Source organism: Hippopotamus amphibius, chromosome X, assembly GCF_030028045.1.
Source record: "Hippopotamus amphibius kiboko isolate mHipAmp2 chromosome X, mHipAmp2.hap2, whole genome shotgun sequence".
NCBI classification, from domain to species: Eukaryota; Metazoa; Chordata; class Mammalia; order Artiodactyla; family Hippopotamidae; genus Hippopotamus; species Hippopotamus amphibius.
Genome location: NC_080203.1, coordinates 60,990,344 through 61,062,432, shown reverse-complemented (window position 1 = coordinate 61,062,432; position 72,089 = coordinate 60,990,344). Strand labels below are relative to the sequence as shown.

The window sequence follows — 72,089 nt, the reverse complement described above, 5'->3', positions numbered from 1 at the left end:
AACGTTTTGTATACACATCTTTTTTTTTTTTTTTTTTTTTTTTTTTTTTTTTTTTTTTTTTTTGCTTCAACTGCTCCCTGTGAGAATATGCATCCTTGGATTCAGGACTAAGATTGTTATCCAGTAGAAGAAGTTGGAGTTTTTCTTTTCATTAGCAAAACAATATTTCATTAAAAAATATTGTTTCTCATGTCTATGCTATTTCACCTATTTTTAAGGTCAAATAAAGTAATGGCATATTTTAGCTGCAAAAGATTACCATATGAAAACATACATTTATAACAAGTAAAATTTGCATTATTAGGGAATAGGATTGCCCCTGAACATGATATATTAGAATGTATTTCATATATCCTGTCATCAGCTTATAAGGACAATTAGAAAGTTACCATTGATGTAAACTTGAATTTTAAATTACATTGAGACAGAGGCAGAGTCAAGATGGCAGAGTAAGAGAACAAGGAGTTCATGTCTCCTTAAAACTAGATCGCCTACTGGGTACTGGTGGGGGACCTCAGACACCTAAGGGGATGGGAGGAATCACCACATGATCAGGCAGGATGTATGGGAAGGGAAGAAAGGGGGGAAAAGTGGAGGTAGGATGGGACCTGTTCCCTTGAGGGGTGGCTATGGGAGGAGAGGGGTTCCCATGCTCAAAGGGGCACACTCATGGTGAAAGAATCAGCGAGGATGGGGAGAGACTTTTGGGGTATCAAGGAATTGGAGGGGAAAATGGCAAGTGTCTCCCCTGCTCATTTGGGATCTGGCAAGTCTGCTCCGGGCCTGGTCCCAAACCTCTGCCCAAAAGAGCACCTGCTAGCCAAGTGGGTCCTGAGCCTAAGCCCCCTCTTCCCCCAACAAGACCTCTTCTGGCCACAAGGGTCCCAGACCTGAACCCCACATGCCACACCCCCCTCCAGCCACCAAGGCCTTTTCTGGACTTTTTTTCTTTTTTTGGCTGTTGTGGTTCTGTTTTGCTTTGTTGTTGTTGTTTTAGTTTTATTTTTTCTAACATTTTTTATTTTTCTAATTTTACTTTTTATTATTTGTTATTGTTCTGCTCCTTTTTGTTTGTTGCCTTTTTTCCCATGCTGTATGGCATGTGGGGTCTTGGTTTCCAGGCTGAAGGTCAGTCCTGAGCTCCTGTGGTGGGAGCACCAAGTCCAAACAAATGGAATAACAGAGAACCTTAGACCCCAGGGACTATTAATTGGTGTGAGCTCTCCTGGAGGTCCTCATCTCTTCACCAAGACCTGGCTCCATCCAACTGCCTGCAAACTCCAGTGCCAGATGCCTTGGGACAAACAACCAGCAAGACAAGAACACAGCCCCACTCATAAAAAATGAGATGATAAAAAATATGTTACATAGAGAAGAGCAAGGTAAAAACCTACAATATCAAATAAATGTAAAGGAAATAGGCAATCTACCTGAAAAAATTCAGGGTACTGAGAGTAAAGATGATCCAAAGTCTCAGAAATAGAATAGAGGTAGAGATCCAGTAGATACAAGAAACATTTAACAAGACCTAGAAGAACTAAAGAACAAGCAAACAGTAATTAACAACACAATAACTGAAATGAAAAATACACTAGAAGGAATCAATAGCAGAATAACTGAAGCAGAAGAACGAATAAGTGATTTGAAAGATAGAACATTGGAAATGACTGCCAACGAGTAGAATAAAGAAAAAAGAATGAAAAGAAATGAAGACAGTCTCAAAGACTTCTGGGACAACATTAAAGGCACCAACATTTGAATTATAGGGGTCCCAGAAGAAGAAGAGAAAGAAAAAGGGTCTGAGAAAATATTTGAAGAGATTATAATAAAAAGCTTCTCTAACATGGGAAAGGAAACTGTCACCCAAGTCCAGGAAGTGCAGAGTCCTGTGCAGGATAACCCAAGGAGAAACGCTGAGACACATAACAATCGAGCTAACAAAAATTAAATTCAAAGAACAAATATTATAAGCAGCAAGGGAAAAGCAAAAAATACCATTCAAGGGAACCCCTATAAGGTTATCAGCTGATTTTTCAGCAGAAACTCTGCAAGCCAGAAGGGAATGGCAAGATATATGTAAAGTGATGAAAGGGAAAAACCTACAACTTATGTTACTATACCCAGCAAGGATATCATTCAGATTTGATGGAGAAATCCAAAGCTTTACAGACAAGTGAAAGCTAAGAGAATTTACAACCACCAAACCGACATTGTAACAAATGCTAAAGGAAATTCTCTAGATGGGAATCACAAGAGAAGACAAAGATCCACAAATAGCAAATCCAAAATGATTAAGAAAATGATAATAGAAACATACATATCAATAATTTCCTCCAATGTAAATAGATTAACTGCTCCAACCAAAAGACACAGACTGGCTGAATGGATACAAAAGCAAGAGCCATATACATGCTGTCTACAAGAGATCCACTTCAGACCTAGAGACACATCCAGACTGAAAATGAAGGGATAGAAAAAGATATTCCATGCAAATGGAAATCAAAAGAAAGCTGGAGTAATAATTCTCATATCAGATAAAATAGAGTTCAAAAATAAACACTCTTACAAGAGACAAGGAAGGACATTGCATAATGATCAAGGGATCAATCCAAGAAGATATAGCAATTGTAAATATACATGTACCCAACATAGGAACACCTCAACATATAAGGCAAATGCTAACAGCCATAAAATAGGAAATCAACAGGACCACACTAATAGTAGGGAATTTTAATATGCCACTTACACCAATGGACAGATTATCCAGACAGAAAATAAATAAGAAAACACAAGATTTAAATGACACAATAGACCAGATAGACTTAATTGATATTAAAAGACATTCCACCCTAAAGCATCAGAATACACTTTTTCTCAAGTGAACATGGAACATTCTCCAGGATAGATCACATCTTGGGTCACAAACCAAGCCTTGATAAATTTAAGAAAATTGAAACTGTATCAAACATCTTTTCAAACCACAAATACTATGAGATTAGAAATCAATTAAAGGAAAAAAATTGTAAAAACCACAAACACATGGAGGCTGCAAAATTTGCTACTGAATAATGAAGAGATTACTGAAGAAATGAAAGAGGAAAGCAAAAAAAAACAAAAAACAAAAAACCTAAAAGCAAATGACAGTGAAAACACAACAACCTAAAACCTATGGGATACAGCAAAAGCTGTTCTAAGAGGGAAGTTTAAAACAATCCAATCTCACCTCAAGAAACCAGAAAAATCTCAAACAAATGGTCCAACCTTACACTTAAAGCAACTAGAGTAAGAAGAAGAACAACAACAACAGAAACAACAAAAACAACAACAACAACAAAACAAAGTTAGCACAAGGAAATAAATCATAAAGATCAGAGCAGAAGTAAGTGAAATCGAGACAAAGAAAACAATAGCAAAGACCAATACAACTAAAAGCTGATTCTTTGAGAAAATAAACAACATTGATAAAACTTTAGCCAGACGTATCAAGAAAAAAAGGGAGAGGATTCAAATCAATAAAATTAGAAATAAAAAAGGAGAAATTACAACAGACACTGCAGAAATACAAAGGATCATAAGAGACTACTACAAGCAACTATATGCCAATAAAATTGGCAACCTAGAAGAAATGGACAAATTCTTAGAAAGGTACAAACTTCCAAGACTGAATCAGAAAGACATAGAATACATAAAAAGACAAATTACAAGTAATGAAATTGAAACTGTAATTAAATATCTTTCAACAAATAAAAGTCCAGGAGGAGATGGCTTCACATGTGAATTCTATCAAACATTTACAGAAAAGCTAACACCTGTCTTTCCCAAACTTTTCCAAAAAATTTGCAGAGGAAGGGACACTCCCAAACTCATTCTATGAGGCCACAATCACCCTGATAGCAAAACCAGACAAAGATATCACAAAAAAAAGAAAATTAGAGAACAATATCACTGGTGAACATAGATGTGAAATTCCTCAACAAAATAATAGCAAACTGAATCCAACAACACATTAAAAGGATCATGCACCATGATCAAGGGGGATTTATCCCAGGAATGTAAAGTTTTTCAATATATGCAAATCAATCAATGTGATACACCATGTGAACAAATTAAAGAATAAAAACCATATGATCATCTCAATAGATGCAAAAAAAAAAGAAAGCCTTTGACAAAATTCAACACCAGTTTATCATAAAAACTCTCAAGAAAGTGGGCATAGAAGGAAACTACCTCAATATCTTAAAAGCCATATACAGCAAACCCACAGAAAACATCATTCTCAATGCTGAAAAACAGAAAGCATTTCCCATAAGTTCAGAAATAACACAAGGATGTCCAGTCTTGCCACTGTTATTCAACACAATTTTTGAAGTCCTAGCCATGGCAATCAGAGAAGAAAAAGAAATAAAATTAATCCAAATTGGAAAAGAAGAGGTAAATCTGTTACTGTTTCCAGATGGCATGATACTGTACACAGAAAATCCTAAAGATGCCACCAGAAAAATACTAGAACTAATCAATGAATTTGGTAAAGTTACAAGAGACAAAATTAATGCACAGAAATCTCTTGTATTCCTATACACTAACAACAAAATTTCAGAAACAGAAATTAAGGAAACACTCCCACTTACCACAGCAAAAATAATAATAATAATAATAATAATAATAAAATACCTAGGAATAAACCTACCTAAGGAAGCAAACACCCTGTACTCAGAAAAGTATAAAACACTGATTAAAGAAATCAAAGATGACACAAACAGGTGGAGAGAGATACCATATCTTGGATTGGAAGAATTGATATTGTGAAAATGACTATAATACCCAAAGTAATCTACAGATTAAATGCAATCCCTATCAAGTTACCAATGGATTTTTCACAGGATTAGAACAAAATTTTTACAATTTGTATGAACACAAAAAAGATCCAAATACACAAAGCAATCTTGAAGGGGAGAAAAAAACAAAAACAAATAATGGAACTGAAGGAATCAAACTCCCAGACTTCAGACTGTACTACAAAGCTACAGTAATCAAGACAGTATGGTATTGGCACAAAAACAGAAATATAGTCAATGGAACAGGATAGAAATCCCACAGATAAACCCATGCACCTATGGTCAACTAATCTATGATGAAGGAGGCAAGGATATAGAGTGAAAAAAGATTATCTCTTCCATAACTGGTACTGGGAATACTGGACAGCTACATATAAAAGAATGAAATTAGAATATTCCCTAACACCATACACAAAAATAAGCTCAAAATGCATTAAAGACCTAAATGTAAGATGGGGTCCTATAAAACTCTTAGAGGAAAACATAGGAAAAACTCTCTTTTACATAAATCATAGCAAGGTCTTTTTTGACCCTCTTTCTAGAATAATGAAAATAAAAACAAAAATAAAGAAATAGGACCTAATTAAATTTAAAAGCTTTTGCACAGCAAAGGAAGCCATAAACAAGACATAAAGACAACCCTCAGAATGGGGGAAAATATTTTCAAATGAAGCAACTGACAGAGGATTAATCTCCAAAACATACAAACAGCTCACGAAGCTCAATATCAAAGAAACAAACAAGCCAATCAAAAAATGGGTGGAAGACCTAAATAAACATTTCTCCAAAGAAGACATACAGATGGCTAACAAATACGTGAAGAGATGGTCAACATCCCTAATTATTAGAGAAATGCAAGTCAAAACCACCATGAGGTATCAGCTCACACTGGTCAGAATGGCCATCATCAAAACATCTAGAAACAATAAATGCTAAGGGTGTGGAGAAAAGTCAACCCTCTTCCACTGTTGGTGGGATTATAAATTGATACATCCACTATGGAGAACAATATGGAAGTTCCTTAAAAAGCTGAAAATAGGACTACCATATGACGTACCAATCCCATTACTGGACATATATCCTGAGAAAACCATAGTTCCAAAAGACACATGTAGTCCAATGTTCATTTCAGCACTATTTACAATAGCCAGGGCACTGAAGCAATGTAAATGTACATTGACAGAGGAATGGATAAACAAGATGTGGTGTGTATATAAATATATATACACGCACACAATGAAATGTTAGTCATAAAAAGGAATGAAATTAGGTCATTTGTAGAGATGTGGATGGACCTTGAGTATGTCATGTAGAGTGAAATAAGTGAGAAAGAAAAAAACAAATATGTATGTTAACACTTATATATGGAATCTAGAAAAATGGTACAGATGAACCTATTTGCCAGGCAGGAATAAAGAAGCAGACATTGCGCACAAATGTGTGGACTCGGGGGTGGGGAAGGGGAGGTTGAGATGAATTGGGAGATTAAGATTGACATATATGCAGAACCATGTGTAAAATAGGTAGCTAGTGGGAACCTGCTGTAGCACAGGGAGCTCAGTGCGTTGCTCTGTGATGACCTAGATGCTTGGGATGAGGGGGGGTGGGTGAGTGGGAGGTTAAAGAAGGAGGTGATTATATATATATATATATATATACATACACACATATATATATACATACAGCTGATTCACTTCGTTGTACAGCAGAAACCAACACAGAAATTGTCAAGCAATTACTCCAATAAAAATTATATTGAGACTATAAAGATTAAACAAAAATCAATATTATTATATCTTTATTGATTTATTTTTATTACCAGAATATTCTGACATAACCACACAAGTCTGTTTTCCTATGCAGATCACAATCTAGGGTCGAGTACTTTAGATTGAGAAAAGATCTTGGTAATATATGTAATTCAACTATTTCATTCTATAACTGAGAAATCTGAGATCTATTTCATTATGTCACAAATTATCAAGATGCATTTGTTATTACATCAGAGACAATTTCTCTTTAACTTTGGTATAACTTCCTAGTACAAAAAAAGAGGCTCTGATGGATAACAACTTTAAAAAATTGTATTAAAATGAAATTCACATAACATAAACATCACCATTTTAACAATTTAAACATGTTCAATTTAGTGATTTTTATTAACTTACTAGTTGTACAACCGTTCACCCTATATAATTCCAGAATATTTCCACGACCCAGAAAGAAATCCTGTAACTCCCAATTACCTCCCTGTTCACCCCCTGGAAAATGATCTACATTCTGTCTCTGTGGATATACTTATTCTGGACATTTCATATAAAGGTACTCATACAACATGTGGTCTTTTTCATTTGGCTTCTTTCACTTCACATGACATGTTGTAGTATATATCAGTACTTCATTCCTTTCATAGCTAAATGTGATGGTTAATTTCATGTATCAACTTGACTTGCTTTTGGGTGACCAAAGTAAACATTTGTGAATGTGTCTGTGAAGGTGTTTCAAGAAGAGATTAGCATTTTAATCAGTGGACTCAATAAAGTTGATTCTCCTTTCCAATGTGGATTGGCAGCACACAATGCATGGAAGGTCTAAAAAAAACCAAAAGGTGGAGGTAAGAGGAATTCATCTCCCTTTTCCTGCTTCATTCCTTGAACTGGGACACCTCATCTCATCTTCTCCAGCCCTCAGACTTGGATTTACAACATTAGCTCTCGTGGTTCTCCGACCTTCCAACTCAGGCTGAATTATACCATGGCTTACCGGGGTCTCCAGCTTACAGATGACAGATCATGGGCCTTCTCAGTCTCCCTATTATACATATATATATATATGTTCTGTTTCTCTAGAGAATCCCAACATTTTTTAAAGTATCCCATTGTATGAATTTACCACATTTTGTTTGTCTATTCATCAATTGATAGACATTTGGATGTGGATTAGGGTTGATTTCACTTTTGGGCTGTTATGACTAGTGTTGCTATGAACATTCAAGTGCAAGTTTTTAAGTGAACATAAATGTTTGTTTATTTCAGGTACACATTTAGGAGTGGAAATGCTGGGTCACATGGTAAATCTGTCTAAGTTTTTGAAGAACTGACAAAATTTTCTGTAGTAGATACATAATTTATGATTCCATCAGCAATGTGTGAAAGTTCCAATTTCTCCACATCATTTCCAACACTTATTTTCCGTTTTTTGCAATTGGCCATCCTATTGTGTGTGAAATGGTATCTCATTTTGGTTTTGATTCACATTTCACAAATTACTAATGATGTTGATCATCTTTTCATATGTCATTTGCATGTCTCCTTTGTTGGCTATTTGTGTGTCTCCTTTGAGAAATGTATGTTCAAATTCTTTGTGCATTTTTAAAATTGATTTATTTGCTTTTATTTTGTTGTGCTGAGTTCTTTGTATATGGTGGATACTAAACTTATATAAGGTATATTATATAAAATTATTTTTACTTTCTGTGGGTTATCTGTTCACTTTCTTAACAGTGCTCTTTTTTTCATTTTAAAGCACTTTATTGGAATATAATTGCTTTACATTGTTGTGCCACTTTTGCTGTACAACAAAGTGAATCATTTGTATTTATATATATATCCCCATATCCCCTCCTTCCCACAACTCCCTGCCACCCTCCCAATCACAGCCCTCTAAGTCATCACCCATCATCGAGCTGATCTCCCTGTCTTATGCAGCAGCTTGCCACAAGGTATCTATTTTATATTTGGTAGTGTATATATGTCAATAATATTCTCTCACTTCATCCCAGCTTCCCCTTCACCCCCCACCCCATGCCCTCAAGTCCGTTCTCTACAACTGTATCTTTATTATTGCCCTGTCACTGGGTTCATCAGTACCATTTTTTTAGATTCCAAATATATGATTTAGCATATGGTATTTTTTTCTCTTTCTGGATTACTTCACTCTGTATTGACAGACTGTAGGTCCATCCACCTCACTACATATAACTCAATTCCATTCCTTTTTATGCCTGAGTAATATTCCATAGTATATATGTGCCACATCTTCTTTATTTATTCATCTGTTGATGGGCATTTAGGTTGCTTCCATGTCCTGGCTATTGAAAATTGTGCTGCAATGAATGTTGTGGCACATGTTTTATTTTTTTGGATAATGACATTCTCAGAGACTATGCCCAGTAGTGGGATTTCTGGGTCAAATTGTAGTTCCATTTTTAGTTTTCTAAGGAACCTCCGTACTGTTTTCCACAGTGGCTATACCAATTTGAATTCTCAACAAAAGTTCAGGAGGGTTCCCTTTTCTTCACACCCATTCTAGCATTTATTGTTTCTAGATTTTTTGATGATGGCCATTCTGACCAGTGGGAGGTGATACCTCATTGTGGCTTTGACTTGAATTTCTCTAATGATTAGTGATATTGAGCATCTTTACATATGTTTTTTTTAGCCATCTGTATGTCTTCTTTGGAGAAATGTCTATTTAGGTCTTCTGCCCATTTGTGGATTGGGTTATTTGCTTTTTTGGTATTAAGCTGCATGAGCTGCTTGCATATTTTGGAGATTAATCCTTTGTCCGTTGCTTCACTGGCAAGTATTTTCTTCCATTCTGAGGGCTGTTTTCTTGTCTTGTTTGTGGTTTCTTTTGCTAAGCAAAAGCTTTTAAGTTTCATTAGGTCCCATTTGTTTTTTGTTTATTTTATTTCCATTATGCTAGGAGGTTGGTAAAAAAGATCTTGCTTTGATGTTTTTCAGAGTGTTCTGCCTATGTTTTTCTATAAGAATTTCATAGTTTCTGGTCTTAGATTTAGGTCTTTAAACCATTTGGAGTTTACTTTTGTGTATGGTGTTAGGAACTGTTCTGATTTCACTCTTTTACATGTAGCCGTCCAATTTTCACAGCACCACTTATTGAAGAGGCTGTCTTCTTTCTATTGTATATTATTGCCTCCTTTGTCAAAGATGAGGTGCCCATATGTGTGTGAGTTTATCTCTGGGCTCTTTATTCTGTTCCATTGATCTATATTCTGTTTTTGTGCCAAAACCATACTGTCTTGATCACTGTAGCCTTGTAGTATAGTTTGAAGTCAGGGATCCTGATTCTTCCAGCTCTGTCTTTCCTTCTCAAGATTGCTTTGGCTATTTGGGGTCTTTTGCATTTCCATACGAAGCATAAGATTTCTTGTTCTAGTTCTGTGAAAAATGCCATAGGTAATTTGATTGGGATTGCATTGAATCTGTAAATTGCTGTGGGTGTTATAATCATTTTTGCAACATTGAGTCCTCCAATCTAAGAACATGCTATGTCCCTCCATCTGTTTGTATCATCTTTGATTTCTTTCATCAGTGTCTTATACTTTTCTGCATACAGGTCTTTTGCCTCATTAGGCAAGTTTATTGCTAGGAATTTGATTATTTTTATTACAATGGTAAATGGGAGTGTTTCCTTAAATTCTCTTTCTGCTCTTTTGTTGTTAGTGTATATGAATGCAAGATATTTCTGTGCATTAATTTTGTATCCTGCTACTTTACTAAATTCATTGATTAGTACTATCAGTTTTCTGGAAGTTTCTTTAGGTTTTTCTGTATATAATATCATGTCAACTGCAAAGAGTGACAATTTTACTTCTTTTCCAATTTGGATTCCTTTTATTTCATTTTCTTCTCTGATTGCTATTGCTAACACTTCTAAATCTATGTTGAATAATAGTGGTGAGAGTGGGAACCCTTGTCTTCTTTCTGTTCTTAGAGGGAATGTTTCCAGTTTTTCACCATTTAGAATGATGTTGGCTGTTGATTTGTCATGTATGACTTTTTTTATGTTGAGGTGACTTCCTTCTATGCCCACCCTTTAAATTACAAATAGATGTTGAATTTTGTCAAAAGCTTTTTCTGCATCTGTTGAGATGATCATATGGTTTTTACCCTTCAATTTGTTAATATGATGTATCACATTGATTGATTTGCATATATTGAAGAATCCTTGCATTCCAGGGATAAACCCCACTTGATCATCATGTATGTTCTTTTTAATGTGCTGCTGGATTCTGTTAGCTAGTATATTCTTGAGGATTTTCACATCTATGCTCATCAGTGATATTGGCCTATAATTTTTTTTTTTTAATGGCATCTTTGTCTAGTTTTGGTATCAGAGTGATGCTGGCCTCATAGAATGAATTTGGGAGTGTCCCTCTTTCTGCTTTATTTTGGAAGAGTTTGACAAGGATTGGTGTTAGCTCTTCTCTAAATGTTTGATAGAATTTGCCTGTGAATCCATCTGGCCCTGGGCTTTTGTTTGTTGGAAGATTTTTAGTCACAGTCTCAATTTCAGTGCTTGTGATTGGAAAGTTCATATTTTCTATTTCTTCCTGGTTCAGTCTTGGAAGATTGTACTTTTCTAAAAAATTATCCATCTTTTCCAGGTTATACAATTTAATGGCATATAGTTGCTTATACTAATCTCTCATGATCTTTTTATTGCTGTGCTGTCAATAGTCACTTCTCCTTTTTCATTTCTAATTCTGTTGATTTGCATCTTCTCCCTCTTTTTCCTGATGAGTCTGGCTAATGGTTCATCAATTTCATTCATCTTCCCAAGAACCAGCTTTCAGTTTTATTGATCTTCACTGTTGTGGCCTTCATTTCTTTTTCATTTATTCCTGATCTGATCTTTATGATTTATTTCCTTCTGTTCACCTTGCAGTTTTTTTTTTTTTCTTCTTTCTCTAATTGTTTTAGGTTTAAGTTTAGGTTGTTTATTCAAAATTTTTCTTGTTTATTGAGGTAAAATTTTATTGCTATAAACTTCCTTCTCATAAGTGCTTTTGCTGCATTCCATAGGTTTGGGTGTTCATGTTTTGATTGTCATTTGTTTCTAGATATTTTTTTGATTTTCTCTTTGATTTCTGCAGTGATGTCTTGGTTGTTTGATAGCATATTGTTTAGCCACCATGTGTTGTTATTTTCTACAGTTTTTTTTTCCTGTAATTGATATCTAATCTCAAGGTGTTGTGGTCAGAGAAGATGCTTGATATGATTTCAATTTTCTTGAACTAACTGCTGCTTGATTTATGTCCCAAAATGTGATCTCTCCTGGAGAATGTTCCATGTGCACTTGAGAAGAAAATGTATCCTGTAGTTTTTGGATGGAATGTCCTATAAATATCAATTAAGTCAAGATAGTCTAATGTGTCATTTAAAGCTTGTGTGTCCTTATTTACTTTCTGTTTGGATGATCTGTCCATTGACATAAGTGGGGTGTTAAAATTTCCTACTATTATTGTGTTATTGTCAATTTCCCCTTTTATGGCTGTTAGCATTTGTCTTATGCATTGAGGTGCTCCTATGTTGGGTGCATAGATATTTACAATTGTTACATCCTTTTGGATTGATCCATTAATCATTATGTAGTGTCCTTTCTTGTCTCTTGTAATAGTCTTTACTTTAAGGTCTAATTTATTTTATATGAGTGTTGCTACGCCAGCTTTCTTTTGATTTCCATTTGCATGGAGTATCTTTTTCCATCCCCTTACTTTCAGTCTGTACGTGTCCCTAGGTCTGAAGTGGGTCTCTTGTAGACAGCATATATAATGGTCTTGTTTTTGTATCTGTTCAGCAAGTCTGCATCTTTTGGTTGGAGCATTTAATCCATTTACATTTAAGGTAATTATTGACATGTGTGTTCCTATTACCATTTTCTTAATTGTTTGGCTGCATTTTTGTAGGTCTTTCCCTTCTCTTGTGTTTCCTGCCTAGAAAAATTTCTTTAGCAATTGTTATAAGGCTGGTTTGGTGGTACTGAATTCTCTTCACTTTTGTTTGTCTATAAAGTTATTGATTTCTCTGTCAAATCTGTATGCAATTCTTGCTGGGTAGAGTATTATTGGCTGTAGGTTTTCCTCTTTCAAGACTTTAAATATATCTTGCCACTCCCTTCTGGCCTGCAGAGTTTCTGCAGAGAGATCAGCTGTTATCCTTATGGGTTTTCCCTTATATGTTATTTGTTGCTTTTCTCTTGCTGCTTTTAATATTTTTTTCTTTGCATTTACTTTTCGTTAGTTTGATTAATGTGTGCCTCTGTGTGTTTCTCCTTGGGTTTATTCTGTATGGCACTCTCTGCACCTCTTGAACTTGGTTTATTATCTCCTTCCCCATGTGGGGAAAGTTTTACACCATAATCTCCTCAAATATTTTCTCAGGTCCTTTCTTTTTTTCTTCTTCTTCTGGGATGCCTATGATTTGAATGTTGGTACACTTAGTGTTATCCCCAAGGTCTTGAGACTGTCTTCCATCATTTTTATTCTTTTTTCTTTTTTCTGCTCTTTGGCAGTTATTTCCACCATTTTATCTTCCAACTCACTTACTCATTCTTATGCCTTAGTTATTGTGCTTTTTTACCATATAGAGTATTTTTAATTTCATTTATTGTGTTCTTCCTTACTGTTTGCTCATTAGTTCTTCCAAGTCCCTATTAAATGTTTCTTGTATTTTCTATATTTTGTTTTCAAGTTTATGGATCATCTTTACCATCATTGCTCTGAATTCTTTTTCAGGCAATTTGCCAATTTTCTCTTCATTTATTTTTCTGGTGGGTTTTTATCTTGCTCATCTTCCTGCAAGGTGTTTCTTTGTTTTCTCATTTTGCCTAATTTATTGTATTTGCTGTCTCCTTTCCCTATGCTGCCTAATAGTAATTCCTCTTATCTCTGTTCTGTTTGGCTTGAGGTATCAAACACTGGAGATTTCTGGCCTTTGGTTGGATTTGGAGGTTGGTGTTGAGAATGGGAACTCCTGGGGAGCACTTACTGATTAGTACTCCATGGTGTCAGGAGTTCTCTGGTAGTCGAACTTCCTGGAGTCTGCTCTGGTGTCTCAGAAGTCCCAGTTTGACCCCCAGCTGGGGCACCAAGCCCCTTTTAGCTGTACATCACAGAGAAAAAAAGGAGGTATAAAGAGAGCAAAGAAAAAAAAATGAAGAAAAATGGGAAGAAGGTGAAAGGACAGACAGATTCCCAAGACTGTTGCTAAAAGAAACTCTAATCAGTCAAAATCACACAAGGAGATGTGCACACTTGCACTTGCAAAAAAAAAAAAAAAAAAAAAAAAAAAAAAAAAAAAAAGAAGAGGAAAAGAAACCAAAGAGAAGAGAGAAAGATAGAGCAAAGAAAATATGAAGGGAGTATTCACACCAATTACAACCAAATCCACATACAAATATATACAGTAAAGATGAAACTAACAAATACCTAAGACCAGAAACAAGACAAACATACCAAGAAGTCCTCCAGTACTTTTAGGTAGGGCTCTGCACCTGCTGTGGAGTGGACTGTGGAGAACTCAGATTGTGATCTGGTATTAGTCCTGTGTGTATTTGTCCCCACAGTCCCCAGTTGCCCCCTATGTCTACAGTCTGTATTGTAGAAACACTTATCTATTCAGGTGATCCACATATGCAGGGTCTATCCACCCTATTGTGGGTATTAAATCTGCTCCTCCTGTGGCTGTTTCCCTTTCTCTTCTTTTGTCCTGCAGTCCTCGGGAATCAGTTTTGGTTTTGGCCCTTTCTTTCTGTGTGGGTTGCTCTCAGGAGTCAGTTCCCTGGCCAAGCAAGAGGGGGTGAAAGCAGGTGATTGGGGCTCACTTGCAAATTCAGGTCTGGGGGAGGGAGGGATATGGCAGTCTAATTGAAATCTGTAGGGGTGCTTGTAGCCTCAGAGATCAGGGTGAGTCTGAGGTGTGCCATGCATTCTCCCAGGGAAGTTGGATCTGAACACAGGACCCTTGGTTTTGGTGGGCTTCACCTGCTGCTGGGAGGGTGTGGCCAATGACTTGCCTTACACACAGATCCCTTGGCAGCAGCTGGTGGGCAGGTGACAGGGACTGGTGATACATAGTGGGGCATGGAAATGGAGCAGCAGGCAGGTGGGCAGACAGGGTCCGGTGGCGTGCAGCAGGGTGGGGGCACAGGGCAGCAGACAGGCTTTTCAATCCCACAGCCTTGGGTCACACAGCTTTGCAGCCTGTGAGTTTGCGGAGAGAGAAATTCCTCCCAAGCACTCTGAAACAAAAGTTCCCTGCCTCTCCATCTGGCCCAGGATTTTCCCCAAACTCCCTTCTAGCTTGCTGGCACATCTGGCCCCCAGGTTGTTCTCATGCAGCCAGCCTCAGCTCTCCCTGGTGTCTTTTCTCTGAAGCCAAAGCCTAGGCGCCAAGCCCCCACCACTGCTTCAGGTGAGCAGATTAGATTCTCTGTCTGAGGAGTGCTGCCTGAATCCTCCATGCAGAGATTTCTCCACTCTGCCCTCCACACACCTGCTGTTACTCTCTCTTCTGAGGGCTCCAAGGCTCCCCCGTCCGTCCCCCACCAGTGAGGGGGTTCCCCAGTGTGTGGGAGACTCCCCCCCCCCACAGCTCCCTCCCACAGGGGCCAGTCTCCTCAGGATTTCTTTGTCTCTGTTTTTCCCTTCTTTCCTTTGTGCTACCCAATTATGTGGAAATTCTCCTGCCTTTTTGGAGGTCTGAGGTCTCCTGCCAGCATTCGGAAGGTGTTCTGCAGGAGCCACTCCACAAGTAGATGTATTTTTGATGTATTTGTGGGGAGGAAGGTGATCTCCATGTCTTACTCCTCTGCCATCTTTTTCGAGGTCTACAGTGTTCTTAAATGCACAAAAGTTTTTTTTTTAATTTTGATGAAGTTCTTTTTTAGTTTTTTTTCTTTCTTATGCTTTTGATAGCATATTTAAGAAATTGTGCCTAACCCAAGATAATGAAGATTTGTGCCTATGTTTCCTTCCAAGAGTTTTATAAATTTAGATCTTACATTTAGGTCTTTGATCCATTTGAGTTAATTTTTATATATGTTGTGAGGTTGTGGTCCATAGCTCTTTTTTGTATGCGAGTAACCAGTTGTCCTAGGACCGTTTGTTGAAAACACTTTTCTTTTCCCATTGAATGGTTTCGGAATCCTGTTGAAAATAAATTGACCATAGAGGTGTGTGTTTATTCTAGACTCTCAATTCTATTTCACTGAATATATCTATATCTCAACCTATATCTCCTTATGCCATTTCCACACTATTTTGATTATTCTTTGTGGTAATTTTTGAAATGAGGAAGTGTAAGTCCTTCAAACTTGCTTTTCTTTTTCATGACTTTTTTCACTCTTTTTGGGGTCCATTTCCATAGGAATTTTAGGATCGGCTCATCCATTTCTGGAAAACAATAAAAAAGGCTGTTGACATTTTGATAAGGATGGAATTATCTTTATCAATATAAGGAGTATTAACATCTTAATAATATTAAATCTTCTAATCTATGAACATGGGATGTCTTTTCTTTTATTTCAATCTTCTTTAATTTCTTTCAACAGTTTTGTAGTTTTCAATGTATGTTTTGCATTTCCTTGACTATGTTTTTCCTAAGTATTTTATATTTTTGATGTTATTGAAAATGTAAATGTTTTTGTTAATTTTATTGTCAGATTGTTGATTGTTGGTACATAGAATACAATTGATTTTTTATAGTGATATTGTATCTTGCAACTTTGATGAACTCATTCTTTAGTTTGGGTAGTTTTTTAGTGGATTCCTTAGAATTTTCTCTGTATAGGATATCATCTACAAATAGAGTTAGTTTTACTTCTTTCTTTTGACTCTGGATACCTCATACTTTTTAATCCAATTACCCTGCGTAGAGCCTACAATACAATATTGAATGAAAATGGAGTGTGGACATACATGTCTTGTTATTGATCTGGGTAGGATAGCATTCAATCTTTATCTCTAAGCTATTTGGTAAGTCTGTTGTTTGCCACAACTATTATTCATTGTCTCAGGCTGCAAAGATTAAACTATTTTCCTGTAAAGGCTTTTGGCAAACACTCCCTAGCTAGCAGCTTTAGGGGTTGTTAAGTTCTGAGTCAGTGAGATGGAACAGTTAGAGCAGACCTTCTAGGAAACCACTAGACATTATAATCAATGATAAATCTTGGTAAACATAGTTCTTTCTGCTCCCTGCAGGTAATGGCACCAGAGAAGTTGGCTGTTAAATTTAGGGCAACCACTGAGATGGGGAACAGGGGCATGGGGCTAACACAAGTTAAAAAAAAAAAAAAAACAGAAAGCTAGGTGTTTTTACTGAGATGCAGCCATTTTTTTTTTTTTTTTGGAATATAATTGCTTTACACTCTTGTACCAGTTTTTGAGGTACACCAAGGTCAATCAACTGTATTTATACACATATCCCCATATCCCCTCCCTCCCTCGACTTCCCCCCCACCGTCCCCATCCCAGACCTCCAAGGCATCATCCATCATCGAGCTGAACTCCCTTTGTTACACAGCAAATTCCCACTGGCTATCTATTTTACAGTTGGTAGTATATATATGTCCATGCTACTCTCTCACTTCCTCCCAGCTTCCCCTTCACCCCTGCCCCCCCAAAACCTCAAGATCTCCAGTCCATTCTCTGCATCTGCGTCCTTGTTCTTGTCTTGTCACTGAGTTCATCAGTACCATTTTTAGATTCCGTATATATGAGTTAGCATACAATATTTGTCTTTCTCTTTCTGACTTACTTCACTCTGGATGACAGACTCTAGGTCTATCCACCTCATGACATATAGCTCCATCTCATCCCTTTTTATAGCTGAGTAATAGTCCATTGCATATATATGCCACATCTTCTTTATCCATTCATTTGTTGATGGGCATTTAGGTTGCTTCCATGTCCTGGCTATTGTAAATAGTGCTGCAATAAACATTATGGTGCATGTTTCATTTGGGATTATGGTTTTCTCTGGGTATATGCCCAGTAGTGGGATTACTGGGTCATAAGGTACTTCTACTTTTAGTTTTTTAAGGAACCTCCAAATTGTTTTCCATAGTGGCTGTACCAACTTACATTTCCACCAACAGTGCAGGAGAGTTCCCTTTTCTCTACACCCTCTCCAACATTTGTTGTTTCCAGATTTTGTGATGATGGCCATTCTGATTGGTGTGAGGTGATACCTCATTGTGGCTTTGACTTGCATTTCTCTGATAATTAGTGATAGACCTAAATAGACATTTCTCCAAAGAAGATATACAGATGGCCAACAAACACATGAAAAGATGTTCAGCCATTTATTCTTTCTTTTTTTCAAACTGAAATGCTTTTATTAGGATATTATTAATTGCAGATTTAAAAAAAACTACACATATGGAAAAAGGAAAACACACAGAAATGCTATTACAGATTAGGCAAATTAGTAGGAGGAAAAAGATTTCTTCAGTGTATGCAAAATGTAAACATTTGCCCTGGGATTTCCCACAGATGACACAGTCCACAAGGACTTATTTGGAATAAAAATATGTCTATTGGCTCTCTAGTATAGCCTCTACACTGCAGACTTGCTACACAAGTTAAAGTTACTAGTACACCCCGCATTTTCTATGCAAAAAACTAAGTGGTCCCAATCAAGGCAACTTGAACATCAACTGCTACATGTGAAAGCAGAGGCACGAGAGCAAATCAATCTTCCAAGCGTCCACTCACTATGCTAATTGTATTTACATTTACCTTGAGAGAGATTACAAAAATATGCACAGTATATAAAACTCCTACTTGAGTCTGTGGTGGAAAGTGAAATATTCCTTTATCAGACGCTCCAAAGCACGTTAAATCAGTCACTTGAACTTAGGGAGAGAAGACTAAGAAGAGGCCCTCTTCTGTTCAGAAAACAGGGACCCATAAACATCCATGGGTGGGCAGGTACAAACCAGGTGCTGGTCTCCATAGATGTCATCAATCCAGGCGATGGTTGGCCAGAATTTGTTCTCCGGTTTCACGAAGGGGAGTGGGAATGCTGCCACCTGTCTGGAATATGGCCGATCCCAGTGGGAGGATGTGACGCAGGTCAAGGAGTGTGGAGACATCTTCAGTGGGTTGACCCTGGGGTCGATGCAGCCCTCTTCTATGTCGGCAATTTCCTGCCGAATGCTGATCATGGCATCGCAGAATCTGTCCAGCTCTGCCTTGTCTTCCGACTCCGTGGGCTCAATCATGAGAGTGCCTGCCACTGGCCAGGACATGGTAGGGGCATGGAATCCATAATCCTGAAGCCTCTTGGCCACATCCACAGCCTCAATATTTGCAGACTTTTTGAAGGGTCTTGTATCCAAAATAAATTCATGAGCCACATAACCTCTTGCACCCCGGAAAAGGACTCTGTAGTATTTTTCTAATCGCTTGGCCATGTAGTTGGCATTTAATATAGCAATTTCTGTGGCCTGTTTAAGGCCCTTGCCTCCCATCATCTTAATATATGCCCATGAAATGGGCAAGATGGAACTAGAGCCCCATGGGGCTGCGCTGACAGTACCCAAAGGCTGGGCATCTTCGCTTGGCTTTACGGAAATGATGGGATGATTAGGTAGAAAAGGGACAAGATGCTTCTTCACTCCGATGAGCCCCATGCCAGGGCCACCTCCTCTGTGGGGAATGCAGAAGGTCTTGTGAAGATTTAGGTGTGAGACATCAGACCCAATGTCTCCAGGACGACAGATTCCCACCTGAGCATTCATATTGGCCCCGGCCAGGTAGACCTGTCCTCCGTGTTGTTGGATCAGGTCACATACATCTCCAATGTTCTCTTCAAACACTCCATTGGTGGATGAATACGTAATCATGATTGTTGCCAGGTTCTCCTTGTGTTTATTCACCATAGCCTTGAGGTGAGCTGCATCGATATTCCCATATTTGTCCACCTCTACAGGCTGAATCTTCAAACCTGCCACATGGGCACTTGCAAGATTGGTCCCATGTGCAGATTTTGGAATGAGGCAAACCATTCTGTGTGTCTCTCCTTTCCCATCTAAGTAGGCTCGGATAGTGGCCAGCCCAGCGTACTCCCCCTGGGCTCCACTGTTAGGCTGGAAAGAGATTCAGTCATAGCCTGTGAGTTCACATAAATCCTTCTCAAGTTCTCAGAAAATCTGCTGGTATCCTTGAGCTTGGTCCAGAGGCACGAAGGGGTGGATGTTTGCAAATTCTTTCCATGTGATAGGCACAAGTTCAGATGAACTGTTGAGCTTCATGGTGCAGGACCCCAGCGGAATCATGCTATGAATAAGGGAAATGTCTTTGTTTTCCAATCTCTTCATATATCAGACAATATTTGTTTCTGAGTGATAGCTGTTGAACACTTGATGTGTGAGGAATGGGCTAGTTCTCTTGAAGGTGGTCCCTAGAATACCTCTCTGCTCCTCACCCATGCTTTCAGCAACCAGCTCTGCAGATGACTCACAGCCAAATATCCATAACAAGTCTTCCAGATCTTTTTCAATGACTGTTTCATCAAGAGAAATACCAAGTATGTGATCCTCAAACAGCCGAATATTTATTTGCCGCTGAGTAGCCCTGCCCAAGACCTCCGTCACTGAGCAGCCACACTGAATCTTCAAAGTGTCAAAGGACACGGCGTGCTGGAGTTGATGCCCTGCTCTCTTGAGACCTTCAGACAAAATCAAAGTGGCGTTATGTACCCTCCTAGCAATATGTTCCAGCCCGTGGGACCCATGGTAGATTGCAAACATTGCAGCCATATTCACCAAGAGAGCCTGAGCTGTACAGATGTTGCTGGTAGCCTTGTCTTTCCAGATGTGTTGCTCCCTGGTTTGAAGAGCAAGACAACACACTTCTTTTCCACTGGCATCTCTTGTTACCCCCATCATCTTTCCAGGCATCATCCTCACCAAGCTTTCTCTGACAGCAAAAAAGGCTGCATGTGGTCCGCCATAGCCCAGAGACACCCCAAATCTTTGTGAGCTGCCCAGGGCAATGTCTACCCCAAATTCTCCAAGAGGCCTCAGGATACACAGAGCTAAAAGGTCAGCAGCACAGCAGGCTAAGCTCCCAGCCTGATGGGCTCTCTCCACGAGCTCCGTGAAGTCTTCCACCTTCCCCTCAGTGTCTGGGTACTGGAACAGCACTCCACTGACATCTTTTCCACTGAAGTCCATTTCATGGGGTAACTTCAGTTCAATGAGGACTCCAGCAAACTTGGCTCAAGTCTGGATGACAGCTATTGTCTGTGGGTGGCAACGAGGATCAACAAAAATCTTCCTCCTTTTGTTGTGTCTGTGGCACAGCTGCATTGCCTCCACAGCTGCAGTGGCCTCATCCAGCAGGGATGCATTAGCCATATCCATGCCTGTGATGTCACACACCATGGTCTGATAGTTGAGTAAACTCTCCAGTCTCCCTGAGACACCTCTGGCTGGTATGGAGTATACTGGGTGATCCGCAGCTCAGCATTCCCAGACTGAGATGTCGATTCACAGCTGAACAGAGGGTCCGGGAGCAGGAGCATGGGAACCTGATTGCTGGCTCAGGGTGAGAAAAATTGTTGCCAGTAAGGTGACGGACCGAGAGGACAGGAGGGAAGAGGGCCGCAGCAAGGAGTGCCTCCAGCCATTTATTCTTGAATGAATGCTCCCTAACTTGCTACAAGCTTTTGATTAGTTTCCAGAGTTCTGATGGTTTTGGTAGTTTTTTACTTCTTTTTATGGAGGGTCAGACTTCATGAGTTTCTTACTTCATTTTCACTGATGTTTCAGACAGCAGCTCTAAATTATCGAAAACCTAGAAGAGTAATTTAGATATGCAAAAGTAAACATCAAGATTTTATAAATCAAAAAGCTATCCTCTTTAAAAACATATCTGAAAACTAAGCCTTGAGAAATAAAGTGTCTTGCTTTGCAACATATAGCTAGCTAATAAAAGAACGTGGACTAGAACATTACTCTTAGTAAAGGCACTAATTGTACACAGGCAGACACACACACACACACTCACTCACTCACACACACAATTTGTTTTCATCTACACAAAGCCAGGCAGTGTATAGGGATGCAAAATTAACAGGATCATCTTTGACTGAAGGATCTCATATTATATTTAAGGAAATTAAGTGAGTCACATTGAAGAGAATGCCATATGAATTTCAGGACTCTATGATATATACTTCCATAGAGGTGGAAATAATGGGATGTAGAAGCATAAAAGACAAATTTAAATGTGGAAAAAATAAATCAACCAGGTTATGTGTACTGCTACATAGGGAAATCTGATGCTTGGGATTAGATTTGTGAACTACTACCATGGAAAACTAAATAACTAACATTTAATTCTTAAAATAACTCTTTGAGATTAGTATAGTTATCCTTAATTTTAAACACACTCATATAAAGTGTTGGTTTGAGTAACACTTCTGTTTATTTCACAAAATTTGATACTGAGTACATGTGTTATTGGTTAATTCTAAGTATTTTTCAATTTCCATTATTATTTTCCTCTTTAATCTATTAGTTATTTTGGTTTCCATTTTTTTGGCTGCCAATGTATTATTTATTGTAGTGCAATTGCAGTGTAGGTATTTGGTTTTATTTATCCTACTCAAAATTCCAGACCTGAGAATCCATCTGAGAACCCATATCTTTTATTCTCATCTTAGAGTCAAATCTTTCTTCAACTGTGGAAAATTCTCATAGAGTATCTCTTCAAATGTTTGTCTTTTTTGATCCCTGACATTTACCAGTGCTTAAAACAGAAACTGGCACATAATTGATGTCCAATAAATATTTATAGAATTGACAAATTAGCTCATTCTCATTGGTCTTCCTCTAATGAGCAAGGTTCAGTACAGGTTCAGACAATTTATCTTTAATCTTCTTCCTTTTTGGAATATTTTCCCCCCACATCTTCTTATAGAAGATTTCTGGCTCCTTCACATCACCCAATACTTAGCTCAAATACTGCCTTTGCAGAGAAGCCTTGGCTGATCTTTCAGTGTAAAGTAGGTCACTTTTCTTCAAACTCTTTCTATTCCTTTATCCTATTTTAATTTTATCAAGCTCTTTGTATGTTTACCTTTCCCCCTCTAGTAGACTGGAAGTAACCCCACAAAGCAGAGACGCAGAGATAACATTTGTCTTTGTCTCCATCCTATTATCAATGCCTAGCACACTGCTTGGCACAAAGTGACTGCTCAATAAGTTTTGAATGACTGAAACTCCCATCTCCCATGATTATGTAAGTTTGTAAAACATTGTATTAGGCTTTTTAAGAGACTTTTAAAAAGATCTTCAAAAGCCTTTAATAGGTTCCATACATTGTGAACTTTCAAAAAAGGGCTACAGTATGTAACGCTTAAACACATGTTCTTAGGAGTGGACAAACGTGTTTAAGTCTTGTCTCCATCATTCACCAGGAGAATAATCTTGGATAAGATGTTTAATGTTTCTTCTGTAGACTGCATGTTTATGTTCTCTTAAAATTTATATGTTGATGCAATATGACTGTATTTGGAGATGGGGCCTTTAAGTAAGTAACTAGGGTTAAATAAAATGATCCAGAAGAGCTTTGATCCCATAGAATTAGTGTTCTTATAAGAAGAGACATCGGAGATGTTGCTTGCTCCTACTTTCTCCATGGGCACGTGCCAAGAGAGTCCAAGTGAGGACATAGTGAGAAGGTGGACTTCTGCAAGCCAGGAAGAGAGCTCTCACCAGAAACCAAATTTATCAGCACCTTGATCTTGGACTTCCCAGCATTCAGAAGCATTGTTTAGGCCATCCCATCTATAGTAGTCTGTTATAGCAGCTCAAGCAGACAAATACAGGTTTTGTTCCTTAAACATACATCATTATAAATGGGGATAATAAAAGTGTATTCCACATGAGGTTGTTTGGTAGAACAGTTGAGTTGATATATATAAAGCTCCTAGAAGAATGTCTGTCTCCTAATGAGTGCTAAGAAATGTTAGTTTTTGCTATTATCAATATCATCTTCATTCAAGGCCCAGTGTTTTTGTACAGTACACTTTAGCAAGTGCTATACATCATGCTGCCTTAGGTTCAGATGAAGAAAGACTCAATAGTGAGTACATCACTTAAAAATTGCATTTGGCTACAAGTAACAGATACAATAAAAATAGAGACTTAAGGAATTAGAGGCTTTATGTCTGCCATGTAATGAGAATAGTAGCTAATAGTTATTAAGCATTTCATACATGCCAGATACTACTGTAGTGCTTTACATTAAATAACTTGGCCAATTTTCAATAATGCTGAGTTAGGTGTACTTTTTCTTTTCAGTTTTACACATTTGGAAGCTGAGGAAAGAGTTTCAATAACTTGCCGAATGTTCTGCAGCTAATGCACAGCACAGTGAGGCTTCATAGCCAGGCCACCTGACTTCAGAGTCTGTGCTCAGAACCATACAATACATTGCTCTTTGTAGTATGAAGCCTGGAATTAAGAAGCCCTGAGCTGCAATAGTAACTCTACAATGTCATCAGAGATCCTGGCACCTTCTATCTATTCATTTACCCACCTTTAGAAACCTCTTTATTTTATGGTCACTAGATAACTGAACTACCTCCACCGTATAACCATGTTCCAAAAATAAGGAAAACAGAGAGAAAAGGGGGCACATGCCAGCAGTATTAATTTCACAGACTGCCTTTATTTTATATCACAGTAGACACAACTTGGTCTTATGACCACCATTAGCTAAAGAGAGGCTGGAATAGTGCAAAGTTACCATAAGAGAGATCCACAGTCTCAGAAACCAACTACAGAATATAGAGATCCTGAAAGATGCTAATGTCCCTTTAGACTTTAGGATGTGGGTATAACTTGTTATAAGTCTTTGACATTCATTACTATCATTTTTTGCCATGATGCAGCTATTTATTCATCATCTCTGTCTTGTCTTTTCCATTTTGTATTTTATCTTTTCCTCCCATAATAATAATATTGACCTCAATATCTGGTCATAAGTTACAATGTTTGTTACTTAAAAATACCTTTGATTTTTTTAATGTGCTGTTGCAGTCTGTTAGCTAGTATTTTGTTGAGGATTTTTGCATCTATATTCATCAGTGATATTGGTCTGTAGTTTTCTTTTTTTGTGACATCTTTGCCTGGTTTTGGTATCAGGGTGATGGTGGCCTCATAGAATGAGTTTGGGAGTGCTCCGCCTTCTGCAATATTTTGGAAGAGTTTGAGAAGGATAGGTGTTAACTCCAACAGCACATTAAAAAAATCATACACCACGATCAAGTGGGGTTTATCCCTGGGATGCAAGGATTCTTCAATATACGCAAATCAATCAACGTGATACATCATATCAACAAATTGAAGGATAAAAACCATATGATCATTTCAATAGATGCAGAAAAAGCTTTTGACAAAGTTCAACATCCATTTATGATAAAAGCTCTCCAGAAAATGGGCATAGAAGGAAATTACCTCAACATCATAAAAGCCATGTATGACAAACCAAAAGCCAACATTGTTCTCAATGGAGAAAAACTGGAAGAATTCCCTCTAAGAACAGGAACAAGACAAGGGTGTCCACTCTCACCACTGTTATTCAACATAGTTTTGGAAGTGTTAGCCACAGCAATCAGAGAAGAAAAAGAAATTAAAGGAATCCAAATTGGAAAAGAAGAAGTAAAATTATCACTCTTTGCAGATGACATGATACTATATATAGAAAACCCTAAAGACTCTACCAGAAAACTGCTAGCACTCATTGATGAGTTTAGTAAAGTAGCAGGATACAAAATTAATGCACAGAAATCTCTTGCATTCCTATACACTAACAACGGAAGAGCAGAAAGAGAAATTAAGGAAACTCTCCCATTCACCATTGCAACCAAAAGAATAAAATACCTAGGAATAAACCTGCCTAAGGAGGCCAAAGATCTGTATGCAGAAAACTTTAAGACATTGATGAAAGAAATCAAAGATGACATAAACAGATGGAGGGATATACCATGTTCCTGGATTGGAAGAATCAACATCGTGAAAATGACTGTACTACCCAAAGCAATTTACAGATTTAATGCAATCCCGATCAGATTACCAATGGCATTTTTCACAGAACTAGAGCAAGAAATCTTACGATTTGTATGGAAACGCAAAAGACCCCGAATAGCCAAAGCAATCTTGAGAAGGAAAAATGGAGTTGGTGGAATCAGGCTTCCTGACTTCAAACTATACTACAAGGCCATAGTGATCAAGACAGTATGGTACTGGCACAAAAATAGAAAGGAAGATCAATGGAACAGAATAGAGAACTCAGAAGTAAGCCCAAACACATATGGGCACCTTATCTTTGACAAAGGAGGCACGAGTATACAATGGAAAAAAGACAGCCTCTTCAATAAGTGGTGCTGGGAAAATTGGACAGCAACATGTAAAAGAATGAAATTAGAACACTTCCTAACACCATACACAAAAATAAACTCCAAATGGATTAAAGACCTACATATAAGGCCAGACACTATCAAACTCCTAGAGGAAAACATAGGCAGAACACTCTTTGACATACATCAAAGCAACATCCTTTTTGACCCACCTCCTAGAATCATGGAAATAAAATCAAGAATAAACGAATGGGACCTCATGAAACTTAAAAGCTTTTGCACAGCAAAAGAAACCATAAACAAGACTAAAAGGCAACCCTCAGAATGGGAAAAAATAATTGCCTATGAAACAACGGACAAAGGATTAACCTCCAAAATATACAAGCAGCTCATGCAGCTTCATACCAAAAAAGCAAATAACCCAATCCACAAATGGGCAGAAGACCTAAATAGACATTTCTCCAAAGAAGACATACAGATGGCCAACAAACACATGAAAAGATGCTCCACATCACTCATCATCAGAGAAATGCAAGTCAAAGCCACAATGAGGTATCACCTCACACCAATCAGAATGGCCATCATCACAAAGTCTGGAAACAACAAATGTTGGAGAGGGTGTGGAGAAAAGGGAACTCTCCTGCACTGTTGGTGGGACTGTAAGTTGGTACAGCCACTATGGAAAACAATTTGGAGGTTCCTTAAAAAACTACAAATAGAACTACCATATGATCCAGTAATCCCACTCCTGGGCATATACCCAAAGAAAACCATAATCCCAAAAGAAACTTGTACCATAATGTTTATTGCAGCACTCTTTACAATAGCCAGGACATGGAAGCAACCTAAATGCCCATCAACAAATGAATGGATACAGAAGATGTGGCATATATATACAATGGAATATTACTCAGCTATAAAAAGGGATGAGATGGAGCTATATGTAATGAGGTGGATAGAACTACAATCTGTCATACAGAGTGAAGTAAGTCAGAAAGAGAAAGACAAATATTGCATGCTAATTCACATGTACGGAATCTAAAAATGGTACTGATGAACTCAGTGACAAGAACAGGGAAGCAGATACAGGGAATGGACTGGAGAACTCGAGGTATGGGAGGGGGCGGGGGGTGAAGGGGAAACTGAGAAGAAGCGGGAGAGTAGTACAGACATATATATACTACCAACTGTAAAATAGTCAGTGGGAAGTTGTTGTATAACAAAGGGAGTCCAACTCGAGGATGGAAGATGCCTTAGAGGACTGGGGCAGGGAGGGTGGGGGGGAATCGAGGTGGGGGCGTCAAGGAAGGGAGGGAATATGGGGATATGTGTATAAAAACAGTTGATTGAACCTGGTGTACCCCTCAAAAAAATAAAATAAAAAAAAAATACCTTTGAGAAGCAAGGAATTGTTTTTCTTCATTGATTATCATTTGAGCTCCCCCCTTTTATTTTATCAAGGCATCTAGATCTAGATTTGAATCTTGGCTTTCAAACTTACTATGTTACCATTAACTTAAATTTCTCAATCTTCTATTTGCTTTACTTGAAAAAAATAGTTGTGAATATTAATAAGAAATATGTATAACACACTAAATGTACAGTCTGGCATATAATATGGTATATACTCAGCAAATGTCCATTATTTATTATTAATTATTATATCCTTTGGTCCCAACATATGCTAATAAATTTCCTGAAAAATAACAACTTTATAAAAAAATAAATAAATGTAATAACTTTAGCTATATTATTAAACTTAGTTTTTGTCTCATTATACAAAGTAACAGAGTTATGAACACCTCATTTTTTAATTTTCCAGAAAAGCTTAATGATAATAGTCTATGATCAAGAATATAGCAAAATATCTACTCTTACTAAATGTGTAGAAGTTTTCAGATATCTTGAGAAATAGTAGAACAATTATATTAAAATTATCTACAAGTGGCCATAAAACCTAAAGATAATTGACCAGATGAAATAAATGTTTAAGAACAAAATGAATCTTCTAATACATGTCTGCCTAACCCTCACTGAGGATATTACATATCTAATGACACATGTAGTTTTATGCCTGTGAGAGACAGTGTGGTATTCCTCAGAAACCTGAAAATATGGGGAGGGAATTGCCTTATAGTTTTAAACTTAAACCATAATGGATGAAAATCGAGAAGTGCATAGTAACTTTTTAGGAATAGAATTGCTGCCAAAGCAGTAAAATTGATGTTATTAACATATTTGAGGGAAGAGGTTAGTTAGGTAGGGAGCATGAAGAAAATAGTCAGCAATAAGACAGTGCAAACAAAAGCAGATGACCAGTCAACCCACACTCCAGAGAGAAATAATGCACATAAGTCTAAATAGGCTGCATGTCAGATTTTGGGAAAGTGATTCTGACTCTTAGCCTGTAGGACTTTTAAGCTGGGCAATGAAGGAAGCACCAGCCCCTAGTGTGATCAGGGATTGAAATTCAATAACCATGCAATATGGTAGAACTTGATTCCTCCCCTGTTTTGATAGAGAATAGCACCAGCTCCTCCTCTCATATTATGGTAGATAGGTTCCAAGCTTTGCAGCTGTCCAAGACTTGACATGAAGCCAACTCCTTTTCTGAATGAACAAACTGCAGAAAAATTATTCTTGAACAAGTTGACACACCCCCACATTGGAAAAATAAAGAGCTTTAATGACAAAATTTGCCCACATACCTCAAGCACTAACAAGAGATTGAGACTGCCTTGGTCCAAGGTCTTGACCTATAGAGTTTCCATAATCTGTTCATCAAGTGTCTTTATCCCACTCTAGAGAATGGCTCTTTCAGGCTATCAGAATTTGATACCACTAAACATCTTCAATGTAACACTGAAACCCTTGTTTTGATTCTATGATCACTTTATAGTTTTCTAATTATGCTTTGACTTCCCATTAAGGTAGAGAATGTGCTGTTCTCTCAGATGCTACATGGAAATCTATGGGACAAGAGAATGAAGCCTGGCTGAGGAAACCAATTTTGATTAAGTTTACTTGGAGATTCCATAGAAACATTATTTTATTAATGCATGGTTTATAGTCTCTTTATTGTATTCCATATTCCCCTTCAGTAGAGTTGAGATACAGAGAGAGAGGGAGTCTGGATCAAAATATTCTATCTCATTAATTTGGATGAATGAGAGAGGAAAGAAAGGCAAGTCAGTGTTACTAAGAAGTCAAATGTAGAAATTTTTTAAATAAGAATAATTTTTTAAAGTATTTACAATATCTCTCTGGGCAGGTACTGTGTCTATTTTTGCTCAATATTGTATATCCAGCATCTTGCATAGTGTCTGACATATATTAGGTATTCTAAAGCAAAGTCAAATGAATAAAAAAATTAAAATATTGGGTTGACCTAAAAGTTTGTTTGGGGTTTTTCCATAACATGGAAAAGCAGGGGCACCAAGCAGACATCTTTTAATTAATATATAATGAATTTATGGTGAATCATTGTTAATTTTAGAATTATAAAGGCTTAAGAATTTGAAAACATTTGCTCTGCAAATGATTAATTATTAATTGCTTAAATAATTAATGTCTCATAAACAATTCATAATTAATCAATTAATTTGTGTTCCCACTTACACAGATAATTCATAAATGAATATCCATACAATCTGTTTAAATTATCACAAATTCCATTTTAAATATTAAAATATTGATTTACTAGAGTTGTCTATTGATAATTTACAGCAAGTAGAACTAAAAATCTGCCATTTATGACCCCATTTAATAACAATCTGTTTTCTTTGACCAAAAGTATGTAAATAAAATAGTTTCTTTTGGAACTGGTTATTCCTGATGAAACCTAGATACATCAAATCTGTGCATAGAAAATCATTTGCTGTTTAGTTTATTGGATGGAAGAACTTAGTGTCATCTGTAGGGAAGAAGAATAGCATATTGTGTGCTGTCTTACAAAATAATTATTGTGGCTGAAACTATCTGTTTCCATGACTTGTTTTTGCACTTGAACTTCTTCATACTGGCTGAGCTACAACTTGCACTGCATTGATATGGGAGATGTTAGAAAGTAGGAATGTGGGAGAAAGTAGGAGTGGAGGCTTAACAACTTAGTAAAGATGATGTCTTAATTCATTTGGGTTGCTATAAGAATATACCACAGACTGAGTGGGTTACAAACAACAGAAATTTATTTCTCACAGTTCTGAATGCTGGAAGTCTGAGATCAGGGTGCCAGCATGGTTGGGTGAAGGCTCTATTTGGGATTACAGACTTCTTACTGTGCCCTCACGTGGCAGAAGAGATGAGGGGTCTTTGTGGTGTCTCTTTTATAAGAATACTAATTCTATTCATGAGGGTTCTACCTGCATTACATACACAGGTCCCAAAAGGCCCCGCATCTTAACACAATCACATTTGGCCGTTAGCATTTTAGCATCTGAATTTGGGGAGGACACAAATGTTCAGAACACAGCAGATGCAAATCATTCTAGTTAGGTTATTTGAAAGACATTACTTTTCAGTCAGCTGCCAGTCATTATTCTGAATGACTCATTTCCACTTACTGGTGATGACATTTACCCATTGTTTACTCTGTACCAGTCACTTTATAAGCACTTTAATAATCCTTATATCAAGCTTGTGATTTAAGCACAATTATGCCCACTTTACGAGTGTCAAAATCCAGGCAGAGAAGTGTTAAATAATACTTTTGCAAGGCCACCCAACTAGGTTAGAAAAGCTGGGATTCAAACCTGGATGTCTGGTTCCAAAGTTTTTGACCACTATACCCAAACTGCCTCATGACAGATTTTAGGCCCTTAATGGAATGAGGTAGAAGAAAGGTGATATATGATGACAATAATTTTGCCAGGTATACAGAGCCTTTTTCAGGCATTCAGCATCTGGGAGTAAAAGGGTAAAGAGATGATCATACTTAATAATTTTGCTGATGACCAACCTTGATTATCATATTTGTAAATCTTACCATTTGTCAAATAGTATTTGTCACATACTTATTTTTCATTAATTTTTATAAATCATGTCAGATATCCATAGTCTATGAAACACCACTAATATGTATCATCAATTGAAACTTGTCATTTTTATTTAAAAATTATAAAAATCATAATGACAATCTAATCTACATGGTAGGTTATTCAGCAGGTTCAATTTAGGTATAGAAATCAGATCTTAGGATAGGAAAGCAAGAAACATATCTCTTAAGATACTTGTAATTTGATTTGAAACACTAGAAATTTCCTGGGTCTAGAAATATCAGGAAGTAATTTAATATTATTTTCATTACACTCAACCACTGACTTCATAATACTGTATACTGGATATAGTGATGTGGATGTAATACTGTACCACTGCCAGGATCAACTTATGAACAAGTGCCAGAGAATCAGATATTTCAAACTATAAAAAGGCTTTAGAGATTATGTTTTACAATTGAGCTCTTGGCTATTCTTTGTTTTTAAGTGTAAATGTAAAACAACCAAATTAATTATATTTAATTATATTTGCTTGCAAAAAATGACATAATCATACTGAGAACTCACTAATAAATTAGTATTTGAAAGCTTTGAACTTTAGTTTGAAAAAAACACAACAGTCTAGAAGAGTAGTTCTTAAACTGTGTGGAAGAACCAAATTTATTAATTCCAATTTATTTCAGATTTGTATCTTGTACAATAAAACAAAAATAAATTAGTAAAAATTAAGTGAGAAAATAACATACAGAATATAACTCCAAATACTTTATTATTAGACTCGATATGTATATAATTACTGTCTGATTGCTTTAAATATTTTTAAATGCTTCCTTTTAATTTTTGTACTTACTTGGTTGTCAACTGATAATAGTTGGTGAATCAGCAAAAGGCTCCCACACCAAACTTTGAGTAGAGAGCTTGTCTAGATTACTCAGCATTAGCCCCCACCACACACATCAATTTAAAGAGATGTTGAATCATAGATACAGCAGTGATACTTAAAATCCACTTAGAATCAAATATCGCTAGCAAAACTAAACCAGTAGCAGGTTAGCATATTATATTTTTCTTTATTTTTAAAGTTACCTTGATTAACCAAGGTCTTCTGTCTCATTAACAAATGAGGAAAGAAAAAAAAAAAAAACCTTTGACTCATTGGGGACAAATAGAAAACTTTAGATCAATTTAAATATTTTAATTGTGTTCACAATTGAGGCAGGGTTTCTTATATAATTAACACTGACATTAGAAGAGGAAATGGAGCTGAGAAGAAACCACTAGCTTTTTTTTTTTTTCCCATGGCTATTAGTCAGTGTTTGCTTTTCAACCATCACAAATATGATTAAAAATAATGGGTCAAATCAGCATCTTTTGGCAATGTTGGCTGAATTCCTGACACTACAGATCAGCTGCACAGATGAGACTATTGATTATGCAATAATCACTAATTAAAGAAATTGAAGCATTGAATGATGAAATGATTGAGTTAGTGTTTATGTATTGGCAATGATCTAAGTTGCAAATCAAAAATAGAAGCGTCAAAAACACATTTCACATCTGGAAGAAATAATAAAATTTGGTGATTTTTTTTCTTCTTATCTATGTTTATTTCACATAACACTTCAGGGCAAAATTACCAGTCCAGTCTTAACTGCACATCCATTCTGATGTAACAAATAGTTTATTATAGGGTATGGCATTGAAGGCAAACGTTAAAGTAAATAATTACAAATGACACTTCACTCAAAATGGAAGATGTATGTGCCAGCTTAGTTTGTTAGTGAACACCAAAATGTGAACTCAAAATGGTTTCTCAATGGGAAAATGATCAATAGCTGTTGACTTGGAAGAAGTTGAATAATCTGAATATTTGAAATTTATAATTATAATTAATGCATCAACATATATTTATTTCATATTTATTATATGGAAGGTATTGTTTTAGGTACTGGGGATAAACTGATAAAGGAGATGATAAAGTCCTTGCTCTTTTAGAGGTTAAATTCTAATGGGGACATTTTTGGAAAGAGCTCCTTTTCCTAAAACATTTCATAGATTGTAAGATACACATTTGCCACATTTTAATATCTCTGAAATCAGAATTCATCTTTTCATTGAAGGACCAGGAGGCAGTTGTGATGCATTTGTCATTGCCTTATTGCCTCATCATCTGTATATGTGTGAATTTGACAATAATTCTTTGTGTTGCACTAAATTCAACTGAATCATATGTATATTTCTTGACAAAAACATCCCCCATTAATGGAAGGTAATTCATAAGCACAGTGGAGATTACCAAAGAAATAGGAAAGGAAAAGGTTTTGACTCAGACGAGAAAGAGATTCTTGTGGGCTTAGAGAAAAAGAGAGAAAGATAAATGAAATGGGCAGCAAGCCACTTGGAATAGAATTTGAGAATCCCTTGGAAACTCAGCAAGGATATTAATTTTTGATGCATTTGTAGACATGATCTTAACAGTAAAGAATAAGCTTGCTGAAAAGTGAAGCAACTTAGTTTTATTTTTTTTACATTATTGGATTTTTATTGGATTATAATTGCTTTACACTGTGTGTTAGTTTCTGCTGTACAACAAAGTGAATCAGCTATATGTATACATATATCCCCTCCCTCTTGAGCTTCCCTCCCATCTTCCCCATCCCACCCCTCTAGCTTATCACAGAGCACCGAGCTGATCTCCCTGTGCTATACAGCAGCTTCCCACTGGCTATCTACTTTACACATGGTAGTGTATATATGTCAATGTTACTTTCACTGACTGATCACACAACTTGAACCCCTCAACATTTCAGTCAATAAAACACTTAGGGAATCTTTCAGGTAGGAATATGTGAATTTGTTGTTAACTGAAAAACCTGTTTACACCCACTCATTAGATTAAGATACTACCAGCATTAAAACTTGTAGAATATTTGTCAAAGTCTTAGATGAATTCCTGGAGACAATTAGGGAACACTATAATGCTGTGTTAGCCACATTCTTGATGTCACAGAGAATATTATTATGTGATAAAATAGGGACTTTGAGAATACAGAGTCAAACCTGAGCAAAGGGAGGTCTCACAGGATATGAGATTAATATGAAAATGAACTATATTTCTATATACTAGCAAAGGAACATGAGGAAACAAAAATTAAGAATACAATACTATTTACAATCACTCAAGAACTGAGATGGTTAGATGTAAATCTAACCAAATACATACAGGACTTGTAAGTCAAAAAGTACAAAGCACTGCTGAAATGAATCAGATAAGGTACAAATAAATGGAAATACATGGCATGTTTATAGATTGGAAAACAACATAATAAAGATATCATTTTTTACTAAATTGATAAACAGGTTTAACAAAATGCTATTGCTACCACAGCAAGATATTTTATAGGCATATACAAGATTATTCTAAAAGTCATATGGAAAGAAAAAGGAGCTAGAATTGCTGAAATTATTTTGAAAAAAGAAGAATTAAGGGGCTTCCCTCATGGTGCAGTGGTTAAGAATCCACCTGCCAATGCAGGGGACATGGGTTCGAGCCCTGGTCTGGGAAGATCCCACATGCCACAGAGCAACTAAGCCAGTGAGCCACAACTACTGAGCCTGTGCTCTAGAGCCCTTGAGCCACAACTACTGAGCCCATGTGCCTAGAGCCTGAGCTCTGCAACAAGAGAAACCACTGCAGTGAGAAGCTGGCACAATGCAACAAAGAGTAGCTCCCACTCACCACAACTAGAAAAAGCCCACACACAGCAACAAAGACCCAACACAGCCAATTAATTAATTTAAAAAAATACTCTTAAAAAAAAGAATTAAGTAGGAGGAATCACTTTACCCAATTACAAGACTTATATAGCTATTGTATTCAAGACTGTGTGTTATTGTTGGAGGGATAGACACATTGGTCAATGAAATCAAATTGAACAGAAATAGAAATATATATGTCACCCTTTGATTTTTGACATAATTGCAACAGTGATTCAGTGGAGGAAGGATAGCTTTTTTAGCAAATGGTAATGAAGCATTTGTACAATGGTAGGCTAAAAAGACCTGGAATTAAAGTTCTCACATTTACAAAAATTAACTCAAAATGGATCATGGATTTAAATATAAAACAGAAAACTATAAAACTATTAGAAGTGAAAACAGGAGAAGATCTCTGGGACCTACAGCTAGGAAAAAAGGTATTTAGACGACACCTAAAGAATGATCCATAAAAGAAAAAAAAAATGATGTTAGACTTCCTCAAAAGTTAAACATTTTGCTCTGTGAAAGACCCTGTTAAGAGGATGAAAAGAAAAGCAACAGACTGGGAGAAAATATTTACAAACTATATATCTGATAAGGGATTCAGGTCTAAAATTTATTAAAAATTCTGAAAACTTAACAGTGAAATAAACAGACAAACAAATAATACAGTTAGAAAATGGGCAGAAGGCATGAAGAAACATTTCACTGAAGAGAATATATACATGAAAAATAAGTATATGAAAGATATTTAATATCACTAGTTATTAGAGAAATAAAGCCACAAAAGCCACAAACAGATACCACTGCACATCTATTAAAAGAGCTAAAATAAAAAATAGTGGCAATACCAAATGCCAGTGGAGATGCACCATCTGAATCTCTCATCCGTTGTTGGTGGGAATGTAAAATAGTACAATCACTCCTGAAAACATACACTCCTAAACATACACTTACCATGTTACCCAATAATTGCTTTCTTGGGTATTTATCCCAGATAAATGAAAAGTTATATCCACCCAGGAAACTATACACTGTTGTTCATAGCAGTTTTATTTGTATTGGCTCAAAATTGAAGCAACTAAAGTGCCCTAACTAAAACAACTAAAGTGTCCAACTAAAGTGGTGTATAAATGGTGAAACAAATTGTGATGCATCCATATCATGGACTATCATTCAGTAATAAAAAGTAACAAACTGTTGATACAAACAAACATTTGGATGAATCTCAAGGGGACTATGCTAAGTGAAAAAAGTCATTCTCAAAAGGTAACATATTGTATGATTCCCTTAAAATAACATTCTCAAAATGACAAAAATGATAGAGATGGGCAAATTAGAGGTTTCTAGGGTTTCGTTGGAGAGAGATGTGGATGTGGCTATAAAAGGATATCACAAGGTACACATGTGATGATGGAGTAGTTCTGTATCTTGATTATGGTGGTTGTTACAAGAATTTATACATGTAATGAATTGACATAGGATGGCACACACATTGTATCAGTGCCAATTTCCTGATTTTGATATGGTACTATAGCTATGTAAGATGTTATCATTAGGGGAAGTTGGATGAAGAATACATGGAAACTCTATTGTATCTTTGCAACTTCTTGGGGATCTTATTTCAAAATTTCAAACTAATAAAGGAAATAGAATGTCTGCAAATGTAAATACATTTTAGGAATACCTTGCCCAAGTAAAAAGAATAATTTATATTTCTAGTATCTGTATAAATAATGACATTAAAAAATCATGGTCATACAGTTAGGTATTCAAAGATTATGTAGTGAGTAATGGAGAGAAAAAAGTATTATAAAAATGTCAGACATTTATTAATTGAAAAATCTGTGCTATGTTTCTGGGTTTTTTAAATAATAAAATTACATTTAATGAGTTTACAAAGTAGTGCAACCATCACTCTTAGTTTCAGAACATTTCATGCCTGCAGTAAAATCTCTCATGTCCTATTATAGTTAATCCACTTTCCTATCCCTAGCCCCAAACAATCACTAGCCTACTTTCTGTCTCTTTAAATTTCCCCTTTCTGGGCACTTAATATGAACAGAATCATGCAATATATGGTCTTTTGTGTTTGACTTCTTTCACTTGGCATATGATTATTGTGGTTCATACATGTTATAATGTGTCAATAGTTCATTCCTTTTCATTGCTGAATAATATTCCATTATATGAATATATGACATTTTATATATCTATTCACCTGTTTATGGATGCTTAGGTTGTTTTAACTTTTGGACATTATGAATAATATTGTTATGAACCATCACATGCAAACCTTTGTGTAGACATATGTTTTATTTGCTCTTGGGTAGATATGAAGGAATAGAACGTATGGGTCATGTGGTATTGTATTTTTAACTCTTAAAGGAACTGCTAAGGTGTTTTCCAATAATGTCTGTACCATTTTACATCTTCACCAGCAAAGTATGATGATTCCCATTTCTCCACATCCTTGCTGACATTGTTGTAAGTCTGTATTATTTATTATGGCCTGCATTATTTATTATAGTCATTCATGTGAGGTGAAATAGTATCTTATTTTCATTTTCATTTTCTTAATGATTCTTGGACACAAATGCTTTATCAGATACATATTTTGTAAATATTTTCCACCAGTCTATTGTGTATCTTTTCATTTTCTTTTTGTTGTTGTTGCTGTGATAAGAACACTTAGTTTGAGTTCCACCCTATTAACACATTTTTAAGTGTACAATACAGTGTTATTAACTATAGGTAATATGTTGTACAGCAGATCTCTAGAACTTGTTTCATCTTGTATAATTAAAACTTTATACCCCTTATTCATTTCTTTCATTACTCAGGCCCTGGAAAACACCATTCAATATCATGCTTCTCTGTCTGACTATTGAAGATATAGTATATCTCTGATTATTACAGATATCTCATATAAATCGACTCTGTAGTATTTGTCCTTGTGTGTGTGGCTTATTTCATTTAGCACAATGCCCTATGTGTTCATCCATGTTATTGCAAATGGCAGAGTTTCCTTCTTTTAAAAGACTGAATGATAGTTCATTGTATGTCAATACCACATTTTCTTTATCCATTCATTCATTGATGAACATTTACATTGTTTCCATATCTTGAGTACCGTGAGTAATGCTTCAATGAACATGGGGGTGAAGATATCATTTCGAGATCTTGATTTCATTTTTTGAAAACATACACAGAAGTGGTATTACTGGACCATATTGTAGTTCTGTTTATTTGAGAAATCTCTATAATGTTTTCCATAGTGGCTTCAACATTTTATATTCCCACCAATAGTATGCAAGGGTTCTAATTTCTCCACATTCTTGGCAACAGTTGACATCTTATATGTTTTATTTTTCTTTAAAAATGGCCATTCTAAAAGGATTGTGGTTTTGACTTACATTTTGCTGATGATTTCTGATATTGAATACACTTTTATATACCTGTTGGACACTTTTATGTCTCCTATGGAGAAATGTCTATTACTTTCTTTGCTCATTTAATAGGGTAATTTGTTTATTTTAATATGGAGTTTTAGGATTTACTCACATATTTTAAATATTAGTGTCTTAACAGATATATGGTTTGCAAAAAATTTTTCCCATTTCATAGGTTGTCTTTTCATTTTATTGGTTTTTTACTGTGCAGAAAATTTTTAGTTTGATGTAGTCCCACTTGTCTATTTTTCCTTTTGTTTTCTTTGCTTTGGTGTCATATCCAAGAAATAATCACCAATACCCACATCAAGAAGTGTTTCCCTTACGTTTTTGTATACAGTAATTATTCTACAATTTCCAATCTTACACTTAAGCCTTCAATCCACTAAGGAGAAAAGTTTCAGTTTACTTGCATCACATGTCCTCAAAGCTAGTATAGCAGTAAACCAAGAGACATTCCTATGGCCTGCAAGTTTTCATGTGGAGAAAGGAGAGAGGAAAGTGAGCATTCAACTTCAGTACTTTTCAAGGCACTACCTGACAGTCTGCTTCTCTCACATCTTACACAGAACGCTGAGGGAAAAAGCCTGGCTAGATCCTTTGGGGGTAGCTAAGAACAAAGAAAAGGGGCAGGGAGTCTCAACAACAAGTACAAGGATTTGAAGACCTGGTCCATAGGCTTTAGTAATGGGTCTTCCTGCAAATCACAGAAGCAGGTCCAAACATGGACCCTGCCAAGAGAGAGCCTTGCTCAGAATCTATTGCTGGGCTGACTGATGAAAAACTTTCCTTGCTGAAGCCAGTCTGTAAAGATGAGAAGAAGTGACTGCTTCTTCAAATAGGCAGATACAAATGCAAATCTACAAATGTCATGAATAATCAGAGAAACATGAAACCATCAAAAGAACAAAATAAACTTCCAGAAACTGACCATAAAGAAACAGAGATCTATGCACTGCTTGACAAAAATAATTCAAAATAACATTGTTAATGGAGCTCAGTGAGCTACAAGATAATGCAGATAGATAGTTAAAAGAAATCAGAAAAATAATACATGAACAAAATTAATAGAACAACAAATAAATATAAGCCATAAAAACCATGAAAAGATCCAAAGAGGATCCAAACAGGTGCTGAATAATACAGTGACTGAACTGAAAAATTCAAAAGAAAGTTTCAACAACATATTTGGTCAAGCATAAGAAAGATTCAGTGAAGTGGAATATAAGTTATTCAAAATTATACAGCCAGAGGAACAAAAAGAAAAAAGAAATGAAATTTAGTGAAGAAAGCCTAAAGGACTTATATAACACCATGAAGTGAATCAATATATACAATATTATAAACAGAGAAGAAAAAAAAAGACAAAAACCTTGCATAAAGAAATAACTGAGGGGAAGAGAGGGAGAAAAGAATTACAAAACATTCAGAAAACAATTTAAAATGCCAGTAGTATGTCCTTCTCTATTAATAATTACTTTAAATCTGAATGAATTGAACACAATACAAAGATATAGTAAGGCTCAATGGACAAAAACCATGACCCAACTATATGCTGTCTACAAGAGACTAGATTTTAGGACACATTTATGCTGAAAATAAAGGGACAGAAAATGATATTCCCTGAAAAATGTAACCAGAAGAGAGCAAGGGTAGCTATACTTATATCAGAAAAAACTAGATTTTAAATGAAATTCTGGCATAAGAGGCAAACACAATATAGAAGTGTAAATTAAACAGGAATAAAAAATTATAAATATTTATATAAATTAAATAGCAGAGTATATAAATATATAAAGCAATCATTGAGAGAACTGAAAGGAAAAATAGGGAATAAAATAATAATAGTAGGATTCTTTAATACCCCATTTTCAATAACAGAACATAGAAACAGAAAATAAATAAGGTAAGAGTGTACTTGAACAACACTATAGAACAAATGAATCAACTAATATATATAGAACATTCCACCAAAGCAGCAGAATACACATTTTTTTTTCTCAGGCAAACGTAGAATATTCTCCAGGATAGACCATGTTAGGTCAAAAAACACGTTTTAAGTTTAAGAAAATTGAAATCATATATTTTTACTGAGCAAAATGGAGTGAAACTAGAAATCAAAAGCAGAAAGAAAACTGAAAAATTCACAAATATGTGGAAATTAAACAACACACTCTTGAACAACCATTTGGTTAAAGAGGAAATCAAAAGGGAAATTAGGAAATATCTTGAAACAAGTGAAAACCAAAACACAACATATCAAACTTATTGGATACAGCAAAGGCAGTGTTAAGAGGGAAGTTTATAGTGACAATTGCTTATTTAAAAAGAAAAGAAATATCCCAAACACTCGAGCCCTATACCTCAAGAAACAAGAAAAAGAAGATAAAACTATGACTAAAGTTAGAAGGAAGAAAATAATAAAGATAAGAGCAACAATAAATGGAGACTAGAAACACAATAGAAAAAAACTGGTGAAGCAGAAACTTGGTTTTTGGAAATGATAGACAAAATTGAGACATCCTTAGCTAGAATAACTAAGAAAAAAAGGAGAAAACTCAGTAAATTAGATATTGAACAGGAAACAGTAAAATGGATGTCACAGAAGTCTAACGGATGATACAGGACTACTATGAACAATTACATGCTAATAAAAGGCACAAATTAGAAAAACTGAATAAATTCCTAGAAATGTACAACATACCAAGACTGAATTATGAAGCAATAAAAAGCCTGAAAAGACTAACAGCAAATAAGGAGATTTAATTAGTAATAAAAAATCTCCCAACAAAGAAAAGCCCAGGACCAGATGATTTTACAGGTGAATTCTACCAATTATAGAATCAATATCAAACATTTAAAAACACTTCAAAAAAAAAAAAAAGAAAAGGGGGCTTCCTAGGTGGCGCAGTGGTTAAGAATCTGCCTGCCAATGCAGAGGTCATGGGTTCGATCCCAGCTCCAGGAAGATCCCACATACCGTGGAGCAACTAAGCCCATGTGCCAAAAAAAAAAAAAAAAAAAAAAAAAAAAAGAAAAGGAAAATATTTCCAAACTATTTTTGTGGGGTCAGCCTGACAAACCACAAAAAAAATAGAACTATAGGCCAATAACACTAATAAACATGGATGTAAAATGGTCAACAAAATAATAGCAAACAATTCAACAGGACAGTAAAAGGATGATACAGCATGACCAAGTGTCAGGACCATGGGATATAAGGATGGTTCAACATAATCCAATCTATCAATGTGACACACCATATTAAAAAGAATGAATTATGAAATCACATGATCATCTCAATAGATGTAGAAAAAGCATTTGACAATATTCAACATGTTTTCATGATAAAAACTCTGAACAAGCTAGGTAAAGAAGGCCTGTACCTCAACATAATAAAAGCCATATAAATCAAGCCCACAACTAACATTATATTATGATCTGGACCGAGGTGATAATGTCTACTCTCACAACTTCTATTCAACATAGTACTTGAAATCCTAGCCTGAGCCATAAGGCAAGATAAAGAAATAAAAGGCATTCAAGTTACAAAGGAAGAAAAGCAATTATTTCTCTTCATAGATATCTTGATCTTGCATAAAGAAAACCCTAAAGATTCCATAAAAAATTGTCAGAACTATTAAACAAATACAAGTACAGGATAAAAAAATCAACATGCAAAAATCAGTTACATATCTATATACTAAGAATGAAAAATTTGAAAAAAAAATAGGAAAACAATCCACTTACAAAAGCAACAAAAAGTAATACTTAGCCAAGGAAATGAAATACTTGTACACTAAAATCTACAAAACACTGATGAAAGAAATTAAACTAGATGCAAATAAATGAAACAATATGTTGTGTCCACAGTTTGGAAAAATTAGCATTTAAAAATATTCATACTACTCAAAGCTATCTATAGGTTCAATGCGATTTTATCAAAAACCCAATGGAATTTTTTATAAAAATAGAAAATATCTTAAAATTGACATAGAAACAGAAAAGATCAAAAATAGCCAAAGAAATTTTGATCAAGAAGAACAAAGTTGGAGGCATCTCACTTTCTGATTTCAAACTATGTTACAAAACTTCAGTAACGGATACAATATGATACTGGCATAAATGCATATTAATAGACCAATAGAACAGAATACAGGACCCAGAAATAAATCCACAATATATAGTCAACTGATCTTTCATAAGGGTGCCAAGAATACACAATGTGAAAAGAATAATTTCTTCAATAAACAGTGCTGAGAAAGCTGAATATCCACCAGTAATGAAATAAAATTCAACCTTTATCTCACCATACACAAAAAGCAACTCAAAATGGATTAAAGATGGAAAAGAAAGACCTGAAGCTGTGAAGCTCCTAGATGAAAATATAGGGAAAAAAATCTTCCTTACATTAGCCATGGCAATGATTTTTTGGAAAATGACAGCAAAAATGACACAGGCAACAAAAGTAAAATAGGTGAGAGAGATTGCATTAAACAAAAACAAACACAAACAAAAAAAACCTCTACTGAGTAAACAATCAACAAAATGAAAAGGTAACTTACAGAATGGAAGAAACTATTTGCAAATGATATGTCTGAAAAAGGGATAATACCCAAAATATATAAGGAACCACTACAACTCAGTAGTACAAAAACAAATAACCCCATTAAAAATAATAAGCAAAAGAATTGAATAGATGTTTCTTCAAAGAAGATATACAAATGGCCAATACTTATATAAAAGTTGCTCAACATTAAAAGCACCAAGGAAAATTAAAATCAAACCACAAGATATATCATTTCATAGTTTTGGGATGCATATTATTAAAAAAAAGAAATGGTATTAAAAGTTGGAGAATATGTGGAGAAATTGGCACCCTTGTACAATGTTAGTTGGTATGTTAATTGGTGCAGCCACTGTGGAAAAGAGTATGGAGGTTTCTAAAAAATTAGGTTTAGAACTACCATATTTTCCAGCAATCCCACTTCTGTGTATATATTCAAAATAATTGAAATCCAGGTCTAAGAGAGATATCTGCACTCATCTGTTCATTGCAGCATTATTCACAACAGCCAAAACATGGAAGGAATCTAAATGCCTATCAATGCATGAATGAAGAAAGAAATGTGGTATATATATTCAATGGAATATTATTCAGCCATAAAAAGAAGGAAATCCTTTTGTTAGCAACAGCATGGATGAAACTATACTAAATGAAATGGCAATCACAAAACAATAAATACTTCATTGTACCACTTATGTGAGAAATCTAAATTAGTCAAGCTCATAGAATCTGAGAGTAGAATTGCATTTGCTAGGGACTGAGGGGGAAGGGAGAAAGGTTGAGGATAAAGTGCACAAATTTTAAGTTGCATAACATAAATAAATCTTAGAGATCTATTGCACAGCACAGAGTCTATAAAATATTGCATTTGTAAATATATATAAAGATTTTGTGTTATCACACAAAAAGTCTATTCCAAAGGATTTTACACTTTTTGATACTATTGTAAATGGGATGATTTTCTTAATTTTATTTTTGAATATTTTTTTGTTAGTGGGTAGGAAGGCAACTTATATTTGAATGTTGTTTTTAATCCTGCAACTTTACTAGATTTATTTAGCAATTCTGACTAATATTGGCCATTTTTATGTCTTCTTTGGAGAAACATCAATTCGATTTTTTCTGCTTATTATTTTTAATGGGGCTACTTGTTTTATATTAGTAAGATGTAGTCATTCCTTATATATTTTGAGTATTATCCCTTTATCAGACATATCATTTTCAAAATATTCTAATATTTTGTGGAAGCTTTAGGATTTTTTTTTATAAGATCATGTCATCTCCAAACAGATATAACTTCATTTCCTTTTCAATTTGGATGCCTTTATTTTTTTTTTAACTACCTAATAGCTTTGGCTAGAACTTTCAGTATTATGTTTAATAGAAGTGGCAACAGTGGTCATCCTTGTCTTGTTCATGACCTTGGAGGAAGTGCTTTTGGTTTTTCACCAAAGAATATGATGCTAGTTGTGGGCTTGACTTACAAGGCTTTTATTTTTTTGAGGTACATTCCTTCTATATCTGGTTTGTTGAGAGCTTTTATCATGAAAGCGTGTTGAATTTTTTCAAATCCTTTTTTACATCTATTGAGATGATCCTGTGATTTTCATCCTTCATTTTGTTAATGTAGTGTATCACAGTAATTGATTCGCATAATTTGAACCATCCTCAAATCCAAGAGATAAATCTCATTTTATCATGGTGTATGACTTTTTTTTTTTTTTTTTTTTTGGCACACGGGCTTAGTTGCTCCGCGGCATGTGGGATCTTCCTGGAGCTGGGATCGAACCCGTGACCTCTGCATTGGCAGGCAGATTCTTAACCACTGCGCCACCTAGGAAGCCCTGTATGACTTTTTAATGTGTTTTAAAATTTAGTTTGCTAGTTTTTGTTGACAATTTTTGCATCTATGTTCATCAGGTATATTGGCCTATACTTTTCTTTTCTTGTGTTGTCTTTGGCCTTTGGTGTCAGGACAATGCTAGTATGATATAAAAAAAACTGAAAATGTTCCCTTCTCTTCATTTTTTTGGAAAAGTTTGAAAAGGTTTGGTATAAATTCTTCTTTAAATGTTTTGTAGAAGGAATTTCCTGGCAGTACAGTGGTTCAGACTCTGCACTTTCACTACCAAGGGCCTGAGTTCAATCCCTCGTTGGGGAAATACGATCCCACAAGCTGTGTGGGGCAGCCCTCAAGAATCAAACCAAACTAAGCCAAAACAAGATAAAAATTAATTTTTAAAAATGTTTGGTAGATTTCAAGCATGAAAGCTCCCTGGTCCTGGGCTTTTCTTATTTGGGTGGAGTGGCGGTTTGACTATATATTAAATTTCCTTAGTTATTATCAATCTGTTCAGAGTTTCTATTCCTTCATTATTCAGTCCTGGTAGGTTGTGTGTTTCTAGAAATTTATCCAGTTCTTCTAGGTTGTCCTATTGCTTGCCATATAATTGTCCTTGATACTCCTGTATGACACTTTTTAGTTCTGTGGCATCAGTTGTAATGTCTCTTCTTTAATTTCTGATTTTATTTAAATATTCTTTTTTTCTTAGTCTAGTTAAAGATGTGTAAATTTTGTTTGTATTTTCAAAAGAACTCACAGTTTTATTGATTATTTTCTTTTTAATATTATTTTATTCTTACCCATTTCAATGTGGCTGTTATAGTATTTTTGCTCATCTGAGGTGGTGCAACTTCTTAATTGGAACCTAGACTTCTCATAAATGTATTATGATATATATATATCATTGCCAAATTACTATTGCTGTGGGAGGATGGGGGTTGGGACTTTCTATTCTACAATCTTGCTCACATCACCCTGTTTCTGAATTTTTTGGAGGGTTGAGGTATTTGTCAGCTTTTTAAAAATTTGTTCTTTATTATCTCTTTCGAAAGTAATATTCACTTCCATACCTAATTTTGTATTTATAAATTTGAGATCATTTTTTAGAGGGCTCCTCATATTGCATAAGCTTCAAGTCTCACAAAAGTGGGTCATTTTGGACTGTAATCAAAATCTCTTCAAAGCCCTACTCAAAACCTATTACCCCACTCCAAAGCCCAGCTTCACCCCAAGTTACTAGACCTTAAGTCCAGCACTTAAGCCTCTCTTTTGTTGGACAGGTGGAAATCTTAGAGAGGAAATTCACTTTATATTTATTTAGTGGATGACTGGAGCTCTTAAGATTACTAGGAAATTCAGTAATTCTGGTACTTGATAACATAATATTTTAGGAAGATAGTGTGTTTGGAAGATTCAAGGAGGGAGAAAAATTTAAAGGGAGAAGTACCAACAGAAGAATTCAGGTGAAACATTAGGGAAAGAGAAAAAACTCATGTAGGACAACACAGAATTCAGGGAAGTTAGGCACTACTTTTTTTTATATCCTGCAGAGCTTAAAGGAGACAGGGTAATTAGACTAGGGAAGAAAAAACACTCTTTTTCTTTCCAACCCTTTTCAATACATATGCATCACAACATTCACACATGATTGGAATTTATGTTTGCAATTTGAGTAAATCACTACTTACAAAAACTTCTTTGAGGTTCAGTATGTCCACATCCATTTTGTTGAATTTTGTTTCAAAGAGGTCCAAATCATATCAGAAATCTAGTATCTGGAATATCTGAACAATAAATCCACATGGCTATTGATGACATCAAAAATCCATTCATTGTGGGTTTGTTGTATGAGTTTTATAAATTATTGGTAAAACCTCCTTTTTGTCCCATGTATTGCTTGTCCTACCTGAAGATATTACTACTATTTCAGGTAATATGGCAGAAGAACACTGTCAATAAAACTAATTCCAATTGGTTACAGTTTCAGTTTTAGAGAAGGTAGAAACTAATATGTAAATGTCTTCTTAATTATTCATCTTATCTTAATGTATTATTGCAATTTCATAAAAAAGACATACTTTATTGAGATTATTCCCTTTTATTTTTACAACTTAAGGTTATTCATTTGTGTAATCAAGAGGAGTCTTAAATATCAAACTTCACACACAAAGATAGTGCACACTGGGACAGTGATACATGTTTCTATATAATGGAAATTATTAGATATTCTTATCCATTTTCATATTATTATTTTATAGATGACAAAACTGAGGTTCAGAACATTGAAGTATATTGTTTGAAATAACATTCTTAGTTTCATTATGTAATATTTACCATCAACAATATGTGCATTATTGTCATATGATAGCAATATTTTTATGCTGCTGCCTGATCAAAATAATGGCTCTTAAATTGTGAAGCCAAATTAAGAAGTCTCTCAGATGTATCCACTTCAAATGGTATTCAATTTTCTCTGCTGTGTATCTACATGCAAGAGAACTTGGCTGCAAACAATTTATATGGACAGAAGACCTATTAAAAGTAATTTGAGATTTTGTGATTGATACAGAATATGAGGTAGAGAGCAAGGGACAGTAGGATAAGCACTAGATTCAGAATCTGGAGCTTTTGTGTTTAGTTCCAGCTCTATCTCTAGCTATATAGTTCTATGTTTTGCCATTTTGTCTTTTTTTCCCTTCTAGGTCCTCAATTTTCTGATCTGAAAATGATTGGATTTGAACCAAGTGACTTCTTAGGAAGATCATTTCCAATAGTGCTATGTGAGGAGAATAAATCTGCCTTATGAATAATGTTAAAGTTAGCGTTGTATTAGTCCTCTAAAACAAGCTACTTGAACATTTTAATCATAAAATATGCATAGCTGAATCAGTTAGGTAGTGCTTCCTGAAAATTTTGGCTTTCTGGGACAAACTTTCATGGGATTTACAGTAAGCAAGAAGGTATTTTGCTTGCAGAATTTTCCAGAAATTTAAAAACTGTGGAGGCAAGTGAAAAAAAGAAAAAAAAAAACAGCAAGAAATTCAAGGTCATAAAAAGATTTGAACATAAAGGCAAAGTTCTGTGATAAGATATGAAGTTAATTCACCAAGGGAGTTAGGAATGAAGTAAAAAGCCTTAGAGCTAAAGCAACAGAGGCAACTGAGTGCCAATTTACCAAAGTACAATTCCTGAAAGGTGCATTGTTAGGTTGGAGGAATACATTCATTCTTGAAGTCAGTCATAAGGCTCTCTGGTGAGCATTTTCAGCTATAAGCCCCAAGTCTCTGCTTTTCTTTCATCATGTGATACTCTTTAAATAGACAACCAAATGAGTCATGGAATGAGTTCTGGAATCTGCAGACCCATGCCTCTGCTCACTATGATGATAAAAAGCAAGATGCCATTAATAATTTTGCATCCCTAAGAAAATATTTTAATGGACAATGGAATTGTACAATCTAATATTTTCTTAATTATCCCAAGCTGAATGTGGACATTTCTTGAAGGGATTCCAGTAGCTTCTCTATTCACGAAGCATATCTGACTTGTAGAAAACTGTTTTTTGTTTGTTTATTTTCCTTTTCTTATTTTGTTTTTCTGTTAACTAATGAGTTCTTTCATATTGGAAACATATTATTTTTCCATTCAGTCTTCAAATTAGGCCATTGGAAAGATAACTAAGGATGTTTGGATGGAGCTAAGAGATGTTTTTATATTGAAGAACTTACTTTGTGTTTTTATTTCCATGTCTTCACATAGACTTTAGAAAAATACACCATTCTATATTTTTTACAATAGCTTTAATTCTCTAAGATAAATCAAAATAAATTATTATACCAAGATTACTATTAATATACTGTATCAATTAAATTACTAAAACATAGAGAAATTGAAGAGTTATAAGAGAAAACATTTATGGGGCAATGTACCTAAAACAAAGATTTTTTTTCAGGCTGCAAATTACCAAAATCTCATTTTACTAAATAAAATGCCTTCACCAAGACAAAGTGGATTAGCATTCAAGATTCTAATGAAGATAATATTGTCAAGGTCATGAGATGCTCAATAGTGTTTGGGAAGAGCTGTAAAAGAATTGCACCTGGCTGCTGTCATAATGGTTTATATATCAGGAAATGGGAAATGGTGTGCAAATTAGTTACCGATTATTTTAGAAGATTAGTTACAGCATTTGCAGATGGTTTTGAGGCATAATACTAGGCAGAGAACAGGTTCAGAATTGTCTTTTATAAATTCTAGTTTCACAACAGGCACAGGCCCATGAATTTGTGTCTAACTAAGCTCTTCCCTGTGAGATATAAAATACCTCAGTGTTTCTATAATAAAAGCTCTTTAAAGTTGATTAGAAACAATTTTGAAACTCTTTCTGCCAGGGCTCATGTTAATACAGATGCTAATTGCTCTGATAGGGCTTTGAGGGCCCCATTTACCAAAGTGTTTTTCTTTTTGATTTGCCTAGCTTCTGTAGCCACAGTTAACTCCTAACAATGCAACTCCTATTGGAAATCTATTTGCTTTACACTTGAGGATGAAATTGGACAATTGTCTTAAGAAGTAAGAGTAATTATGGGATTCTTAGTTTATATGAAAAACAGAAAATGACATTGTTACAAAAATTCTAGAGATATAAATAATTAAGCTTAATGCCAAATTCATCACCAAATCCAGCCAATCTAAGACTCCCACAAATTCATATAATTAATTTTAATCAGGTTGTCTGAAATTTTGTATTTCATACTCTTCAATTCAAGTTAATATTTATCAAATGTCTATTATGTGCCAGGTTCTCTGATAGAGGTATTTAAAGATAAATAAGACGTAAGCTTGCCCTCCCTTCATCCATAAAACTTCCAGGTAAATGGAAGAGGCAGATATGTACATAAATAACTAATACAAGGCAGACTATGATAAACATTGTAATGTAGTTCTAAGCAAAATGCAACAGGGGGACATGGAGGGAGATGTAGACTAGGGATGTAGAAAGGTCTCATGGAGGAGATGGCATTTGAACAGCTCTTTGATGCATGCATAAAATTTTAACATATTGAAACTGGAAGGAAGGAAAAGAGATCAACATGAGTAAAAGCATGGCTATAGAAGCAGAGCACATGTATGTCAAAGAGTGTGGTTGAAGTATTGATGAGTGTTTGGAAGATATGGCTCAGATAGGCAAGCTGATGTGATACCATGAATGTCAGGCTGGAAATTTTGGGATTTCATTTTGCATACAATGGGGACTATCACTGCAGATTTTGCTGAGGAGAGTATCAAGTTGATATCATCTTTGGTGGCAATGTATAAGATATATTGGAGGAAGAAATTACTAGAAATTAGAAGACCAATTAAATGACTATTTAAAGACAGATTTAAATTAAATGAATGTAAAATAACTATAAAAAACATTTTGGAATTAATACATACTATCCAGTGAGGACCTCCTTATAGACTTGTAAATAATCAGGAATTACTGTCATGTTCATTTGTGTTCATACTTTACCTCATATTATAACATTTATGAGGAATAAAATGATCATGAGTTAAGACCACAAAATATTAGAGAAAAGCTGTGATAAGTCATCAGAAACATGCCAGGAATTAAAAATAAAATTCAAAGGTACAAAAATAAAGAAACACACAGTAACAACCTATTTCACTTTACCCTAGATTACAAAACCATGTTTACCTTCTGCATAAAGCAAAACAAATTATTAGATGGGAATTTTTACAGACTGAATTGTGTCCCACCGGAAATTCATATATTGAAGTCCTAAGTTCTAGTACCTCAGATTGTGACTAAAGATGGAGTCTTAAAAAGGAAATTAAGTTAAAATGAGGTCATTAGATTGGGCTCTAACCCAATAAGATTGGTGCTGTTTAAAGAAGAGGAAATCTGGACACAGATAAGTACAGAAGGAAGATGATGTAAAGACACAGGGAAATGGCCATCTATGAGTCAAGGAGAGAGACTTGGTGATGAGGAAACTGAAACTTCCATACTTGTAATTGCTTACTCTCCTCTATCTTGCAAAGGCCTGCTCGCCACTCTCAGTTAAACAGTAAAATGAGTTACTAGAGTGATCAGATAAGGGAAGAATGCCTCATTGTTAGGCACCCACCCCAAGCCTTTGTTTGAGACCCTTTGCACATAGACTTTTTATGTGATCATTAACTTCAATCTGCAACCAATATGAGAATGTGAATTGTGACCTTAGTCCTGATAAGTATGGAATGTCCTGCTCCTACAAGTTTCTGTTTGGAAACCCTGCCCTCCTTGAGTATAACCCATAGCAACTCCCCCACTCTGTAACTGCCCGTAACCTATAGTAATTTTTAACCAATTAGTTTGTACCGATTATAACTGTATGTTTTAACCTATATAAGGAAAAGACTCCCCTGAAACGGGGCCCAGAATTTTGGAGCGTTACCTCATCTGGGTCCACCGGCTCAATAAACCTGAGTTCTCCAACTCTCCGAGTGTGGTGCTTGGTTTCTTGTGGGATCAGTTTTCTGCAACGTTGGAACAGATCCTTCCCTCATAGCCTTCAGAAGGAACCAAAATTACCAGCACCTTGATTTTAGAATTCTAGTCTCCAGAACTGTGAAAACATAAATTTATGTTGTTTAAGCCACCCAGCCTGTGGTATTTTGTTATGGCAGTCCTAGCAAACTAACACATAAATAAAGAGTTTGCTATAGTTAGTCCAGATGAGGGGACCATAAGAAATAATTATTACAGGTTTATAATAATGGAAAACCTGGCTGGAAATTTGTATTGACAGCTAGAGCAAAGGATGAACACAAATGAACACTGTACCACCTTGGCTACTGTGCATTTCACCAAAAGGGATAAATAATATTACAAAAATGTATAATAATTGTGTGGGATTCCTATTTAAGGAGTGTATGCATTTATACTTCAAATTTGGCTTGATAAAGGAGTTATAACAAAAGTATAAATACAAATATAACAGTATTTTACAACATAACTGTTGCAGATGTATTAGAATGAAGATCTTTCAACTGGTTTTCAAGCTTCCATTCTCTACTACATCCAACCTATTTCAATTATTGTAGTATACACCAGATGAACATTCTTAAACCACAGTTCTGATTATATACTTTCTCTGCTCTTTATTGTCCATACATCATCTGCTGATTCCCTTACTAAGGAACTCAGCATGCTATAGGTGAACTCTAGGCAGTCAGCTGCAAGGTTGAGTATTTTTTATAGTTTATCTTCTTCATTCCCATCCTAGGCTTATGTTGGCCATATTTTTAATGAGATGTGTGATTTGCCCTACTTAGTTCTAATCAATCAACAATCTTTCCTAATATTCTAGACTTCTATTTTAGGACTGGCTACAACTTATTTAGATTTTTCCCAGATTCTGTCCACTCCTGTCTAGCCCATTAGTCAGAATATGAATATACATGGTAAACTACCCCATAATGACAACCTACTTGCCTGGTTCCAGATTATCGGACTGAATTTTCCCTATTTTTTCTCATTCTTTTGATTAGATGTTTTGGTACCATTCTCTTCTGAAACTAGGATTATAGGATCCTTCTGGTGCCATTCTTGGAACATCTAGCTAGTATCTTTGCCTAAAACAGAATCCTTCCCACTCATGTCCAATTCAAAAAGTAAAGTTTTACTTATATCCTGACAACCTTATTTTTCGGAAAACTAATTTTGCCTCATGTCTAAGTTAGTCTAGGTTTAAATTCATTTTTTGAATTCTGTGGAGCCAATGGGGACTTGCTATTTCTAGTTAATTAGAAATGGGAATGAGGCACATGAATTTTGACAAGTTTATGCCATCAGTAATAATTAAGGTCATTTGGATAGCAAATGACAGATAGAGTAAGTGTAGTATTTTTGAGATAGTTAATTATTTTTTTTTAATTTTCAGTAATTTCTGTTTCCTGGTGTCATGGGGAACCCACACCCAATGAATCAATAACAGAATATATTTGAGAACAAAGGAGTCTTTTTTTTTTTTTTACCTTTGAGCCTCAAAAGAGACTTTTTAAAAGAATTTAGCAATAAAGCTTAAATAGAAGTACTTCTGATTTTTTGGAGGAGCCAGGATTAGTTGAAGGAATAAAAGGAATTTCTATTTCTTCCATAGTTTGGCTTTTATATATCAGGAGCTATGCTTGGCTGAATCAGATTAATGATTTTTTTTTTCTGTGAATCAGAGTAAAAGAGGAGGAGGATATTATAACCACCCACTAAAAATTATAAAGTTCTTCTGATGCTGCAAATGAAACTAGTGTATGCAAATTGGGCTACCCAGTGGAGGTAGGTGAAAAGCTGAAGGATAGACTCAGACTAGAGGCCTTTTCCCTGCCACCATAATGTAACACCTTCCCTTGCATACAGGTGATACCTAAGAAGAGATAATGTGAAGAGAAATGCAAGTTAATTGGAGGAGTAGCAGCCCTCTAAACTTGTTTTGCCCCCAGATAACTGAAATGAGGTAGGAACTAATGGGAATGAACTTGAATTTAGCTTAAATAAAAATGTTTGGACTCATTTCATTAAAATGAAACTTCAGAGAAAATGTAAAATCAAATTCAGAGAAAATAAAAAGGAACTCTTTTGATACACTTGAATTGCTATGTGTAAGCTTTGCCTACACTTCTATGGCTTATGCAAGAAAATGAAGGGTATGAGAATGTATTGGAATAATATTCAGCTAACTCACAGAACTGAAGGAATTGTTAAATAAGCAAGGCTTGGGAAGAGTAAAAACCAGAATAATCCTTTGGAAATGAACAAGGGAATTTTCTTTTTGGTTGCTTGTTAATGTTACAATGCTCTAAATGCTCCCAATCTCTGTGCTTTCTTTTTCCTTTTAAAAAGAGTTTTATTGAGACAAAATTGACATACAATAAACTGCATATATTTAAAGTATACAATTTGATATATTTTCTTATTATTCATCTTTTTTATACATATTAATGTGTTTCTTCATTCCTTAGATTTCTTGGGAACTATCATGTGATTGGTCTACTCTGGGTCAGGGTTCTACCCTGGAATCAATCAATTATAAAGCACGGTCAAGGAAATGCCATGTGCACATGGCCACTGAAGACTTCTCTGTACACTGAAGACTGTTTCCAGAGAAAGAGGATGTTTCAGTTACCTATTGATACATACCAAGTTATCCCCAAATTTAGTGGCTTAAAATGATGACCATTTTTTTAATCACAGTTCTTTGAGTCAGACATTTTGGCAAGGTTCTGAAGGGATACTTGTCTCATGATACTGGAGAGAATTGGAAGATCCAAGATAATTTCATATGTGTAGAATCTTGGTGCTAGTTGTCAACTGGGCCACTTTACTTCTCCCTGCCAGACATGTTAAGGCTGAGACTTAGAAATCACAAGCATCACTTCTGCCATATTTTATTGAAGTAAACAAATTATGGAACAGATGAGGTTCACGGGGATGAGAAACAGATTCTACCTCCTGATGGAAGGACTGGCAATGTAATATTGCAAAAGGGCATCTGGAATGGGAGGAATTGTTATGGCCATTTTTAGAAGCAATGTACTATATGGATATTTTAATAATCTATGTTGCCACTACAATTAGTGTCTGCCATATTATGTAATGTAGATAAGGACAACAATGCAAGTTATCAAGAATGCCTGCTTGAATTCTCACCAGGCTTGGGTTCACCAATCTCTGAATTTCCTGAGAGTAATATGGCCCCTACTATGGCTGCTTAATGTCCCATGAGGGTCTACTTGGACACAAAGAATGCAGGAAAATTAGAAGGCATGGGGTTCTGAAAGTAGCATTAGCTATGTTGGGAATTTGTGCCCATAGCACTAATGTGACCATCATTAGGCTAAGTATCTGAATTTTTTGTCTAGATATCATAGCAGGCAACACCAGCAGCAGCATTTGTACCTTTAGTGGGAATTGACATCTGTGAAATAGGTTCTACTTTTGACCCTAGTAGCAACAAGAGTCACTGAAACATCAGAGCAACGTTGGAGAGAAGGAAAACTACATTGTACCTGCGAAGACACTTGACAGGTACAGACCACACATCTAGGGGACTGTCAGACCTCTGGGAGAAATCTGAGAGAGACTGAAGTTCTCAAAAAGCACAGAATAGATTTAGATAAACAGAGGATTATGGTGATAATTGTCATACTCTTTCACTCCAATACTTGTTGGTCCTAGAAAACATAAAATGCACTCTGTTAAAGCACTTCATACTGTTTAAACAATAGAAAGAAATCTCAGTTTAATCAGAAGTCTACAAAACTTACAAATTGCAGTGGTTTGTATAACTTTACATTGGTGTGAACTAGATTGCCCTTAAGGTGGTACAGTAACATTATAGGACAGGAAGAAATTTCAGAGCTCACAGAAGCAGCTAGTTGCCAAAAAGGAATATCAGTGGCCTAATTATCAGTTAAGTGCATTTTGTCATTAACTATAATATATTTGTATCTATCATTGCTTTTCCAGTTTAGAGACCTAGTTGAAAATTGGATGGCTTAACATTCCCCACTGAAAAAGAACTAAGAATGGAGAGCAGAAGCAACCTTCACTAACTATAAGACATACAAAAGTATGCATTTCCTTACTAACAGAAGAACTGAACACCGACTTTTCATCATCTGGACAGACAGTGATCTTTTCTTCATCAAGAAAAAGGGCAACACATTGTTCTTTATGGAAATTGGTAATATCCAGTTCTGATTACCAGTGTTGGCCTTATTTAGAAGTAGAATAAAATTCTTGAATTTTATCAGTGGATATCAATGACTATGTTGAAGGAATAGGTGTTGTCTTAGACTGCTTACATTACAAAGTAAGTTAAAAAGTGAGTTTCAAAATACTTAGAGGGAAAGAAACACAAAACACCTATCACCTGGGCGTTAATCCTATGAGCTCAATTCCATACATATTTATGAGAAACCTACCATGCGTCAGACACTGTGATTGATACAGGGTAAATGATGGCAAATAAATAGCTAAAAATTTCTCATGGTGCTTACCAGGTAAAGAGGTTGAAAATCTTGAGCCATTTCCTTTTTTAACACTGTATTGATTTACCCTTCAAATTCTATATTTCCCTATTGCAGAAGCTATTTGACTCTTTCTTTCAAGTCCCAAGCCTCCCCAAGATCTTATATAAATCTTGTAGTGGGCCAGCCAAAATGAAGTGAATAACAGGTCAGAAGATTGACTCCATCTGAAGCATCTTGAAGAGCTTTTCAAATTACAGATATTGAGGGCCTCTTACATTGAGCATTCTCATTACCAATGTGCACAGGACTCTGTATTCTCAATGGTCCCAGGATATTCCTCAGATGATAATGATGCCGAGTAAGACAAGAGAACCAATATTCCAAGCTGCTCTTCAGAAGCATACCTTCAATTCCTCTCTTGATTTTGTTACCAAATATAGTAATTGGAAGTTTCTTTGGTCTCATTACTTATCAGACTAATGAACATTCTTCCATCCTCCCACTATCTGAATCTGAGTTTATCTACAGGAACTAGCACTGTCTGGAATGCAGCATGGATTCTAGAAAGTATTGCTCAATTGAAACTTACACTTCATTCCTTAAAGTCCCCTTGGTTTTTGGCTTTTAACTCCTTCTGAGATGGCCATCTATTTGCCTCCTGAGATCCAATTTCCTGTTCTGAGAGCCTCATTTTAAGTCCTTACTGAGGGCAAAATAATGTCTTGGAACTGCCTCAGAATGACATAGTTCACCTCATCTCTTAGTTGTTGATGTCTCTCAGGTGCCATAATCAGTTTCATTCTTGCAAGAAGTAAACATTCTGCTATGGTGTCAGAAATTTTATAGTATGCTGAAAGATGAGAAGTACTACAGAAGGAAAAATAGAGAAGGCTAAAAGAATGAAAGTGACAGGGTAGTAGTGGAGTTGGTCAGGATAGACTTCACTGAGAAGAGAAAGAGTGAGGAAGGAAGATATCTGGGGAAAGAACTTTCCAGATATAGGTGATAGTGTAAACATGTTGGGTAGAGCCTTCCAGGCATGTTTAAGAAACAAGAAGGCAAGTTTGACGGGAATGATGTGAGAGAAGGATAGAGAAGTAGGAGATGAGGTTAGAGAGGGAATGGGGGTCAAATTTTGTAGGACCTTGGTAGACCACAATGAGGATTTTTAGTTTTTATTCTGGTTGAATTGGGGAGCCATTGGAGGGCTTATAGCAGAGAAATATCTGATTTATATTTCAGAAGGATCACTCTGGCCATTAGTTGAAAATAAATTATAGAGAGGCAAAGGTGGGAGCAGAGAGGCCAGTTATGAAGCTATAACAATAATTCATGCAAGGAATGGCTCTGGAAGTTATCAGATTCTAAATATGTTTTTTAATTAATTAATTAATTAATTTTGGCTGCATTGGGTCTTCATTGCAGTGCTCAGCCTTCTCATTGCAGTGGCTTCTTCTGTTGTGGAGCACAGGCTCTAGGCCAGCAGGCTTCAGTAGTTGTGGCTCTCGGGCTCTACAGCACAGGCTCAGTAGTTGTGGCACACAGGCTAAGTTGCTCTGTGGCATGTGGGATCTTCCTGGACCAGGGCTCGAACTTGTGTTCCCTGCATTGGCAGACAGATTTGTAACCACTCCGCCACCTGGGAAGTCCTCATCAGATTCTGAATATACTATTAAAGACATATACACAGGATTTTCTGTTGTATTCTATCAAAAAGGTAAAGAAAGGAGTCAACAATAAGCCTGATGTTTTTGGCCTAAGTAGCTTGAAGGATGGAGTTTCCACTAACTGAGATGGAGAAAACAGTAAGTAAATCATGTTTTGAGGATTGGTGATAAAAGATTGTTTTGATACAATAAGTTTGACATGTCTATTAGAAATCCAAGTGGTTGAATGGAAATTGGAGTAAAAGGGTAAAATAATAGCTCAAAATATCTGGTTTTAGTAACTGGGTAGATATCATTTACTCAAATGGGAAACCCATGGGGATAAAGCCAGATTGCAATGAATTGAGAAATAAATGGGAGGTGACAAAGGAGAGAAAACTTAATTACATTTCAGAAGTATGGTTGTGATATCAAAGAATGTTTTATTGTTTTTTAAAACTTTTTATTTTTATTTTGTTTTCTTAATATGGAAGAAAACAGGATGGCTATATGTGGAGACAAAGGATTTATTCCTTTTCTTTACTACACCATTTTTGAACTTCCACATTTTATGAAAGGATTTTTGGAATAGTTTTATTTTCCATGGCAGTGAAGTTGTTAGAAATGAAGGTCTTATGGGGGCGGGGGGTTTGGGGTGGGATGAATTGGGAGATTGGGATTGCCATATATACATTACTAGTAAGAAAAAAATATCAAATTGTACACTTTAAATAATGCAGTTTATTGTATGTAAAATAAAATAAAATAAAATAATAAATAAAAAAGAAATGAAGGTCTGAGGGTCAACTGTTTGTACATATGGATTGTGCATAAGTCAATGTTTACCTGTAACTACACCTGTGATTAAAGTCGGACCACATTTTAGAAACAATTTACACACAGACTAAAAATTAGGTAGTCTAATTGTTGAATTTAAAAGCAATAATTTAACCTTAAGGAATAGCACTTTGTCCAACTTTTAAAAACTAATCATTGAAATCATTATTTTAATCCATCAGATACTTAGTAAAACCCATACAAATGGAGCCTCTAGTTGAGTGTGCACCTGTGATGAATAGGTAATTTGTGATAATCCATTTATTGTTAACTAAGAGTTAATAACAGAAACCACAAAGTTACAAAAGCATTCTGGTATAAGGAAAAAATAGGCTTCTACAAATGGGAATGAGATTCTCTATATCTCACTGCCATCAAACAAGCTCTTGGTGAACTTTGGTCATTCAAGGGCTGATTTAATGGATACTTTAAAATGGTAGAGAATTAACACAGCACTGAACACCATATAATGTGGCTATAAAGCAGGATTCAACATCCCTTCTGCTTTCAGGCATGTCAAATCGTGGAAAACAAACAGAGGTGACATTATTGGGGAGATAAGGCCCTTCAACATACTTAGGTCACATTATATAGGCACTCATTAATTCTGTCTCTGTACAAAGTTAAATTGGGGGTTAAATAATGAAAAAGTGGTCATTTTGACAGTGGATGTAATTGGTGTAAATAACAATCACATTCTATATTAGACACAGTGTCAAGTAGTGATGATTATCCCTATTTTCCATATGAAGACAGCAAGGCTGAGAATTTACATAGTTTGTTCAGTTTAAAAATATAAGAGCAAATACCCACATACAGAGTTTCTAAATCCATGCTCAGTATTTTCATTATACCGTGCCACTTCTGATTGCATTTTGTTCTTTTATTTACTTATTTTAAGTGTAAAATAGTACATGCTTATGATTTAAAAGTCAAACAAACTTCAGAAAGGATATAAAGCAAAAATTAGAAAAACCCAAATCCTCCAACTCACATTTTTACTTCCTAGAAGCAAGTGATCAATTTCTTCTTTAACTCTTCAGAATTTTTCCAAATGTATTCTTTTGTTTTCCTGATATATATCAGGTTTGTATCAGTTTGAATCTTTTGAGAAACAGATACAAGGATGGTATTACATTTGAAAGAGATTTATTGTGGAAAAAACCTGTGAACCAAGAAGGGATAGAGAGGAAGAGTAGAGCAAGGAGAGTCATTATCCTGAAATGTAGATCTGATATCTGTGAAGTAAGAGAAGGAAGAAGGAAAGATTGGGAAGGAAGAATTTCAAACCATGCAACAGTTTTGAAAATTCTCAGCTAGACTGATAGGGATTTTCTGAATACAAATAACCTCTTAGGGGAGTCCTGGGTTAGAAATGGCCCAAATTTAGGAGCCCCCCTGAATCATGTCAATCATTGCCTGAGAGCATCCCAGGGAAAGTAAAGTCTCAGCATGAGTAGCACAGTGAATCCAAAAGTTTGGCATCTGAAAGCTGTAAGTCGACTGTGCTTCTAACAGCAGGTACTTTTGAAGGGAGATCTGAGCAGAAGAACTTTATGGTCTTCACAGATCATAATATGCATAATGTTTTGCAACTTAACTTTCTCATAATAATGGTTAACATTAATCAATTTTATGCAATGAACCATGTTTTAAGCATTTCACAGGAATGTATGAATTAAATCATTACTGCAACCCTTTGAGGTCAGCACTATCATAATTGTAATTCTAATTTAATAGGTGGGGAAACTTAGATTTAGAGAATTTAAGTAACTAAAGGTCATATAGCTACTCTCTTGACTAATGAGATGTGACATTCCCCAATATCCAATATCAGAAGGTTGGGGTCTTTTCATTGATTGATTTTTATCAATGAAATAAATCAATAAATATATATTAAATAAATCAATATAAACAAAATAGTCAATCAGTGAAAGTGAGGGAATATTTATCATTTAACTACTGCTAAAGTAAAAAAATAAAGGTGGTAATGTTTATTTCAAAAGCATGTTTCTTACTTTATTCCAAAATGATTGCAAATGACTTAGAACATGTATAATAAAATGATGTCATTCATCAATAACAGTAAAGAATCACAATTATTTATTATTGAAATATGGTTGATATACAATATTATGTTAGTTTCAGGTGTACTACATAATGATTTCACATTTGCTTATATTAAGAAATGATCATCACGATAACTCTAGTGACCATCTCCCCCCATGCAAAGTTATTACAATATTATTGGCCATATGTCATGCATATTATATCCCCGTGACTTATATATTATACAACTAAAGGTTTGTAACTCTTAATCCACTTATTTCTCCCATCACAATCCCCTCTTCAGGCAAGTACCCATTTGTTGTCTGTATCTATCAGTCAGTTTTTGTTTTGTTTTTTAGATTTCACATATAAGTGAGATGATGTGGTATCTGTCTTTCGCTAACTCATTTCACTTAGCAAAATACCCTCTAGATCCATTCATGTCATTTCAAGTGGCAAGATTTAATTATTTTTATGGGTGTGTGTGTATATATATATATATATATATACACACACATATACACTATATTATATATATGATCACATTTTCTTTATCCATTTGTCTGTCAATGAATATGAAGATTGCTTCCATATCTTGGCTATTGTAAATGATGCTGAACATTGAATTGCACACATATTTTGGATTAGTGTTTTTGTTTTCTCTGTGTAAATACCCAGAGGTGAAATTGCTGGATCATATGGAAATTCTATTTTTAAAATTTTTGAGGAACCTCCATATTCTTTCCCATAGCAGCTGCACCATCAGTTCAATTTACAATCCTACCATCTGCACAAGGGTCCACTTTTCTCTATGTTCTCGCCAATACTGGTTATCTATTGTCTTTTTGATGATAGCCATTCTGACAGATGTGAGGTTGTATGTCATTGTGGTTTTGATTTGAATTTCCTTAATGGTTAGAGATGTTGAACATCTTTTTATGTGCCTGTTGCCCATCTGTATGTCTTCTTTGGTAAAATGTCTCTTCAGGTATTCTGCCCATTTTTTTTTTTAAGTGGGTTTCTTTTTTTTTTTTTTTTTATGTTGGGTTGTACAGTTGTTTGTATATTTTGGATGTTAACCCCCTTATCAGATATATCATTTGCAGATATCTTCTCCCATTCAGTATGCTGCCTTTTTTTTTTCTTGACAGCTTCCTTCGCTGTGCGAAAACTTTTCAGTTTGATGTAGTCCCGTTAGTTTATTTTTCCTTTTGTTTCCCTTGCCTGAGGAGACATATCCAAAAAAACTTTTGCTAAGACTGATGTCAAAGAGCATACTGTCTATGTTTTCTTCTATGAGCTTTATTGTCGCAGGTCTTACATTTAAGGCTTTAATCCATTTTGAGTTTATTTTTGTATGAGATGTAAGAAAGTAGTCCAGTTTGATTCTTTTGCATGTAGCAGTCCAATTTTCCCAACACTATTTATTGAAAAGGCTATCTTTTCTCCATTGTACATTATTGCCTCCTCCATCATAGATTAATTGACCATATAAGTGTGGGTTCATTTCTGGACTCTCTATTCTGTTCCATTCATCTATGTGTCTGTTTGTCTGATTTTGTGCCAGTATCATACTATTTTGATTAGTGAAGATTTATAGTATAGTTTGAAATCAGGGCGTGTGATACCTACAGCTTTGTTCTTTTCCAAGATTGTTTTGGCTATTCTGGGTCTTTTGTATTTCCATACAAATTTTAGAATTATTTTTACTAGCTCTGTGAAAATGTCATTGGCATTTTGATAGGGATTGCATTGAATCTATGGGTTGCCTTAGGGAGTATAGCCATTTTAACAGTATTAACTCTTCTAATCCATGAGCACAGTATAACTTTCCATTTGTTGATGTCCTCTTCAATTTCTTTCATCAATGTCATATTTTTCCAAGTACAAGTCTCTTTTATCCTTAGGTAAGTTTATTCCTAAGTATTTTATTCTTTTTGATGCCACCTAGGTGGTCCCAGGGCTGGTGTTGACCCATTGGTGGGCAGAGCCATTTCCTGGCACAGGTGGCTAGAGGGCCTGGATTGTTCTGGGGCTAGTACTGGCCTGCTGTTGAGTGGGGCCAGGTCTTGGGTTGGCTGGCTGTGGGTTCGGGGGAGTCAGGGGTTGGACCTGGAGTGCTGGTGGCACGGCCAGGTCCAGGAATGGCTGGCTTGGGTCTGAGGGGACCAAGACTGGTACTGACCCACAGATTGGAGTAGCTGTGTCCAGGACACCTGGGTGCCAGGGCTGAGGGGACCTGAAGCTGGTGCCAGCTAGCTGAGTCACCATGTAGCTGGCTCCATGGCCCCAGGAATTTTGGAACTGTGCCACCCTGTTGGTGGAAGAGTAAGTCCCTGGTGCTAATAAGCTAGAGGAGGACTCCTAAACAGTGCTTGCTAGCACCAGTCTCCCATTGGTAGAATGAACTCCCAAAAACGGCTGCTGCCAGTGTCTATGTCCCAAGAAGAAGTTCCAGTTGCCTCTTGCCTCTCCAGTAGGTTCTCCAAGATCAGCAAGTGAGTCTGACCCAGGGCCCTTTCAAATTACTGTCCCTGCACTGGGACTCAGAGCTTGTGAGATTTGAGGCATGCCTTTTAAGAATAAAGTCTCTATTTCCTAGAGACCTCCATCTTCCCTGTATGCAAATCATGCTGGACTTCAAAGCCTGACATTTTGGGGGCCTCCTGGGCTGTGGATCTCAATGGGGATTTCAGACCCTCTGCTCCTTGGGAGAAACCTCTGCAATTGTAACTATCCTCCCTTTTGTGGGTGGTTTACTGAGGGCTGTGAGTCTTGACTATACCACATCTCTACCCCTCCTATTTGTCTTGTTATGGTTACTTCTTTATATCTTTAGTTGGAGAAAATCTTTTCTGCTAGTCTTCAGATCATTCTCATAAATAGTTACTCTGTAAACAGTTGTAATTTTGGTGTGCCTATGTGAGGAATTGAGCTTAGGATCTTCCTACTCTGTCATTTTGGCCACCGTCCCAGGTTGATCAAGAATTACGGTCATTTAAATTTAAAGACTGGAAAGTCTAGACTAGACTTTCTGTTGAACATAGACAATTGATTACACAACTTGCTTTTCTGCCTTACAAAACCTGGCTAAAATTATAGGAAAAAAATGTACTTTTGTACAAGGATAATGAGTAAAGGAGACAGAAGATAATGGGCAAGAAAGTTTATCAGACTTATAGAAGACATGTGATTGAAACAGTGGCAACTGATCTATCAAGGGAAAAACTCAATTTCCTGCAGGGAAGGATACTGGCAAGACACATGCCAAACTGCCCAGTAGAACTCTTCAGAGTTTTAGCCCTTGGAAGCATCAGATATTACAGAAGGTGGGAGTGGGATGCAGACTGAAAATTGATAGGTTGTAAGTCTCATTATAGAGCTATTTTATCTGCACCTCTGGAGAAGCACAGCTTTCCCTAATACAAATATCTAAGTTCATTAATTAATTTGCACAGAAGTGTTGGTGAAGAACTTGTCTATTATGGAAAGTACATTAAAATATTTCATATGCCTATTTATTTTGTAAACCTTTGAGAAATTTCAGGAACTTGACATAAAAATACAACTCACTGAAAGTAATTTGTGATGATTGGGAGGGGGGTGACATTGTATAATGTTGGTATATAGCCTTGTGATGTATTAGTTTACTCCAAGAATAACATTTTAAACATTTGGAGAAGAACAAACAGGATATATCAGAAAATTTCCCAGAATATCAATTATTTAAGCTAGTTTTTTGATAAAGAACATGTACATTTAAAGTACATTATTAGTTCATTGACTGTTATCTTTCAAAGTCTTACCTAGCTATTGCAACCAAATTTAATGTATCTATTGAGACATATTTGTATTACAATTTCTTGAAGATTTGTTTAATATATAATTTTTTTGGCTTTTTGATAGATCATATTTAGCACGAGTGTCAAAGTAAGTAGCCCTATCTGTACCTAACCATTGTCTTCATTTATTAAATATCTTTAAATAGTGTGATATATCAGAAAAAATTCTGGGATAAGATGAGTTTGAGTCATAACTTTGTTACTAGCTGTGGAACTTATATTGTCATCTTGAAAATCATTCAATTTTTGTTAAATTCAGTTTAACTGAAAATTATTAATCAGTACCATAACAAGGTGATTGTTAAGAGCATTACTCACTAAAACATCTGTAGTTCAAACATTTATCTACTTAATAACTTTGGGTGTCTATTTGCAGATGAAAAAAATTAAGCACAATATCGTAACTCTCTGGCACTCAATTTCTCAATTCTCTAACATATTTAAACACAAATATTCAATTCTAAAAGCAGCTATTGTCAGTATTTTATGGTAATCTGCTATAGTTTTTTTCTCAAAAAATAGGAGAGATGGAGATGCCTAAATTAGTTTAAAACAATGTTAGTATATTGTTACTCTTATCTATGGGCTTGTGACAGAATTTATTTATCTTTTTACTTTCATGGATATCCTGTACATTGATGTTTCTTTTTGTTCAAGCTATTTTTAGTTACAAAATTATCATTCTAATTTTCATTTGCCTGAGGGATATAGAATAATTCAATGAGTCACTCAAGGGCCCCTGACAGAGTAGGTAATAATAACACAAATCCATAGAGGCTAGTTCACTCACTTGTCTCAAATTATGTCAAACATTTAGTCTTTGCTAATGGAATGTAAGCCACCATTGACTTTCACTTCAGAAATAAAGCTATGATTATTTGAATCAGAAAAATAAATTTGAATAAGCCATGTGAAAAAAATGCGATTTGGCCAAACTGGCTACCAGGAAAGAAGAAAGATGTACTTATGAGGGTGAGTCAAAAATTATACACACTCTGGCTGTAGAATTTATTTTAATTAACTTTTAGAAAAGACATATACATCTTTTTTTGACATAATCTCCTTGCTATTCAATACACTTTGTCCATCTGTCAATAAGCTTTCATATTCCCTCATTAAAAAATGTTTTAGGCTGAGCTCTAAGCCACAAATGCATCGCTGTCTTCACTTCATCAGAAGTGAATCTTTGTCCTCGTAGGGCTGCTTTCAGGAGATCAAACAGGTGAAAGTCCAATAGAGCAAGATCAGATCTATATGGAGGGTGCTTTAACACCTCAAAATGAAGTTTTTGCAGAGTGTCGACAGTGTGGGCAAAAGTGTGTGTATGTGTACACTCTCAGATCACAAAAAATGAATCACTGCATGCTGTTCTTCTTTCAGGCAAACCAAAAGTGGGACATCCATTTTTGCTCACACCACAGTTACAAATGAACTGATGTAACACATTCACACCTGCACAGCAGTGACTGGGGAGACAGTAGCCTTAACTGGAAAGTGCTGATAAGACAGTGAGGCCAACAGGAGTTTTAATATAACCGGAGTGGGGATAATTTTCATCTCACCCTTGTAGTTATTATAGTCATGCAACTTTCAAAGAGCTTAAGCTCAGACTTAAATTCATAATAAGTTGAGCTTCGCTTATTGGTAGAAATAACCTGGTATATAAGCTGCCAGCCATCAACTGAATTCATAACCTTGTGGGCCGGGGAAAGAATGGATCTTTCAGAGCCAAGATATAAAAGGTTTCTAGAAAGCATGAAGGTGACAAAAGCTATGTAGGATAGGATATTCTGAATCACAGGAGAGGAGTCTCTGGCAGCACACAGAAGTTTGATAAAACAAGCAAAGTAATAAAACTTTCTAGGACAGAAGCCAGAGAGGTGTCTAGGGGGAAGTAAAGAGCCTTAAGAAAAAGTGTTGCAGCCTTAAGAAGTATAGACCTAACATTCATTGCATAACATCCATGTGTGAGGTACTATGCTAAACATTTATAGGAATTATTTCATTTAATTATAGCAACAACATTGGAAATAATATATTTGTTTTACCTTTAGGAAAATTGAGTTAGCAGAAGTTATGGGGATTCCCCCAAAATCACACAATTGATAAATGGCAGAGGTGGAATTCAAGAGGCTTGAATTCAAAACTTTTTACCACATTTTTCTGTTGTTGAGGTAAATTGGATCCTTTAAGCCTATGGAAACAAAGAAAGGAGATATAGAAACTCCTAGGGCTTTAGCAAACAGAAAACCAGTTAAGTATTTTTTTTAAATATAGAATTTAATAGTCTCATTGTCTCCACTTAGATGTAGAAACAATACTAGTCAAAATATCTTGTTTTAGATTTGAGAATTAGGTAAAGCTGTATTTTGAGGGGCAGTACTCCAGATAAATCTCCATTATATCCACTGAGATATATCTGTGGCAAATCTTCTCCAATCGTTCGTGGTCAGCGTCTACCCCTTGGAATTGTCTGTTTTGTTAGCACCCTCAAAATTTGAAAGCTTTGTGGAGTCTAGAAGAGAAATCCTTTTAATGAGTATATTAACACTTTCATGATGTCAAGGATGACTTCAGAGATGGTACCACTACACTTTGAGTGGTACTTATCAGTCTGAAATAGCAACACTTTATTTCCATCTTTAAATATCTTGTAGGTAATATCATAGGGAGAATTTGGATTGGAAAACTGGATAAACTGTTTTTTAGAACCCTCTAAATCAAGCTTTTACAATATTATTTCAATAGTCAATTTGAAATTATTAGAAGTTTAAAGTATAATGGAAAGACAAAAACTACATACTAGAATCAATTAGAAATTTTATTTACATTATTTACACTGCAGTTGCTTTTCATTAACAGAATTTTCTACACAATTTCACTCTTTCAAGCTTTCTTTTTATTCCAACACTATTCCATTAAATCCAGAAAGATTTTCTGTTCCTATGTAAATTCTAAGGCAACAGAAATAAAAATCTAAACAGAAGGAAGAAGAAATAAGCACTATGTATTAGGGCAATTATAAATATGTTGATTAAACATGACATAATTATAGAAAAAGCACAGATTACATATACCAAATAGCAGCTATGTGACTTTGGATGCAAAAACTAAATTCTTTCAATTTCAGTTTTCTCATCTGTGCAATTGGATCACCTCACAAATAATTTTGTATTAAATGAGATAATGCCTATGAAAGGGTCCAGGTCATAATATGTGTTCCATAAATGTTAACTTTTCCCTTTCATATCATGTACTTCCATTATCAAATCAAGATGTGTAGTAGATGGAAAAAAAAGGCTATTATTATATTCTTTCAGATAGTAACTGAGCATGGATTGCTATATATACTTAACCTCCATATCCACCTTGGGAACTCTGGTATATCAAAGAGACACCTGGAACTCTATATCAGAAAGCACTCTGGATCGCCAAGGAAGCAGAGAACTCACTTTTAAGTAGGAGAAAACAAAATTCCACATTCTTAGGTTTAAAAATTGCTTGATCCCAGCAAGCAAAAACACATTTCAAGACATTGCTGGATGTATCTCAAATGTCCTCTGGCCTAACCTTAGGAAACTGGTCCCAAATTTCTCTACTCAGGGGCCATAAATGTGAAAGGACCAGCATATTTATGGAGGGCCTAAAAAGCTATAGTCCCTTTGGCCAAATCATTTTTTAGGAAAAAGTAAGGAGTAGAGTGACTGTGAGAACCTATATACTCCAATAATCTAAAGCAGGAGTTTCTAACAGATGGCTGGTGGAGCACATCTGACTTTCAAACATGTCACCCTTGGCCCACGAAAATGTTTAAAAATACCATCTAAATGTAAGTCTAAGAACTATAAAGATACAGCAATGTTTTTCAAAGAGTGCTCTGTAGGACTTGTTTCTCCTGAGGAGTTAATCATTTCTCTGAGAAAAACAAATTATCCAATTGTTAAAAAACAATGGGATAAAAACTAAATATGATTCCTCCATATTAAAGTTTCAAAATACATAATAGTTTTATTAAATGACCCAATAATTACTGTAATCAAGAAATCTCTATTTAACTTAGCATTTCCAAATTATATTTGGTGCTGAAACACATTACAAGGAATAATTGATAACATGGGTGCTACACCATTTGGGAAAATCTCAACTGATATTTTGGGGATGGATTCAGGTGATGGCAAAAGAATAAAATAAGATGTAGGCAACATATAGTCATCTGCTCATATAGCAGCAATTAGGGTAATGAGTAAAACATTGGTGGTAGTGGCAATAGAAGTGATGGCAGAAACATCCAAAACTGCCATAGTATAAGGGGAAGAATTCCGCAAGTTTTGCCATCCTAGTAATGCAACTGATATGTAACTGAGAAATAAGTGACATTCTGATTGCTATTCAAAGACATGATTGTTATTTAGGCTTATTTGCTCATGGAAAATGTTGGTGACACTAGTGTTGGGCACTGTACTGCCACATTCTGGAAAGGCAGTAGAACATACTGATTAAAAGCATGGCCTGTGGAGGCATATTGTATGACTACAAATCTTGGTTCTACTAGTCACATACTGTGTGACTTTGGTCAAGTTATTAAAACCCATTATACTTCAATTTTCTCCATTTGTAAAAATGGAGATAATAATAGAAACTAGTTCAGTGTTATTGAAATAATTAAATGATATGATACATGAAAATGTCTTAGAACAGTGTCTAGTATATAGATGCCTAACATTGAAAGTTTACTATTGCCACTGTTAATAATATTATTGTTACTGTTATTTCACTGTGTGTTTATATTTTTAAACAAAACAAAAGAAGTGACTGAGAAAAACTTCCTTCACAAAATTTTGTTTTGTGATGAGTAATAAATCACATCACAAAAGTGTGTTTGGCCTTAGCCTCCAAGACTGTTATCATGTTAATTTTCAAGGTTTTACTGACTTGTAAAGATTGGAATAATTAAGTCAGCACTAAAGAATCATCTTTGAAGACTATCAGAAGAGGGTGGTACATTTTCTCCTTTAGTGTGTGTATTCTTGTGATCCCTCCATATACTGTAAATTGACATTATTTTGTCAATTAACTATTCAAGATAGACTGCTAATGCTCATAAGAAGGTTATGTTTCTTATAATGTTATATGGCAGTAAAAAAATAGTCTATTGCAAAATGGGAATATAGCCATTTATTATTAAGTTGGAAGGGTAATAAAAAACAATATAAAGACAGTAGTTATCATACAACATTATAGACTGCACATTTAGCTTCTTTGCTTAACCAGTTCCATTTATAAATTTCTTTAATTATCTCCCATGAGAGGTTTTAGCAGAAACCTTTTGGAAACTTATGTAAGTTGGTAATACTAAGTCACCTTTATATGGCATGAATTTATTTCAAGTATTCTGTTTTTGAAGTCTACTTGTCTTGGCTAGTTTGCTTCTAAATGCTTCACTCCGAGGAAGTGGTAATGGAAATGTAAAATTTATCCTGTTACTCCCTTGACATTGTTACACATTTCTGAGAGAAACCACCAATAGACTAGTAGCATTCTCATGAGAAAGGAAAAAAAAATCTATTTTCTTCATAACCAATGCCCCAGAAACTCTGTGGAAAGCTCCCCTCTGATGTTTTAACAATAACAGCTAATTTTGTTAAGTACTTTCTTTCCACCAGGCACTTTACAGACATTGTTTTATTTAATCCTTAGATAACCTTCTGAGACTATTAAAGTCATCTTTATGTCTTTCCCTCCCCCATCTCCCTTTTGCTCACATTCCATTTATCATCAAGTCATGTCTATTCTAATTCCTAAATCTATCCTTTTTTCATCCAATTCTCTCCATCTCCTATCCTATTTGTAGCCAGCATAATCTATCACATGAAATACAAAATATTCTTTTTTCCCCTACAGTCAATTCTTTGTATGATAAGCAAAATTCAACTGTGTTTGGTGAAAACAGGTCCAGGGGAGGTGGATTGAAAAGGTAGGGTGAAATACAGCAAGCTCGTTATCTGATTCTGAGTTCAGTATTAATGTAGATAGACCAACATTGATTCTACAGTATTTTCAATGATATAAGCAGTATTTTGTTTTCCCTGGATTATTTCCACATGTAGTTTTTATTCTAGCATGAATTTATCTATAGGTAGATCTCAATTTTTTCATGTGTGAAAGAAGATGAGAAATTTGTTGTTTAAATGTGCTTAGCCTCCCAGAAGAAACTGATTACAACTGATCTATTGCCACTGTCATAAACCTATTCACTGATAAGGATCATTAAGTTCCAATAGTTTTATCAGACGCCTGTACTGACACCTATGTTAATGTGTTCCTGTCCTATCCCTATCTACTCTTTGCTGTGTCTGTTACATAGGTCAAAATGTCCAAGTGCTGCACTAAATAATGGCCCCACTAATCTTTGTGACTAAAAACAAGAACAGATAATACATAAAACAAAAAGAATCCCTCTTGGAGTAAGATTTCTTTTCTTTTTCTTTTCTTTTTGTTCTCTCCTCTCCTCTCCTTTCCCCCATCCCCTCCCCTCCCCTCCCTTTCCTTTCCTTTCCTTTCCTTTCCTTTCCTTTCTTTTCCTTTCTGTTTTATTTTTTGTTTTCTTGTTCTACACACCTGAGGAGCTGATCTGAGTATGGGCTCTTTCATGGTTCAGCTCCACAGGGTATAAAACAAGATGAAAATAAGAGTCTCAGTCTCATAGCAGAAAACACCATAAGGACAGTGGCTGTGCTATTAAGGACTGCTTTCTTTTTGTTTGTTTGTTTGTTTTGAAGTGATGACACAAACTGTCAAGGAAGAGATTTTGTTACCTGCAGCTATTCAACATAATCTACAGAAAAAAAAAAGATATATGATTAAGTCTGTGAGTGAATGAAAGGGCACAAAATTGATCTAAACTAATCCATATTTCAAGGTAGATTTTCAAACAAGAATTAGATAATTTATTTAAATTACTAGAGAAATTAAATTATGGACCAGAATTTATAAATCTCAATTCCATAATGCCTGTATTTATTTAACTCTTTCATATATTTTTGCCTTGATTCCCTTTTTCAAAATTGAGCATTTTTTAAGGCTAGGGCTCTGAGTTTAATTCTATATTGCAAATGTGCCTTAAGCACTGAACCATCAAGTTCCTAGTCAGCTACTCACCTAATCCTCTATGAAGTCACTTTAATACTTTACTACCTACCCCGAGTCCCTCATATCCTCCATCTCCTCTCTTACGTTTGCTAGATGATCTCTCCTATTACGTCACAAAGGAAATTTTAAACTCCAGGTACAAATTTTTCTCTCTCTCTCCTCTCCCTCTTTTCTCTCCCTCCCTCTTTCTTTCCTTCTCTCCCTCTTCCTCTTTATCTCTACCTGCATGTGACAGAACATCAAAACTCTTTTATCTTCTCTTCATGAATTTTAATATAGCTTTGGATAAAATAATGCACTCGGCTTCATGCAGGAGTATTCATTGGCTTTTCTATGTAGAAACCCCAACTATGTAGAAAGTGGGCCTGGGAGGGTTCCTTTTGTGTTAGTTGAGTAATTGTTTAGCACTCAATACCGTAAATATGGCCTTATTATTGGATCTTGCAGGGGAAGGGACAAGAATTTCCCTTCACCATTACCCAAAAGTCTTTTAGCTTCAAGAGGTGGTAGCTAAGCATTTTTATAAAGTGATATTGAGTTACCTAATACATTTCTATTTCTAAATGCATGATATTCAATATTGGACTTTCCAGACAGAAAGCTCTTTCCTATTTACTTGTTTTGTTTTGGAAGGGTGGTATTTAACATGTTTTCACTAGCACATCTTTTTTTCTTCAACTGGTATGTAGGTTTTGAAAGTAATTTTTATGTTCTTTTCTGGATAAAATTCAGCATGTTTTCTAATTCAAAGTGTATAATTTAAATTTGAATGGGTAAATGATATAAGTTAAACTCCAACTTTCACAATGAAACTAATGAGAAGTGGAGTTAAAAGAAAGCAAATGAATATACTGTTTGTGTGCCCCTCATGAATGGGGTTTGTACTCATATAAAAGCAACCCCAGAGATCTCCCT

General features: G+C 35.4%; 1 pseudogene; it reads right to left on the bottom strand.

The window, feature by feature from the left end:
• Positions 1-18,512: 18,512 nt before the first annotated feature.
• Positions 18,513-61,042, bottom strand: LOC130841461 (glycine dehydrogenase (decarboxylating), mitochondrial-like; annotated as a pseudogene).
• Positions 61,043-72,089: the final 11,047 nt, after the last annotated feature.